At 47.8% G+C, this 50,849-nt stretch overlaps 1 protein-coding gene across 2 annotated transcripts; it reads right to left on the bottom strand.

Annotated features, from left to right (window-relative positions):
• Window positions 1-7,286: 7,286 nt before the first annotated feature.
• RFC5 (replication factor C subunit 5) lies at window positions 7,287-48,936 on the bottom strand. 2 transcript variants are annotated; one of them, XM_038762859.1, is made up of 11 exons: window positions 48,853-48,936; window positions 46,339-46,403; window positions 42,109-42,245; window positions 36,493-36,572; window positions 34,673-34,746; window positions 30,843-31,002; window positions 25,929-26,010; window positions 22,465-22,594; window positions 16,299-16,376; window positions 10,576-10,630; window positions 7,287-7,977 (listed from the first exon to the last, which is right to left on the bottom strand). In XM_038762859.1, the coding sequence occupies exons 1-11, from the start codon at window positions 48,900-48,902 to the stop codon at window positions 7,881-7,883; spliced, it is 1,008 nt and encodes a 335-aa protein (XP_038618787.1). In that variant the 5' UTR covers window positions 48,903-48,936; the 3' UTR covers window positions 7,287-7,880. The 2 variants fall into 2 exon arrangements, with proteins under 2 accessions (XP_038618787.1, XP_038618788.1); XM_038762860.1 differs by lacking the exons at window positions 46,339-46,403; window positions 48,853-48,936 and adding an exon at window positions 45,867-45,885.
• Between the last annotated feature and the right edge of the window lie 1,913 nt (window positions 48,937-50,849).

Genomic DNA, 50,849 nt, shown 5'->3' on the forward strand with positions numbered 1-50,849 from the left:
TTGGAGGTGATGGGAGGACATCCAAGGACAGATGTCTTCAGGGAAGGAGGAGATACGAGATCGGAGAGGAGACGGAGATTTGGGAATCATCCGCCTTGGGATGATAGTTGAAGCCAGAGATAGGGGAGGAGATGGAGATTTGGGAATCATCCACATTGGGATAATAGTTGAAGTCGTGGGAGCAGATATCCAGCGCTTAGAACGGTGCTTGGCACATAGTAAGTGCTTAATAAGTGCCATCATTATAATAATAATGTTGGTATTTAAGCGCTTACTATGTGCCAAGCACTGTTCTCAGCGCTGGGATATATTCAAGGGAATGAGGTTGCCCCACGGGGGGCTCACAGTCTTCATCCCCGTTTTCCAGATGAGGGAACTGAGGCTCAGAGAGTTAATTAATGGGTGGTATTTGTTAAGCGCTGAGGTGGGGGGAGCTACAAGGTGATCAGGTTGTCCCACGTGGGGATTTACAGTCTTCATCCCCGTTTTCCAGATGAGGAAACTGAGGCTCAGAGAGTTAAATAATGGTGGTATTTGTTAAGCGCTTACTATGTGGAAAGCACTGTTCTAAGCGCTGGGGTATATTCAGGGTAATCAGGTTGTACCATGTGCGGCTCACAGTCTTCATCCCCGTTTTCCAGATGAGAGAACTGAGGCACAGAGAATTAAATAATGGTGGTATTTGTTAAGCGCTTACTATGTGCAAAGCAGTGTTCTAAGCGCTGGGGTATATTCAAGGTAATCAGGTTGTACCATGTGGGGCTCACAGTCTTCATCCCCGTTTTCCGGATGAGGGAACTGAGGCACAGAGAATTAATTAATTAATGGTGGTATTTGTTAAGCGCTGGGGGTGGGGGGGTACAAGGTGATCAGGTTGTCCCACGGCGGGCTCACAGTCTTCATCCCCATTTTCCAGATGAGGGAACTGAGGCACAGAGAATTAAATAATGGTGGTATTTGTTAAGCGCTTACTATGTGCAAAGCAGTGTTCTAAGCGCTGGGGTATATTCAAGGTAATCAGGTTGTACCATGTGCGGCTCACAGTCTTCATCCCCGTTTTCCGGATGAGAGAACTGAGGCTCAGAGAATTAAATAATGGTGGTATTTGTTAAGTGCTTACTATGTGCCAAGCACTGTTCTAAGCGCTGGGGGAGATTCAAGGTAATCAGGTTGTCCCATGTGCAGCTCACAGTCTTCATCCCCATTTTCCAGATGAGGGAACTGAGGCACAGAGAATTAATTAATGGTGGTATTTGTTAAGTGCTTACTCTGTGCAAAGCACCGTTCTAAGCGCTGGGGAGGTTACAAGGTGATCAGGTTGTCCCATGGGGGGCTCACAGTCTTCATCCCCATTTTACAGATGGGGGAACTGAGGTGCAGAGAATTAATTAATGATGGTATTTGTTCATCATCAATTGTATTTATTGAGCGCTTACTGTGTGCAGAGCACTGTACTAAGCGCTTGGGAAGTACAAGTTGGCAACATCTAGAGACGGTCCCTACCCAACAGTGGGCTCACAGTCTAAGTGCTTACTATGTGCAAAGCACTGTTCATTCATTCAGTCGTATTTATTGAGCGCTTACTGTGTGCAGAGCACTGTACTAAGCGCTTGGGAAGCACAAGTTGGCAACATATAAGCGCTGAGGTGGGGGGGTCTACAAGGTGATCAGGTTGTCCCACTTGGGGCTCCCAGTCTTTTTTTTTCTGACGACTTGACACCCGTCCACATGTTTTGTTTTGTCTTCCATCTCCCCCTTCTAGACGGTGAGCCCGTTGTTGGGTGGGGACCGTCTCTATAGGTTGCCGACTTGGACTTCCCAAGCGCTTAGTCCAGTGCTCTGCACACTGTAAGCGCTCAATAAATACGATTGAATGAATGACTGTCCATCTGCTGCTGCTGGTATTTGTTAAGCGCTTACTGAGCGCAGAGAAGCAGCGTGGCTCAGTGGAAAGAGCCTGGGCTTTGGAGTTAGAGGTCATGGGCTCATTCATTCATTCATTCACTCATTCATTCATTTTCTGGGCCTCAGTTTCCTCATCTGTCAAATGGGGATGAAGACGGTGAGCCCCCCCGTGGGCCAACCTGATCACCTTGGAACCTCCCCAGCGCTTCGAACAGTGCTTGGCACAGAGTAAGAGCATTACAAATACCATCATTAGTATTATTCATCCCCATTTTCCAGATGAGGGAACTGAGGCCCAGAGAAGTGAAGTGGCTTGCCCAAAGTCACCCAGCTGACGAGTGGCGGAGCCAGGATTAGAACCCACGACCTCCGACTCGATGATTACCTTGGAACCTCCCCAGCGCTTCGAACAGTGCTTGGCACAGAGTAAGCGCATTACAAATACCATTATTAGTATTATTCATCCCCATTTTCCAGATGAGGGAACTGAGGCCCAGAGAAGTGAAGTGGCTTGCCCAAAGTCACCCAGCTGACGAGTGGCGGAGCCGGGATTAGAACCCACAACCTCCGACTCGATGATTACCTTGGAACCTCCCCAGCGCTTCGAACAGTGCTTGGCACAGAGTAAGCGCATTACAAATACCATTATTAGTATTATTCATCCCCATTTTCCAGATGAGGGAACTAAGGCCCAGAGAAGTGAAGTGGCTTGCCCAAAGTCACCCAGCTGACAAGTGGCGGAGCCAGGATTAGAACCCACAGCCTCCGACTCGATGATTACCTTGGAACCTCCCCAGCGCTTCAAACAGTGCTTGGCACAGAGTAAGCGCATTACAAATACCATTATTACTGTTATTCATCCCCATTTTCCAGATGAGGGAACTGAGGCCCAGAGAAGTGAAGCGGCTTGCCCAAAGTCACCCAGCTGACGAGTGGCGGAGCCGGGATTAGAACCCACGACCTCCGACTCCCAAGCCCGGGCTCTTTCCACTGAGCCCCGCTGCTTCTCAGACGAGTTCTCTGAGGGAGTGAGTGGAGATGGAGAACTGAACCTGTGAGCCCGCTGTCGGGTAGGGACCATCTCTATATATGTTGCCGACTTGGACTTCCCAAGCGCTTAGTACAGTGCTCTGCACACAGTAAGCACTCAATAAATACGACTGAATGAATGAATGAATTTATTTTATTTTGTTAGTATGTTTGGTTTTGTTCTCCGTCTCCCCTGTTTAGACTGAGCCCACAGTTGGGTAGGGACTGTCTCTAGATGTTGCCAATTTGTACTTCCCAAGCGCTTAGTCCAGTGCTCTGCACACAGTAAGCGCTCAATAAATACGATTGATTGATTGATTGAACCTGGAGGGAACCCCACAGTGAGGGGGGCTTGTACATATTTACTATTGTATTTATTTTATTAATACGTTTTGTTTTGTCGTCTGTCTCCCCCTTCTAGACTGTGAGCCCGCTGTTGGGTAGGGACCGTCTCTAGATGTTGCCAACTTGGACTTCCCAAGCGTTTAGTACAGTGCTCTGCACACAGTAAGCGCTCAAAAACGATTGAATGAATGTTTACTATTTTATTTATTTTGCTAATGTTTTGTTGTCTGTCCCCCTGCTTCTAAACTGTGAGCCCGCTGTTGGGTAGGGACCGTCTCTAGATGTTGCCCACTTGTGCTTCCCAAGCGCTTAGTACAGTGCTGGGCACACAGTAAGCACTCAATAAATATGATTGAATGAATGTTTACTATTCTATTTATTTTATTTTGTTAATATTTTCTGTTTTGTCATCTGTCTCCCCATTCTAGACTGTGAGCCCACTGTTGGGTAGGGACCGTCTCTAGATGTTGCCAACTTGGACTTCCCAAGTGCTTAATACAGTGCTCAATAAATACATTTGAATGAATGAACAAATGCCATCATTATTATTCAGTCATATTTACTGAGCGCTTACTGTGAAGAGCACTGTACTAAGCGCTTAATCAGGTTGGACACAGTCCGTGTCCCACACGGGGCTCACACTCTTAATCCCCATTTCACAGATGAGGGAACTGAGGCCCCCATTCATTCATTCATCTTCTAGACTGTGAGCCCGCTGTTGGGTAGGGACCGTCTCTATCTGTTGCCAACTTGGACTTCCCAAGCGCTTAGTACAGTGCTCTGCACACAGTAAGCGCTCAATAAATACGACTGAATGAATTTATTGAGTGCTTACTGTGTGCAGAGCACTGTATGAAGCAGAAGAGAAGCAGCGTGGCTCAGTGGAAAGAGCCCGGCCTTTGGAGTCAGGGGTCATGGGTTCAAATCCTGGCTCTGCCAACTGTCAGCTGTGGGACTTTGGACAAGTCACTTCACTTCTCTGGGCCTCAGTTATCTCATCTGGAAAATGGGGATGAAGACTGGGAGCCCCACATGGGACAAGCTGATGACCTTATATCTACCCCAGCGCTTAGAACGGTGCTGGGCACATAGTAAGTGCTTAATAAATACCAACATTATTATTATGAACACTGGAATCAGTACTACTGATCCTTCGATGGTATTTTCTGACCACACTCAATCAGTCAATCGTATTTATTGAGCGCTTACTGTGTGCAGAGCACTGTACTAAGCGCTTGGGAAGTCCAAGTTGGCAACATACAGAGAGGGTGCCTACCCAACAGCGGGCTCACAGTCTAGAAGAGTGGGTAGGGTATGTGTCTTCTTTACTGTTGCATTGTGCTCTCCCAAACGCTTAGTACAGTGCTCTGCGTGCGGTAAGCACTCAATAAATACGCCCGAACGAATGAATACGGGCCTACCCAATCAATCTGTGGTATTTAATAATAATGATGGTTTTTGTTAAGCGCTTACTAGGTGCCAAGCACTGTTCTAAGCGCTGGGGGGGATACAGGGTCATCAGGTTGTCCCACGGGGGGCTCACAGTTGTGGGACTTTGGGCAACTCACCTAACTTCTCTGTGCCTCAGTTCCCTCATCTGTAAAATGGGGATTAAGACTGTGAGCCCCATTTGGGACAACCTTGTATCTCCCCCAGCGCTTAGAACAGTGCTTGGCACATAGTAAGCGCTTAACAAATCCCATCATCATTATTATTATTAATCCCCATTTTACACGAGGTAACTGAGGCCCGGAGTAGTGAAGTGACTTGCCCAAAATCACACAGCTGATAACCGGCGGAGCTGGGATTATTCATTCATTCAATCGTATTTATTGAGCGCTTCCCGTGTGCAGAGCACTGTACTAAGCGCTTGGGAAGTCCAAGTTGGCAACGTATGGAGACGGTCCCTACCCAACAGCGGGCTCACAGTCTAAAAGGGGGAGACGGAGAACAAAACCAAACATATTAACAAAATAAAATAGAATAAATATGTACAAGTAAAATAGAGTAATAAATATGTACAAACATATTCATTCATATCGTATTTATTGAGCGCTTACTGTGTGCAGAGCACTGGACTAAGCGCTTGGGAAGTCCAAGTTGGCAACATATAGAGATGTTCCCTACCCAACAGCGGGCTCACAGTCTAGAAGGGGGAGACAGACAACAAAACAAGACATATTAATAAAATAAAATAAGAACACATGACCTCTGACTCCCAAGCCCGGGCTCTTTCCACTGAGCCACGCTGTATTTATTGAGCGCTTAAAGTGCAGAGCACTGTGCTTGGCACATATTAAGTGCTTAACAAATACCAAAATTATTATTATTATTATTAAATTATTATTACTAAGTGCTTGGGAGGGTACAGTATAACAGCTGGTAGACATGTTACCTGCCCCCAAAACTCACCTGGGGTCCTTTGAAGGTTGTGGTCCTTTCCTTCTTTCCCCTTCCTTTAACTTTGGGAAAAGAAACACCCCAAGTTATTTAAAAGAGGATCAGTTTATCCTCCCTTTTCCTAGGTCAGAGATTACACGTTACCTGCCCCCAAGACTCACCTGGGGTCCTTTGAAGGTTGTGATTTTTCCTTTAGCTTTGGGAAAAGAAACACCCCAAGTTTTTTAAAGAGGATCAGTTTATCCCTCCCTTTTCCTATGTCAGAGATTACACGTTACCTACCCACAAGACTCAGCTGGGGTCCTTTGAAGGTTGTGGTCCCTTCCCTCTTTCCCCTTCCTTTAGCTTTCAACCAGGAAAAGAAACACCCCAAGTTTTTAAAAGAGGATCAGTTTATCCTCCCTTTTCCTAGGTCAGCGATTACATGTTACCTCCTCCCAAGACTCACCTGGGGTCCTTTGAAGGTTGTGATTTTTCCTTTAGCTTTGGGAAAAGAAACACCCCAAGTTTTTTAAAGAGGATCAGTTTATCCTCCCTTTTCCTAGGTCAGAGATTACACGTTACCTGCCCCCAAGACTCACCTGGGGTCTTTTGAAGGTTGTGGTCCCTTCCCTCTTTCCCTTTCCTTTATCTTTGGGAAAAGAAACACCCCAAGTTTTTAAAAGAGGATCAGTTTATCCTCCCTTTTGCTTGGTCACAGATTACATGCTACCTGCCCACGAGACTCACCTGGGGTCCTTTGAAGGTTGTGGTCCCTTCCCTCTTTCCCCTTCCTTTAGCTTTGGGAAAAGAAACACCCCAAGTTTTTAAAAGAGGATCAGTTTATCCTCCCTTTTCCTAAGTCAGAGATTACATGTTACCTGCCCACAGGACTCACCTGGGGTCTTTTGAAGGTTGTGGCCCCTTCCCTCTTTCCCCTTCCTTTAGCTTTGGGCAAAGAAACACCCCAAGTTTTTAAAAGAGGATCAGTTTATCCTCCCTTTTCCTAGGTCAGAGATTACACATTACCTGCCCACGAGACTCACCTGGGGTCCTTTGAAGGTTGTGGTCCCTTCCCTCTTTCCCCTTCCTTTAGATTTGGGAAAAGAAACACCCCAAGTTTTTAGAAGAGGATCAGTTTAACCTCCCTTTTCGTAGGTCAAAAATTACACATTACTTGCCCCCAAGACTCAGCTGGGGTCCTTTGAAGGTTGTGGTCCCTTCCCTCTTTCCCCTTCCTTTAGCTTTGGGTAAAGAAACACCCCAAGTTTTTAAAAGAGGATCAGTTTATCCTCCCTTTTGCTTGGTCAGAGATTACATGCTACCTGCCCCCAAGACTCACCTGGGGTCCTTTGAAGGTTGTGGTCCGTTCCCTCTTTCCCCTTCCTTTAGCTTTGGGAAGAGAAACACCCCAAGTTTTTAAAAGAGGATCAGTTTATCCTCCCTTTTCCTAGGTCAGAGATTACACGTTACCTGCCCCCAAGACTCACCTGGGGTCCTTTGAAGGTTGTGGTCCCTTCCCTCTTTCCCCTTCCTTTAGCTTTGGGAAGAGAAACACCCCAAGTTTTCAAAAGAGGATCAGTTTATCCTCCCTTTTCCTAGGTCAGAGATTAAACGAATGAGCCGGCTTGCGGAAGTGTTAAGGTTTATTTTCTCATCACGCCTTTTCCCAGGTCAAGAAAGGGCCCGGAGCGCGTGAACGTGGGGACTGCCCGTTGGGAGCGGACGTCCCGCTCCGGGGAAATGAGCTTCGGAGCTCCTTGGAGGCGGGCGGGGCGGTTCCAAACACTCCAGCGCGTTTAGAGGCCAAAAAAGCATTTTTCCGGATCCGAAGCAACAACCTGACCCACCTCCCATCCAGCTCTTGGGGTAGGGGCAGCGCCTGCGGGGTCCTAACAGCAGTGGCATTTTTTAAGCACTTAATATGTGCCAAACACCTTGCGAGCTACAACATAGAGCCCTGCGAGGAGCTCACAGACGGAGACAAGAGGGAGGTGGTGAAACTGAGGCAAAGAGGCGTTAAGTCACTTGTTCGAAGTCACCCGATTGTCTTGTATGTGCCCCTGGGCTTAGTACAGCGGCTTGTAGTAAGTGTTTAATCAATACCACAGCTATTATTGTTATTATATACACAGTTATTATATTGCTCTGGGGTCGCGCTGAGGCTCTGGCCTCTCGGAGCCGGAGAGGACGGGGGGGTCAGCGAGGCTGTCCGGGCGGGACTAGGCCTCTGCCACGATCAGGTCCCGCGTGACCTGGAAAGCGGCAATGAGGGAGCTCAGCTGAATCTTCTCATTTGTGCCCACGGCAAGTCGGTGCCTAAGACAAACCCAAAAATCAATCAATCAATCGTATTTACTGAGCGCTTACTGTGTGCAGAGCACTGGACTAAGTGCTTGGGAAGTCCAAGTTGGCAACATCTAGAGACGGTCCCTACCCAACAGCGGGCTCAGTCTAAAAGGGGGAGACAGAGAACAAAACCAAACATACTAACAAAATAAAATAAACAGAATAGTACAGTGCTCTGCACACAGGAAGCGCTCAATAAATACAATTGATGATGATGAATACAAGTAAAATAAATAGAGTAATAAATCTGTACAAACATATATACATATATACAGGTGCTGTGGGGAAGGGAAGGAGGTAAGATGGGGGGATGGAGACGGGTGGGGGGGGGGAAAGAATTAGGGGGCTCAGTCTGGGAAGGCCTCCTGGAGGAAGTGAGCTCTCAGTAGGGCCCTGAAGGGAGGAATCAATCAATCAATTAATCGTATTTATTGAGCGCTTACTGTGTTCAGAGCACTGAACTAAGCGCTTGGGAAGTCCAAGTTGGCAACATATAGAGATGGTCCCTACCCAACCGTGGGCTCACAGTTTAAAAGGGGGAGACAGAACAAAACCAAACATACTAACAAAATAAAATAAACAGAATAGATATGTACAAGTAAAATAAATAGAGTAATAAATCTGTACAAACATATATACATATATACAGGTGCTGTGGGGAAGGGAAGGAAGTAAGGCGGGGGGGATGGAGAGGGGGACGAGGGGGAGAGGAAGGAAGGGGCTCAGTCTGGGAAGGCCTCCTGGAGGAGGTGAGCTCTCAGTAGGGCCTTGAAGGGAGGAATCAATCAATCAATCTTATTTATTGAGCGCCTACTGTGTGCAGAGCACTGTACTAAGCACTTGGGAAGTACAAGTGGGCAACATATAGAGACAGTCCCTACCCAACAGTGGGCTCACAGTCTAAAAGGGGGAGACAGAGAACAAAACCAAACATACTAATAAAATAAATAGAATAGATATGTACAAGTAAAATAGAGTAATAAATATGTACAAACATATATCCATATATACAGGTGCTGTGAGGAAGGGAAGGAGGTAAGATGGGGGGATGGAGAGGGGGACGAGGGGGAGAGGAAGGAAGGGGCTGAGTGTGGGAAGGCCTCCTGGAGGAGGTGAGCTCTCAGTAGGGCCTTGAAGGGAGGAAGAGAGATGGCTTGGCGCAGGTTGATTGGTAGCCACTGGAGATTTCTGAGGAGGGGAGTAACATGCCCAGAGCATTTCTGGACAAAGACAATCCAGGCAGCAGCATGAAGGATGGATTGAAGTGGGGAGAGACACGAGGATGGGAGATCAGAGAGTTAAGGCCGAGTCTGTCTTCACTTTGCTGTTCCCAGTGGGAACGCTTAAGAGCCCGGGCTCGGGAGGCCGAGGTCATGGGTTCTAATCCCGGCTCCGCCACCGATTTTCATTCAGTCGTGTTTGTTGAGCGCTTACTGGGTGCAGAGCACTGCACTAAGCACTTCTGTGGGCCTCAGTTCCTTCGTCTGTCAAAGGGGGGACGAAGACTATGAGCCCCACGGGGGGCAACCTGATCATCTTGTATCTCCCCCAGCGCTCAGAACGCTGCTTATAGATGAGGTCGCTGAGGCAAAGAAGTTAAGAGACTTAGCCAAAGTCCCCCAGCTGATAAGTGGCGGCCTTCCCAAGCTGAGCCCTCTCCTTCCCTTCCCCACAGCTCTTGTATATATGTTTTTACGCATTTATTACTCTATTTAACTTGTCCATATTCTATTTATTTTATTTTGTTAATATGTTCGGTTTTGTTCTCTGTCTCCCCCTTCTAGACTGTGAGCCCACTGTTGGGTAGGGACCGTCTCTACATGTTGCCAACTTCCCAAGTGCTTAGTACAGTGCTCTTCACACAGTAAGCGCTCAATAAATACGATTGATTGATTGATTGTCAGCGGCGCTTGGTACGGTGCCCGGCGCCTGACGAATACCATTATTGTTATTTCCCCCTGACAGCAGAATGCCATTTTCTGGCTCTTTAAATTGATCGCTTACCGTAGCGTCACACCCAAGCTGCCACGGGGAACAAAACCAAGTGAGCCACGGGCGGAGAATAATAATAATAATAATAACAACAATAATAATAATAATGGCATTTGTTAAGCGCTTACTATGTGCAAAGCACTGTTCTAAGCGCTGGGGGAGATACAAGGCGATGAGGTTGTCCTACACAGGGCTCACAGTTTTAACCCCCATTTTACAGATGAGGGAACTGAGGCTCAGAGAAGTGACTTCATCATCATCAATCGTATTTATTGAGCGCTTACTATGTGCAGAGCACTGTACTAAGCACTTGGGAAGTACAAATTGGCAACATATAGAGACAGTCCCTACCCAACAGTGGGCTCACAGTCTAAAAGGCTTGCCCCAGGTCACACAGCAGACGTGTGGCGGAGCCGGGACTCGAACCCACGACCTCCGACTCCAAAGCCCGGGCTCTTTCCACTGAGCCACGCTGCTTCCGGCAAGGGATCGAGAGGGCGTCTGGTTTGGAAAAGGGAGCCGGGACGGGAGGGAAGACCGAGGCGGGGGGCCAATCTGGGAATTGTGCGTACTTACTCGATGTCTGCCATTTTGATCAACAGGTGGATCCTGACTGAAGGTGGAAAATCAACTGGGGAGAGAAAAGGCGGAGTAGGTGGTGGGTGGGTTTGCTAAATTCCCATCCCCTCTATTTTCTTTTTAACACGGGCAAAAGCCCCACAGGCTGCTATCTTAAATTAATAACAATAATAATGGCATTTATTAAGCGCTTACTATGTGCAAAGCACTGTTCTAAGCGCTCAAACAGGTAAGGCTTTCCAAGTTGGCCTTGCTTAGGACGGCGACGCTCCGCTCCGGAGGCCCAACTTCGGCATGTCCAGGCTCGAGCCGTCATTAGGAAATGAAAGATGAGTGGGGCTTTCTTCATTCACTCACTCAATCGTATTTATTGAGCGCTTACTGTGTGCAGAGCACTGGACTAAGCGCTTGGGAAGTCCAAGTCGGCAACATATAGACGGTCCCTATCCAACAACGGGCTCACGGTCTAGAAGGGGGAGACCGACGACAAAACAAAACATGTGGACGGGTGTCAAGTCGTCAGAATCAATCAATCGTATTTATTGAGCGCTTACTGTGTGCAGAGCACTGGACTAAGCGCTTGGGAAGTCCAAGTTGGCAACATCTAGAGATGGTCCCTACCCAACAGTGGGCTCAGAGTCTACAAGACTGTCAGAACAAATAGAATTGAGGCTAGATAATAATAATAATAATGATGGCCTTTATTAAGCACTTACTATGTGCAAAGCACTGTTCTAAGCGCTGGGGAGTTTACAAGGTGACCAGGTTGTCCCACGGGGGGCTCACAGTCTTAATCCCCATTTTCCAGATGAGGGAACTGAAGCACAGAGAAGTGAAGTGACTTGCCCAAAGTCACCCAGCTGACAAGTGGCGGAGCCGGGATTTGAACCCACGGCCTCTGACTCCAAAGCCCGGGCTTTTTCCACTGAGCCACGCTGCTTCCCCATCATTAACAAAATAAATAGACCTGTACCTGTATATATGTTTTTATGTATTTATTACTCTATTTATTTTACTTGTACATATTCTATTTATTTTATTTTGTTAATACGTTTTGTTTTGTTGTCCGTCTCCCCCTTCTAGACTGTGAGCCCGCTGTTGGGTGGGGACCGTCTCTAGATGTTGCCCACTTGGACTTCCCAAGCGCTCAGTCCAGTGCTCTGCACACAGTAAGCGCTCAATAAATACGATTGAATGAAATGGAATAGTAAATGTGTCCAAGTAAAATAAATAGAGTGATAAATCTGTCCAAACATCTATACAGGGGCTGTGGGGAGGGGAAGGAGGTAGGGCAGGGGGGATGGGGAGCGGGAGAGGAAAAAGGGGGCTCAGTCTGGGAAGGCCTCCTGGAGGAGGTGAGCTCTCAGTAGGCCCTATAATATTTTGTGGCTTTTGTGGAAAATTTAGCACTCAGTATTATTATTATTATTATTGATGGCATTTATTAAGTGCTTACTATGTGCAAAGCGCTGGGGAAGTTACAAGGTGATCAGGTTGTCCCACGGGGGGGCTCACAGTAGCAGTGCCTGGCTCATCAATCAATCAATCAATCGTATTTATTGAGCGCTTACTGTGTGCAGAGCACTGTACTAAGCAAGGAATACCATTACAAAAAACAAACAAAATCCCAAAAAACTCGAGGCCCAGAGGGGTGAAGCTGGGATGAGAAGCCGGGTCTCCTGGCTCTTTTCTTTAATAATAATAATGTTGGCATTTGTTAAGCGCTTACTATGTGCAAAGCACTGTTCTAAGCGCTTGGGGGGGGTACAAAGTGATCAGGTTGCCCCACGTGGGGCTCCCAGTCTTCATCCCCATTTTACAGATGAGGGAACTGAGGCTCAGAGAAGTGAAGTGACTTGCCCAAGGTCACACAGCAGACATGTGGCGGAGCCGGGATTCGAACCCATGACCTCTGACTCTAAAGCCCCGGCTTTTTCCACTGAGCCACGCTGCTTCTCTTAAAAATGATAATGGCATTTGTTAAACACATATTATGCGTCAAGCCCCACGTGGGACAGGGACTGTGTCCAACCCGATTGGCCTGTCTTCACCCCAGCGCTTAGTACAGTCCCTGCCACATAGTAAGTCCTAACAGAGAAGCAGCGTGGCTCAGTGGAAAGAGCCCGGGCTTTGGAGTCAGAGGTCGTGGGTTCGAATCCCAGCTCCGCCACATGTCCGCTGTGTGACCTTGGGCAAGTCACTCCACTTCTCTGGGCCTCAGCGACCTCATCTGTAAAATGGGGATGATGACTGGGAGCCCCCCGTGGGACAACCTGATCACCCTGTAACCTCCCCAGCGCTTAGAACAGTGCTTTGCCCATGGGAAGCGCTTAATAAATGCCATCATTATTATTATTATTATTATTATTCACCTATAGGTCTGCGGAAGTCCGCCGACCCTGGAGGATTCTTAAAATACTCAAATCCACTTCATTATGAAAGGAAGATAAGAGAAAAATTTTCATTGGAGAATACTGTTTTCTAGAGGCAATGACAAAAAATGATAATGGTATTTAAGCGTCTACTATGTGTCTAGCACCTAATTAAGGACGGCGTTAATATAAGATCACCGGGTCGGGTATAGACCAAAGGGGAAGGAGAGCCAGTATTTCACCCCCCATTGCACAGATAAGGAAACTGAGGCCCAGAGCAGTTGCACCACTGGCAAAGTCACACAGCGGGCAAGTGGCAGAACCTGGCAGATAAGGCCTCGGGACTTTACTTTGGATTTTCCCCTTGAAAGACTAATCAATCAGTGGCATTTATTGAGTGCTTACTGTGTGCAGAGCACTGTTCATCATCATCATCATCATCAATCGTATTTATTGAGCGCTTACTGTGTGCAGAGCACTGTACTAAGCGCTTGGGAAGTCCAAGTCGGTAACATCTAGAGACAGTCCCTACCCAACAGCGGGCTCACAGTCTAAAAGGGGGAGACAGAGAACAAAACCAAACATACTAACAAAATAAAATAAATAGAATAGCTATGTACAAGTAAAATAAATAAATAGAGTAATAAATCTGTACAAACATATATCCATATATCCAGGTGCTGTGGGGAAGGGAAGGAGGTAAGATGGGGGGCTGGAGAGGGGAACGAGGGGGAGAGGAAGGAAGGGGCTCAGTCTGTTCTAAGCGCTCGGGAGAGTTCAATACATTCCCAGCCCACGGCAAGCTTAATAACCTTCCCAGGTCTTAATTTCCAGCCAGGGAAGCAAATGGGGCCAACTAACTCCTCCTGCAGAAATAATAATAATAATGATGGCATTTATTAAGCGCCTACTATGTGCAAAGCACTGTTCTAAGCGCTGCGGAGGTTACCAGGAGATCAGGTTGTTCCACGGGGGGCTCCCAGTCTTCATCCCCATTTTATAGATGAGGTCACCGAGGCCCAGAGAAGTGAAGTGACTTGCCCAAAGTCACCCAGCTGACAATTGGCTGACAATTTCCCCCTCGTCCCCCTCTCCATCCCCCCCATCTTACCTCCTTCCCTTCCCCACAGCACCTGTATATATGTATATATGGTTGTACATATTACTCTATTTATTTATTTTATCTGTACATATCTATTCTATTTATTTTATTTTGTTAGTATGTTTGGTTTTGTTCTCTGTCTCCCCCTTTTAGACTGTGAGCCCACTGTTGGGTAGGGACTGTCTCTATATGTTGCCAATTTGTACTTCCCAAGCGCTTAGTACAGTGCTCTGCACATAGCAAGCGCTCAATAAATACGATTGATGATGATGATAATTGGCTGGGCTGGGATTCGAACCCATGACCCCTGACTCCCAGCCTGGGCTCTCTCCCCCTGGGAGGTTGGAGAGTTAAGTGGGGCAGTTAATGATGATGGTATTCATTAAGCGCTTACTATGTGCAGCGTCGCTCAGTGGAAAGAGCCCGGGCTTTGGAGTCAGTGGTCATGGGTTCGAATCCCAACTCTGCCACATCTGCTGTGTGACCTTGGGTAAGTCACTTAATTTCTCTGAGCCTCAGTGACCTCATCTGTAAAATGGGGATGAAGACTGTGAGCCCCCCGTGGGACAACCTGATCACCTTGTAACCTCCCCAGCGCTTAGAACAGTGCTTTGCACACAGTAAGCGCTTAATAAATGCCATCATTATTATTTTGTGCAAAGCACTGTTCTAAGCGCTGGTTGTGGCTCAGTGGAAAGAGCCCGGGCTGTGGAGTCAGAGGTCATGGGTTCAAATCCCAGCTCGGCCAACTGTCAGCTGTGTGACCTTGGGCAAGTCACTTCACTTCTCTGGGCCTCAGTTCCCTCATCTGGAAAATGGGGATGAAGACTGGGAGCCCCCCGGGGAACAACCTGATCTCCTTGTAACCTCCCTAGCGCTTAGAACGGTGCTTTGCACATAGTAAGCGCTTAACAAATACCATCATTATTATTATTAGTGTTATTATTACAAGGTCATCAGGTTGTCCCACGTGGGGCTCACAGTCTTAATCCCCATTTGACAGATGAAGTGACTGAGGCACAGAGAATCAAACAATCAACGATATTTACTGAGCGCAGACAGAGCCCTAGGGAGACTGTGAGCCCCTTTCATTTTTTCTAATGGCATTTATTAATAATAATAATGATGGCATTTATTAAGCGCTTACTATGTGCAAAGCGCTGTTCTAAGCGCTGGGGAGGTTACAAGGTGATCAGGTTGTCCCATGGGGGCGCTCACAGTCTTCATCCCCATTTTACAGAGGAGGGAACTGAGGCCCAGGGAAGTGAAGTCTTCTAGACTGTGATGCCGCTGTAGGGATCATAGTAGGCGCTTAATAAATGCCATCATTATTATTATTGGGTAGGGACCGCCTCTATCGTTGCCAACTTGTACTTCCCAAGCGCTTAGTCCAGTGCTCTGCACACAGTAGGCGCTCAATACGACTGAATGAATGAAGTACTTGCCCGAAGTCACACAGAGCCCTAGTGAGACTGTGAGCCCTTAGTCCAGTGCTCTACACACAGTAAGCGCTCAATAAGCAGAGCAGCGCTTAGGACAGTGCTTTGCACATAGTAAGCGCTTAACAAATGCCATTATTAATAACTACGATTGAATAAATGAGCCCGTTGTTGGGTAGGGACCGTCCCTATATGTTGCCAACTTGTCCTTCCCAAGCGCTCAGTCCAGTGCTCTGCCCACAGTAAGCGCTCAATAAATAGGACTGAGTGAATGAATGAGAGCGTCCACTACAACGGAGCCCGTTTCCCGCCCACGAGGAGCTTCCCAAGGTCAACAGGGTTGAGGCGGAGATGGGTGCAGGATGCCTGCCGGCCCCTCCTCGGCGACTTTTAGACTGTGAGCCCACTGTTGGGTAGGGACCGTCTCTACATGTTGCCAACTTGGACTTCCCAAGCGCTTAGTACAGTGCTCTGCACACAGTAAGCGCTCAATAAATATGATTGATTGATTGATTGACTCAGTGGCCCCCAATCGCCTTGGACCGGCTTGGCTGGAAAACGTCCCGACCGCGGGAAGGGCTCAGGAGTTAGAACAGTGTTTTGCACGTAGTAAGCGCTTAACAAATACCATTATTATTATTATTATTCATTCATTCATATTTCATTAATTCACATTATTATTAATATTGTTATTATTATTATCATTATTATTACCTCTGTGGACGAACTCGTGGATATTCATTCATTCATATTTCATTAATTCACATTATTATTATTATTATTGTTTATTATTATTATTATTATTACCTCGGTGGACGAACTCGTGGATCTCCGTCAGGATGTCGTGCAGGGCCAGCCCTTTGAGCGTTTTCAGCTCCATGATGTCTGCGGACAGACAGGAAGTTAAGGCGAAAAGAGCGGCGTGGACGCCAACCCACGCTGGACGTTCCCGAGGAGCGGCGTGGCTCGGTGGAAAGAGCCCGGGCTTTGGAGTCAGAGGTCGTGGGTTCGAATCCCTGCTCCGCCGCTTGTCAGCTGGGTGACTTTGGGCCAGTCACTTCACTTCTCTGGGAGCCCCCCGTGGGACAACCTGATCACCCTGTAACCTCCCCAGTGCTGAGAACAGTGCTTTGCACATAGTAAGCGCTTAACAAATACCATTATTATTATTCTTCTCTGGGCCTCAGTGACCTCATCCAGAAAATGGGGACCGTGAGCCCCCCGTGGGACAACCTGATCACCCTGTAACCTCCCCAGTGCTTAGAACAGTGCTTGGCACGTAGTAAGCACTTAATAAAGGCCGTCATTATTATTAAGACTGTGAGCCCCCTGTGGGACAACCTGATCACCTTGTAACCTCCCCAGTGCTTAGAACAGTGCTTTGCATATAGTAAGTGCTTAATGAATGCCATTATTATTATTATTGTTATTCTCTGGGCCTCAGTGACCTCATCCAGGAAATGGGGACTGTGAGCCCCCCGTGGGACAACCTGATCACCCTGTCACCTCCCCAGTGCTCAGAACAGTGCTTTGGACATAGTAAGCGCTTAATAAATACCATTATTATTATTCTCTGGGCCTCAGTGACCTCATCCGGAAAATGGGAACCGTGAGCCCCCCGTGGGACAACCTGATCACCTTGTAACCTCCCGAGCGCTTAGAACAGTGCTTTGCACATAGTAAGCGCTTAAGAAATACCAACAACCTGATCACCTTGTAATCTCCCCAGCGCTTAGAATGGTGCTTTGCACACAGTAAGCGCTTACTATGTGCAAAGCACCGTTCTAAGCACTGGGGAGTTTACAAGGGGATCAGGCTGTCCCACGGGGGGCTCACAGTCTTAATCCCCATTAGACAGATGAGGGAACTGAGGCCCAGAGAAGTGAAGTGACTTGCCCAAAGTCACCCAGCTGACAGACAGCGGAGCTGGGATTTGAACCCATGACCTCTGACTCCAAAGCCCGGGCTCTTTCCACTGAGCCACACTAATGCCACCGTTATTTGCTTTGCACACAGTAAGCGCTTAACAAATGTCATTATCATCATTATTATTATTATTTTAGCTATTCCTCCCCCCTCACTTTGAGTCCTGGCCCAGCTGGAAACCCCGCCCCTTTTCTGCTGGGTGACCTTGGGCAAGTCACATCCCTTCTCTGGGCCTCAGTTTCCTCATCAGGAAAATGGGGACGAAGACCGTGAGCCCCATGTGGGACACAGACTGTGGCCAACCCGAAGAGCTTGCATCTACCCCAGCGCTTAGTACAGTGCCCGGCCCATAGTAAGTTAGACAAGCAGTGTGGCTCAGTGGAAAGAGCCCGGGCTTTGGAGTCAGAGGTCAGGGTTCAAACACTGGCTCCGCCAATTGTCAGCTGTGTGACTTTGGGCAGGTCACTTCACTTCTCTGGGCCTCAGTTCCCTCATCTGGAAAACGGGGATTAAGACTTTGAGCCCCCCATAGGACAACCTGATCACCTTGTAACCTCCCCAGCGCTTAGAACAGTGCTTTGCACATAGTAAGCGCTTAATAAAAACCATCATTAAGTGCTTCTCAAATACCAGAAAAAAAATAGAAAGACAGTGGGGGCAAGTCCCACTAGTAGCTCTAGGGAATGATAATAATGCTGGCATTTGTTAAGCGCTTACTATGTGCAAAGCACTGTTCTAAGCGCTGGGGAGGATACAAGCAGTGAGGCTCAGTGGAAAGAGCATGGGTTTGGAGTCGGAGGTCATGGGTTCAAATCCCGGCTCCGCCAACTGTCAGCTGGGTGACTTTGGGCAAGTCACTTCGCTTCTCTGGGCCTCGGTTCCCTCATCTGGAAAATGGGGATGAAGACTGGGAGCCCCCCCCGTGGGACAACCTGATCACCTTGTATTCATTCAATCGTATTTACTGAGCGCTTACTGTGTGCAGAGCACTGTACTAAGCGCTTGGGAAGGCCAAGTTGGCAACATCTAGAGACGGTCCCTACCCGACAGCGGGCTCACAGTCTAGAAGGGGGAGACAGAGAACAAAACCAAACATACTAACAAAATAAAATCAGTAGAATAAATATGTACAAATAAATTAGAGTAATAAATCCGTCCAAACATATATACATATATACAGGTGCTGTGGGGAGGGGAAGGAGGTAAGGCAGGGGGGATTAATAAAGATTAATAATGATGGCATTTGTTAATAATAATAATGATTTTACTTGTACCTATCTATTCTATTTATTTTATTTTGTTAGTATGTTTGGTTTTGTTCTCTGTCTCCCCCTTTTAGACTGTGAGCCCACTGGTGGGTAGGGACTGTCTCTAGATGTTGCCAATTTGTACTTCCCAGGCGCTTAGTCCAGTGCTCTGCACATAGTAAGCGCTCAATAAATACAATTGATGATGATGATGATGATGATAATGATGGAATTTGTTAAGCACGTACTATGTGCAGAGCACTGTTCTGTGCAGAGCACAGTTGGCGGAGGCGGGATTTGAACCCATGACCTCCGACTCCAAACCCGTGCTGTTTCCACTGAGCCACGCTGCTTCTCTAAGCTTCGCTGCTTGTATCCTCCCCAGCGCTTAGAACAGTGCTTTGCACATAGTAAGCGCTTAACAAATGCCAGCATTATTATCATTCCCTAGAGCTACTGATGGGACTTGCCCCCCGCCCCGCTGTCTTTCCATTTTTTTTCTGGTATTGGAGAAGCACTTGATGATGGTTTTTATTAAGCGCTTACTATGTGCAAAGCACTGTTCTAAGCGCTGTTCATCATTATTTTACAGGGTAATCAGGTTGTCCCACGTGGGGCTCACGGTCTTAGACTGTTGGGTAGGGACCGTCTCTATACGTGCCAATTTGTACTTCCCAAGCGCTCAGTACCAGTGCTCTGCACACAGTTAGCGCTCAATAAATACGATTGACTGATTGATTGATATTGATTAATCCCCATTTTACCGATGAGGGAACGACAATGTCTGCAATCCAGCTGGGCTCCCTAAATTTCCTCAGCTTCCTCCCTGCATTGTCCTTCCGACCCGAAGAGCTTGTTAATCGACCCCAGCGTTTAGTACAGCGCCTGGCCCATAGGAAGAGCTTACCAAATACCAGAAAAAAGAGAAGGAAACCCTATTGCCGAACTGTACTTTCCATGCGCTTAGTCCAGTGCTCTGCACGCCGTGAGCGCTCAATAAATATGATTGAACGAATTAATCTGAAACTTTCCTAGCCAGCGAGCCCCCGTACCTGCTCCAAATAAAATCCCGTGCCCACCAGAGCCTGAAGAAATCTTTCCTTAAGCCCGCTGTGGGGTAGGGACCATCTCTTTCTGTTGCCGACTCATACTTCCCAAGCGCTTAGTCCAGTTCTCTGCATGCAGTGAGAGCTCAATAAATACGACTGAACGAATTAATCTGAAACTTTCCTAGCCAGCGAGCCCCCGTCCCTGCTCCAAATAAAATCCCGTTCCCACCAGAGCCTCGAGAGATTTTTCCGGGAGCCCGCTGTGGGATAGGGACTGTCTCTGTTACTGACTCGTACTTCCCAGGCGCTTAGTCCAGTTCTCTGCACGCAGTGAGCGCTCAATAAATACAATTGAACGAATTAATCTGAAACTTTCCTGGCCAGCGAGCCCCCATCCCTGCTCCAAATAAAATCCCATTCCCACCAGAGCCTCAAGAGATCTTTCTGTAAACCCGCTGTGGGGTAGGGACCGTCTCTTTCTGTTGCCGACTCATACTTCCCAAGCACTTAGTCCAGTGCTCTGCACGCAGTAAGTGCTCAATAAATACGATTGAACGAATTAATCTGGAACTTCCCTGGCCAGCGAGCCCCCGTCCCTGCTCCAAATAAAATCCCGTGCCCACCAGAGCCCGAAGAGAGCTTTCCTTAAGCCTGCTGTGGGGTAGGGACCGTCTCTTTCTGTTGCCGACTCATACTTCCCAAGCGCTTAGTCCAGTTCTCTGCACGCAGTGAGCGCTCAATAAATACGACTGAACGAATTAATCTGAAACTTTCCTAGCCAGCGAGCCCCCGTCCCCGCTCCAAATAAAATCCCGTGCCCACCAGAGCCTCGAGAGATTTTTCCGGGAGCCCGCTGTGGGGTAGGGACCGTCTCTTTCTGTTGCCGACTCATACTTCCCAAGCGCCTAGTCCAGTGCTCTGCACGCAGTAAGCGCTCAATAAATACGATTGAACGAATTAATCTGAAACATTCCTAGCCAGCGAGCCCCCGTCCCCGCCCCAAATAAAATCCCGTGCCCACCAGAGCCTCAAGAGATTTTTCCATGAGCACCTCTGTGGGGTAGGGACTGTCTCTGTTGCCGACTCGTACTTCCCAAGCGCTTAGTCCAGTGCTCTGCACGCCGTGAGTGCTCAATAAATACAATTGAACGAATTAATCTGAAACTTTCCTAGCCAGCGAGCCTCCGTCCCTGCTCCAAATAAAATCCCGTGCCCACCAGAGCCGAGAGATATCTTTCCGGGAGCCCGCTGTGGGGTAGGGACTGTCTCTGTTGCCGACTCGTACTTCCCAAGCGCTTAGTCCAGTGCTCTGCACGCCGTGAGTGCTCAATAAATACAATTGAACAAATTAATCTGAAACTTCCATAGCCAGCGAGCCTCCGTCCCTGCTCCAAATAAAATCCCGTGCCCACCAGAGCCGAGAGAGATCTTTCCGGGAGCCCGCTGTGGGGTAGGGACTGTCTCTGTTGCCGACTCGTACTTCCCAAGCGCTTAGTCCAGTGCTCTGCACGCAGTAAGCGCTCAATAAATACGATTGAACGAATTAATCTGAAACTTTCCTAGCCAGCGAGCCCCCGTCCCTGCTCCAAATAAAATCCCGTGCCCACCAGAGCCTCGAGAGATTTTTCCGTAAACCCGCTGTTTGGTAGGGACCGTCTCTTTCTGTTGCTGACTCATACTTCCCAGGCGCTTAGCCCAGTGCTCTGCACGCAGTGAGCGCTCAATAAATACGATTGGACGAATGAATCTGAAACTTTCCTAGCCAGCGAGCCCCTGTCCCCGCCCCCAAAAAATTCCCGTTCCCACCAGAGCCTCAAGAGACTTTTCCGGGAGTCCGCTGTGGGGTAGGGACTGTCTCTGTGACTGACTCATACTTCCCAAGCGCTTAGTCCAGTGCTCTGCACGCCGTGAGCGCTCAATAAATACGACTGAACGAATTAATCTGAAACTTCCCTAGCCAGCGAGCCTCCGTCCCCGCTCCAAATAAAATCCCGTTCCCACCAGAGCCTGAAGAGAGCTTTCCTTAAGCCTGCTGTGGGGTAGGGACCGTCTCTTTCTGTTGCCGACTCATACTTCCCAAGCGCCTAGTCCAGTGCTCTGCACGCAGTGAGCGCTCAATAAATACAACTGAACGAATTAATCTGAAACTTTCCTAGCCAGCGAGCCCCCGTCCCCGCTCCAAATAAAATCCCATTCCCACCAGAGCCTCAAGAGATTTTTCCGGGAGCCCGCTGTGGGGTAGGGACCGTCTCTCTCTGTTGCCGACTCGTACTTCCCAAGCGCTTAGTCCAGTGCTCTGCACGCAGTGAGCGCTCAATAAATACGACTGAATGAACGAATGAATGGATTGTGGGGCGGAAGGAAGACCCTGCTGAGAGCTCACCTCCTCCAGGAGGCCTTCCCAGACTGAGCCCCTTCCTTCCTCTCCCCCTCGTCTCCCTCTCCATCCCCCCCATCTTACCTCCTTCCCTTCCCCACAGCACCTGGATATATGGATATATATTTGTACATATTTATTACTCTATTTATTTTACTTGTACATGTCTATTCTATTTATTTTATTTTGTTAGTATGTTTGATTTTGTTCTCTGTCTCCCCTTTTAGACTGTGAGCCCACTGTTGGGTAGGGACTGTCTCTAGATGTTGCCAATTTGTACTTCCCAAGCGCTTAGTACAGTGCTCTGCACATAGTAAGCGCTCAATGAATACGATTGATTGATTGATTGATTGATTGATTGAAGACAAGGATACTCCTGTAGGCCGTGGTGAAGTCCCGGTTGAGCATCCAGTCGAGGATGTTGGCGATGTCGGTCTTGAGCGGGTGTCCAGTACAGGTGTAAACGGTGTCCTCCGTCACCTTGCCGAAGGCCATGGTGGTGCTCTGCTTGGACGGGCCGGAGGGACGACACCAAACGCGGCCCGGGGCGCGTTTAGGCCAGAGCACCTTGTATCCCCCCACCCCAGCGCTTAGAACAGTGCTCGGCACATAGTAAGCGCCACCGCTATTATCATCATTCAGTCGTATTTATTGAGCGCTTACTGTGTGCAGAGCACGGCACTAATCACATATTCATATATTCATCACGTATTCATTCATTCATTCGATCGCATTTATGAATGAGAAGCCGCGTGGCTCAGCAGAAAGAGCCCGGGCTTTGGAGTCCGAGGTCGTGGGTTCAAATCCCGGCTCCGCCCGCTGTCAGCTGGGGGACTTTGGGCGAGTCACTTCACTTCTCTGGGCCTCAGTGCCCTCATCTGGAAAATGGGGATGGAGACTGCGAGCCCCCCGTGGGGCAACCTGATCCCTTGTACCCCCCGGCCAGTGCTTAGAATAGTGCCCTGCACATAGTAAGCGCTTAACAAATACCATTATTATTATTATTAGAGCACTGGCGTGGGAGTCAGATGGTCATGGGTTCTAATCCCAGCTCCACCACTTATCTGCTGTGTGACCTTGGACCAGTCACTTCACTTCTCTGGGCCTCAGTTCCCTCATCTGGAAAATGGGGATGCAGGCTGTGAGCCCCCCGTGGGACAACCTGATCACCTTCTATCCCCCCCAGCACTTAGAATGGTGCTTTGCACATAGTAAGCGCTTAGCAAATACCATCATTATTATTATTTTTTATTGAGCGCTTACTGTGTGCAGAGCACTGTACTAAGCGCTTGGGAAGTCCAAGTTGGCAACATATAGAGACAGTCCCTACTCAACAGCGGGCTCACAGGCTATAAACTGAGCCCCCTTTTTCCTCTCCTCCTCCCCACCCACCCCGGCCCTACCCACTTCCCCTCCTCACAGCACTTGTATTCATTCATTCATTAAATCAATCGTATTTATTGAGCGCTTACTGTGTGCAGAGCACTGTACTAAGTGCTTGGGAAGTCCAAGTTGGCAACATCTAGAAACGGTCCCTACCCAACAGTGGGCTCACAGTCTAGAAGATTGAAGAATAATAATAATAATGATAATGATGATGGCATTTGTTAAGCGCTTACTATGTGCAAAGCACTGTTCTAAGCGCTGAGGGGGATACAAGGTGATCAGGTTGTCCCACGGGGCACTCACAGTCTTCATCCCCATTTTATGGACAATAATAATAATAATAATAATAATGGCATTTCTTAAGCACTTACTATGTGCAAAGCACTGCCCTAAGCGCTGAGGAGGTTACAAGGTGATCAGGTTGTCCCAAAGGGGGGCTCGCAGTCTTAATCCCCATTTTACAGATAATAATAATAATGACGGCATTTATTAAGCACTTACTATGTGCAAAGCACTGTTCTAAGCACTGGGGAGGTTACAAGGTGATCAGGTTGTCCCACGAGGGGCTCACAGTCTTCACCCCCATTTTCCAGATGAGGGAACTGAGGCCCAGAGAAGCAAAGTGACTTGCCCCAAGTCACCCAGCTGACAAGTGTACTTCCCAAGCGCTTAGTCCAGTGCTCTGCACACAGTAAGCGCTCAATAAATACGATTGAATGAATGAATGAATGAAAGTGGCGGAGCCGGGATTTGAACCCATGACCTCTGACTCCAAAGCCCAGGCTCTTTCCACTGAGCCAGGCTGCACGCTGAATGACACCCGGTCTCCCTCCTGCTCAGCAGCTGCGCCTGACCTTGGATCTGCCCCAAGCGCTTAGTACAGTGCTTGGCACCCAGGGAGCACTAAACAAATAATAATGATGGTATGTGTTAAGCGCTTACTAATAATAATACTTATAATAATAATAATAATGAGGATATTTGTGAAGCGCTATGTGCCATGCACTGTTCTAAGCACTGCTCTGCACACAGTAAGCACTCAATAAATACGACTGAATAACAATAATAATAGCATTTATAAAGCACTTACTACGTGCAAAGCACGGTTCTAAGCTGTCAGCTGTGTGACTTTGGGCAAGTCACTTCACTTCTCTGGGCCTCAGTTCCCTCATCTGGAAAATGGGGATGAAGACTGGGAGCCCCCCGAGGGACAACCTGATCACCTTGTAACCTCCCCAGTGCTTAGAACAGTGCTTTGCACATAGTAAGCGCTTAATAAATGCCATCATTATTATTATTATTGTATCTCCCCCAGTGCTTAGAACAGTGCTTTGCACACAGTAAGCACTTAATAAATGCCATTATTATTATTAGTATTATTGTATCTCCCCCAGCGCTTAGAACACAGCTTGGCACATAGTAAGCGCTTAATAAATATCATTATTATTATTATTGTATCTTCCCCAGCGCTTAGAACAGTGCTTTGCACATAGTAAGCGCTTAATAAATGCCATCATCATTATTATTCTATCTCCCCCAGCGCTTTAGAACAGTGTTTTGCACATAGTAAGAGCTTAATAAATGCCATCATTATTATTATTATTGTATCTCCCCCAGCGCTTGGAGCACAGCTTGGCACATAGTAAGCACTTAATAAATGCCATTATTATTATTATTATTATTATTATTATTGTAGCTCCTCCAGCACTTAGAACACAGCTTGGCACATAGTAAGCGCTTAATAAATGCCATCATTATTATTATTATTTATTATTGTGTCTCCCCCAGCGCTTAGAACACAGCTTGGCACACAGTAAGCACTTAATAAATGCCATCATTATTATCATTATTTATTATTGTGTCTGCCCCAGCGCTTAGAACACAGCTTGGCACATAGTAAGTGCTTAATAAATGCCATCATTATTATTATTATTTATTACTGTGTCTACCCCAGCGCTTAGAACACAGCTTGGCACATATTAAGCACTTAATAAATGCCATCATTATTATTATTATTGTGTCTCCCCCAGCACTTAGAACACAGCTTGGCACATAGTAAGCGCTTAATAAATGCCATCATATTATTATTATCATACCTCCCCGAGCGCTTAGAACACAGCTTGGCAAATAGTAAGTGCTTAATAAATGCCATCATTATTATTATTATAATTAATTATTGTGTCTCCCCCGGCACTTAGAACACAGCTTGGCACATAGTAAGCGCTTAATAAATGCCATCATCATCATTATTATTATTGTATCTCCCCCAGTGCTTAGAACACAGCTTGGCACATAGTAAGTGCTTAATACATGCCACCATCATCATTATTATTGTATCTCCCCCAGCGCTTAGAACACAGCTTGGCACATAGTAAGCGCTTAATAAATACCATTATTACTATTATTATTATTATTATTATTATTATTATTACAAATACGACTGAATGAGTACCTGCAGAATGTTCAGGGCTCGGCGCATGTCCCCGCTGGACAGGGTCACGAGCGCTTTCATGCCGTCTTCGCTGACGTCAACCCTGGGCGACCGAGGAGAGAGACGAGTGTTAATTAATTAATTCATTCAGTCGTATTTATTGAGCGCTCACTGTGTGCAGAGCACTGGACTGAGCGCTTGGGAAGTCCAAGTTGGCAACATCTAGAGCCGGTCCCTACCCAACAGTGGGCTCACAGTCCAGAAGTGCTTAATAATAATAATAATAATGACGGCATTTATTAAGCGCTTACTAAGGGCAAAGCACTGTTCTAAGCGCTGGGGAGGTTCCAAGGTGATCAGGTTGTCCCACGGGGGGCTCACAGTCTTCATCCCCATTTAACAGATGAGGTCACTGAGGCCCAGAGAAGTGAAGCGACTTAATAATAATAACGATGGTATTTGTTAAGCGCTTACTATGTACAAAGCACTGTTCTAAGCGCTGGGGGGGGATACAAGGTGATCAGGTTGTCCCACAGGGGGGCTCAGAGTCTTCATCCCCATTTTCCAGATGAGGGAACTGAGGCCCAGAGAAGTGAAGCGACTTGCCCAAAGTCACCCAGCTGACAAGTGGCGGAGTCAGGATTCAAACCCATGACCTCTGACTCCAAAGCCCGGGCTCTTTCCACTGAGCCACGCCGCTTCTCTAAATGCCATCGTTATTATTATTATTATATTATACTTTCCCAAAAGCTCAGTACAGAGCTCTGCACACAGTAAGCACTCGCTCAGTGGAAAGAGCCCGGGCTTGGGAGTCTGAGGTCATGGGTTCAAATTCCGTCTCTGTCACCTATCAGCTGGGTGACTTTGGGCAAGTCACTTCATTCATTCATTCAATCGTATTTATTGAGCGCTTCCTGTGTGCAGAGCACTGGACTAAGTGCTTGGGAAGTACAGATATCCACCCCAGCGCTTTGTACAGTGCCTGGCATGTAGTAAGTGCTTCACAAATACCATTATTATTATTATTATTATTATTATTAGAACCCAGATCCTCTGAGTCCCAGGCCCAGGCTCTTTCCACTAGTCCATGCCGCTTCAATTCATTCAATCATTCACTCATTCAATCGTATTTATTGAGCGCTTCCTGTGTGCAGAGCACTGGACTAAGCACTCAGCGCTTAGAACAGTGCTTTGCACATAGTAAGCGCTTAATAAATGCCATTATTATTATTATTATTATTATTGGGAAGTACAGATATCCACCCCAGCACTCAGTACAGTGCCTGGCATGTAGTAAGTGCTTCACAAATACCATTGTTATTATTATTTTATTATTATTATTACTATTATCAGAACCCAGATCCTCTGAGTCCTAGGCCCAGGCTCTTTCCACTAGTCCATGCCGCTTCAATTCATTCATCCAATCGTATTTATTGAGCGCTTCCTGTGTGCAAAGCACTGGACTAAGCGATTGGGAAGTACTGTTGGGTAGGGACCGTCTCTCTATGTTGCCAACTTGTACTTCCCAAGCGCTTAGTTCAGTGCTCTGCACACAGGAAGCGCTCAATAAATACAATTGATTGATTGCTATCCACCCCAGCGATTAGCACAGTGCCTGGCATGTAGTAAGTGCTTCACAAATACCATTATTATCATTATCATTATCAGAATCCAGGTCCTCTTGAGTCCCAGACCCAGGCTCTTTCCACTAGTCCCTGCCGCTTCAATTCATTCATTCATTCATTCATATTTATTGAGCGCTTCCTGTGTGCAGAGCACTGGGCTAAGCGCTTGGGAAGTACAGATACCCACCCCCAGCGCTTTGTACAGTGCCTGGCATGTAGTAAGTGCTTCACAAATACCATTATTATTATTATCAGAACCCAGGTCCTCTGAGTCCCAGGCCCAGGCTCTTTCCAACTAGTCCCTGCCGCTTCAATTCAGTCATTCATTCAATCGTATTTATTGAGCGCTTCCTGTGTGCAGAGCACTGGACTAAGCGCTTGGGAAGTCCAAGTTGGCAACATATAGAGAAGCAGCGTGGCTCAGTGGAAAGAGCCCGGGCTTTGGAGTTGGAAGTCATGGGTTCGAATCCCGGCTTCCCCCACATGCCTGCTGTGTGACCTTGGGCAAGTCGCTTCAATCAATCAATCAATCGTATTTATTGAGCGCTTACTGTATGCAGAGCACAGTACTAAGCGCTTGGGAAGTCCAAGTTGAACTTCACTTCTTGGAGCCTCAGTTCCCTCATCTGGAAAATGGGGATGAAGACTGGGAGCCCCCCGGGGGGCAAACTGATCAGCTTGTATCAATCAGTCAATCGTATTTACTGAGCGCTTACTGTGTGCAGAGCACTGTACTAAGAGCTTGGGAAGTACAAGTTGAACTTCACTTCTCGGAGCCTCAGTTCCCTCATCTGGAAAATGGGGATGAAGACTGGGAGCCCCCCGGGAGGCGAACTGATCAGCTTGTATCAATCAATCAATCGTATTTACTGAGCGCTTACCGTGTGCAGAGCACTGGACTAAGCGCTTGGGAAGTCCAAGTTGAACTTCACTTCTCGGACCCTCAGTTCCCTCATCTGGAAAATGGGGATGAAGACTGGGAGCCCCCCGGGGGGCCAACTGATCACCTTGTATCCCCTCCCCCAGCGCTTAGAACAGTGCTTGGCACATAGTAAGCGCTTAATAAACACCGTAAAAATGAATAAATAATAATAAAAAAATTAGAGAGACGGTCCCTACGCAACAGTGGGCTCACAGCGGCTGGCCCTAATCCCGCATAATAATAATAATGGCATTTATTAAGCGCTTACTATGTGCAAAGCACTGTTCTAAGTGCTGAAGCACTGTTCTAAGCGCTGAAGCGCATCTCTCCGCCCCAATCAATCAATCGTATTTATTGAGCGCTTACCATGTGCAGAGCACTGGACTAAGCGCTTGGGAAGTCCAAGTTGAACTTCACTTCTCAGAGCCTCAGTTCCCTCATCTGGAAAATGGGGATGAAGACTGGGAGCCCCTCGGGGGGCAAACTGATCACCTTATATCCCCCCCCACCCCCCAGCACTCAGAACAGTGCTTGGCACGTAGTAAATGCTTAACAAATACCGTAAAAATGAATAAATAATAATAAAAAAAATTAGAGAGACGGTCCCTACCCAACAGTGGGTAGGGCAAACTGATCACCTTATATCCCCCCCCCACCCCCCAGCACTCAGAACAGTGCTTGGCACGTAGTAAATGCTTAACAAATACCGTAAAAATGAATAAATAATAATAAAAAAAATTAGAGAGACGGTCCCTACCCAACAGTGGGCTCACAGCGGTCGGCCCTAATCCCGCATAATAATAATAATGGCATTTATTAAGCGCTTACTATGTGCAAAGCACTGTTCTAAGCGCTGAAGCGCATCTCTCCGCCCCAATCAATCGTATTTATTGAGCGCTTACCGTGTGCAGAGCACTGGACTAAGCGCTTGGGAAGTCCAAGTTGGCAACATCTAGAGACGGTCCGGCTCACAGTCTCAATCCCCATTTTACAGCACCTGTATATATGTTTGTACATATTTATTACTCTATTTATTTTACTGGTCCATATTTATTTTATTTGGTTTATATGTTTGGTTTTGTCGTCTGTCTCCCCCTTCTAGACTGTGAGCCCGCTGTCGGGTAGGGACCGTCTCTAGATGTTGCCGACTTGGGCTTCCCAAGCGCTTAGTCCAGTGCTCTGCACACAGGAAGCGCTCAATAAATACGACAATGAATGAATGAACTTGTCCTTCCCAAGCGCTTAGTCAGTGCTCAGTTGCCAACTTGTACTTCCCAAGCGCTTAGTCCAGTGCTCTGCACACAGGAAGCGCTCAGTAAATACGACTGAATGAATGAATGAATGAACTTGTACTTCCCAAGCGCTTAGTCCAGTGCTCTGCACACAGTAAGTGCTCAGTAAATACGATTGAATGAAGGAATGAATGAATGAACTTGTACTTCCCAAGCGCTTAGTCAGTGCTCAGTTGCCAACTTGTACTTCCCAAGCGCTTAGTCCAGTGCTCTGCACACAGTAAGTGCTCAGTAAATACGACTGAATGAAGGAATGAATGAATGAACTTGTACTTCCCAAGCGCTTAAGTCAGTGCTCAGTTGCCAACTTGTACTTCCCAAGCGCTCAGTCCAGGGCTCTGCACACAGGAAGCGCTCAATAAATACGATTGAATGAATGAATGAATGAACTTATACTTCCCAAGCGCTTAAGTCAGTGCTCAGTTGCCAACTTGTACTTCCCAAGCGCTTAGTCCAGTGCTCTGCACACAGTAAGTGCTCAATAAATACGATTGAATGAATGAATGAATGAACTTGTACTTCCCAAGCGCTTAAGTCAGTGCTCAGTTGCCAACTTGTACTTCCCAAGCGCTTAGTCCAGTGCTCTGCACACAGTAAGTGCTCAATAAATACGATCGAATGAATGAATGAATGAACTTGTACTTCCCAAGCGCTTAGTCCAGTGCTCTGCACACAGGAAGCGCTCAGTAAATACGATTGAATGAAGGAATGAATGAACTTGTACTTCCCAAGCGCTTAGTCAGTGCTCAGTTGCCAACTTGTACTTCCCAAGAGCTTAGTCCAGTGCTCTGCACACAGTAAGTGCTCAATAAATACGATTGAATGAATGAATGAACTTGTACTTCCCAAGCGCTTAGTCAGTGCTCGGCTGCCAACTTGTACTTCCCAAGCGCTCAGTCCAGTGCTCTGCACACAGGAAGTGCTCAATAAATACGACTGAATGAATGAATGAATGAACTTGTACTTCCCAAGCGCTTAGTCCGGCGCTCAGTAAATACGATTGATTGATTGATTGATGGAAGGGGGAGGCAGAGAAGCAAAGCAACCATATTAGCAAAGTCCCCGGGGCCGGTGGAGTCCTCCCCATCCCACTCACGTCTCCTCCGCCACGACGTGCCGCAGGCGGGGGACCATGAGGTCCGGGCTCAGGGGGCCGAAGCGGAACCTCGTGCAGCGCGACTGCAAGGCCGGGATGATCTTCGACAGGTAGTTGCAGATCAGGCAAAACCGCGTGTTCTCCGTGAACTTCTCGATCACTGCCAAGAGGAGGGATCCCAAGAATAATAATAATAATAATAATAATAATAATAATAATAATAATGTTGGTATTTGTTAAGCGCTTACTATGTGGCAAGCACTGTTCTAATCGCTGGGGGAGATACAAGGTCATCAGGGCGTCCCGCGAGGGGCTCAGTTATAATATTATTATGAAGTGACATGACCCGGCCGTGGTCACAGGGCAGACAAGCGGCAGTAAGTGCTTAACAAATATTATTATTATTATATCATTATGAAGTGACGCGACCCGGCCGAGGTCACAGGGCAGACAAGCGGCAGTAAGTGCTTAACAAATATTATTATTATAATGAAGTGACATGACCGGGCCGAGGTCACACGGCAGACAAGCGGCAGTAAGTGCTCAACAAATATTATTATTATTATATTATTATGAAGTGACATGACCCGTCCGAGGTCATAGGACACACAAGCGGCAGTAAGTGCTCAACAAATATTATTATTATTATAATGAAGTGACATGACCGGGCCGAGGTCACACGGCAGACAAGCGGCAGTAAGTGCTTAACAAATATTATTATTATTATATTATTATGAAGTGACATGACCTGGCTGAGGTCACAGGGCAGACAAGCGGCAGTAAGTGCTTAACAAATATTATTATTATTATTCTAATGAAGTGACATGACCCGGCCGGGGTCACACGGCGGACAAGCGGCAGTAAGTGCTCAACAAATATTATTATTGTCATATTATTATGAAGTGACATGACCCGGCCGTGGTCACAGGGCAGACAAGTGGCAATAAGTGCTTAACAAATATTATTATTATTATAGCATTATGAAGTGACATGACCCGGCCAAGGTCACAGGGCAGACAAGCGTCAGTAAGTGCTTAACATACATTATTATTATTATTATATTATTATTAAAATATTATTATTATTATAATGAAGTGACATGACCCAGCCGGGGTCACACGGCGGACAAGCGGCAGTAAGTGCTCAACAAATATTATTATTATTATATTATTACGAAGTGACATGACCCGGCCGAGGTCACACAGCAGACAAGCGGCAGTAAGTGCTTAACAAATATTATTATTATTATATTATTATGAAGTGACATGACCCGGCCGAGGTCACAGGGCAGACAAGCGTCAGTAAGTGCTTAACAAATATTATTATTATTATAATGAAGTAACATGACCCAGCCGCGGTCAAACAGCAGACAAGCGTCAGTAAGTGCTTAACATATTATTATTATATTATTATTAAATGACATGACCTGGGCAAGGTCACAGGGCAGACAAGTGGCAGTAGGTGCTCAACAAATATTATTATTATTATATTATTACGAAGTGACATGACCCGGCCGAGGTCACACGGCAGACGAGCGGCAGTAAGTGCTTAACAAATATTATTATTATTATTATATTATTATGAAGTGACATGACCCGTCCGAGGTCACGGGACACACAAGCGGCAGTAAGTGCTCAACAAATATTATTATTATTATATTATTATGAAGCGACCTGACCCGGCCGTGGTCACACGGCAGACAAGCGGCAGTAATAAGTGCTTAATAAATATTATTATTATTATGATGAAGTGACATGACCCCGCCGAGGTCACATGGCAGACAAGATGGACGACAAAGCAAAGCATGGAGACGGGTGTCAAAACAGTCAGAACAAATAGGATTAAAGCTAGATGCACATCATTAACAAAATAAACAGCAAATATGGACAAGTCGAATAGAGTAATAAATCTACAAATCTATGTCCAGGTGCTGTGGGGAGGGGAAGGAGATAGGGCGGGGAGGATGGGGAGGAGGAGAGGAAAAAGGGGGCTCAGTGGGGGAAGGCCTCCTGGAGGAGGTGAGCTCTCAGGAGGGATTTGAGGGGAGGAAGAGAGCGAGCTTGGCAGATGGGTGGAGGGAAGGAATTCCAGGCCATGGGAAGGACGTGGGCCGGGGGTCGACGGCGGGACAGGCGAGAAGGAGGCACGGTGAGGAGGTGAGTGGCGGCAGAGGGGCGGAGGGGGTGGGATGGGCTGGAGAAGGACGGAAGGGATGGGAGGGATGAGGGAGCGACGGGATGGACAGCCTGGAAGCTGAAAGTGACGAGTTTTTCCTGATCTGCAGGTTGCCGGGCAGCCACTGGAGATTTTTGAGGAGGGGAGTGACATGCCCAGAGCGTTTCCGCATAAAGATGATCCGGGAAGCAGAGTGAAGTAGAGACTGAAGTGGGGAGAGACAGGATGGGAGATCGGAGAGGAGGCCGATGCAGTAATCCAGTCGGGATAGGATGAGAGATCGAACCGGCAGGGGAGCGGTTGGGATGGAGAGCAAAGGGCGGATCGGGGCCATGTCGCGGAGGTGACCGGCAGGTTTTGGTGACGGATCAGAGGTGAGGGGTGAACGACAGGGTGGAGTCGAGGATGACGAAGAGGTTGCAGGCTTGCGAGAGGGGAAGGATGGTAGTGCCGTCTGCAGTGACGGGAATCAATCAATCAATCGTATTTATTGAGCACTTACTAAGTGCAGGGCACTGTACTAAGCGCTTGGGAAGTCCAAGTTGGCAACGTCTAGAGACGGTCCCTACCCAACAGTGGGCTCACAGTCTAAAATCTCTCATCCTATCCTGTCTGGACTACTGCATCAGCCTTCTCTCTGATCTCCCATCCTCGTGTCTCTCCCCACTTCAATCCATACTTCATGTTGCTGCCCGGATTATCTTTGTCCAGAAACGCTGTGGGCATGTTACTCCCCTCCTCAAAAATCTCCAGTGGCTACCGATCAATCTGCGCATCAGGCAGAAACTCCTCAGCCTGGGCTTCCAGGCTGTCCATCCATCCCCTGGCCCCCTCCTACCTCACCTCCCTTCTCTCCTTGTCCATCCCAGCCCGCACCCTCCGCTCCTCTGCTGCTAATCTCCTCACCGTACCTCGTTCTCGCCTGTCCCGCCATCGACCCCCGGCCCACGTCCTCCCCCGGGCCTGGAATGCCCCCAATCCCTCCGCACATCCGCCAAACTCACTCTCTTCCTCCCTTCAAGGCCCTACTGAGAGCTCACCTCCTCCAGGAGGCCTTCCCAGACTGAGCCCCATCCTTCCTCTCCCCCTTGCCCCCCTCTCCATCCCCCCATCTTACCTCCTCCCCTTCCCCCCAGCACCTGTATATATGTATATATGTTTGTACATATTTATCACTCCATTTATTTACTTATTTTACTTGTCCATATCTATTCTATTTATTTTATTTTGTCAGTATGTTTGGTTTTGTTCTCCGTCTCCCCCTTTTAGACCGTGAGCCCACTGTTGGGTAGGGACTGTCTCTCGATGTTGCCAACTTGGACTTCCCAAGTACAGTGCTCTGCACACAGTAAGCGCTCAATAAATACGATTGACGATAAATACGACTGATGATAAAAGGGGGAAGGTCACGGAGAGACTACTGTACATTTTACAGACGGTTTGTCGGGTGATCGTTTCCCCGAGCCTCGCTACGGTTTGCAGCCGCAAACCAACAGAAGAACACGGGGTGGGGGAGAGAGAGTTTGCCAAGTCGGGAAAACACAGGTAATGGTTGATTGTGCCTGGCATCGCCCTGGGCGAGGGTTTGGGGGGTAGAAAGCCTCGGTCAGACACATCTTTCATCCCCATCTGCGGCCCCGCCGCCGTTCTCTCACCTCGCCGTAGGGCATTCTGGGCGTCCTGGGTCATTGCGTCGGCCTCATCCAAGATCACGAGCTTAAAACCTTTCCTATAAAAAGGAAAATGATTTTTAAAAAGCACCTTGGAAGCATTTCTGGGCTTCCCCCGAGCCCCTCGGTCATCATCATCATCATCAATCATCCCTTTTAGACTGTGAGCCCACTGTTGGGTAGGGACTGTCTCTATATGTTGCCAATCTGTACTTCCCAAGCGCTTAGTCCAGTGCTCTATACATAGTAAGCGCTCAATAAATACGATTGATGATGATGATGAGGAAAAAGGGGGGTTATTATATTATTAAAAGGGGGGAAGTACAATTGTTGCCAATTTGTACTTCCCAAGCGCTTAGTACAGTGCTCTGCACATAGTAAGCGCTCAATAAATATGATTGATGATGATGATGATGATGATAAGTGCTTACTACATGCCAGGCACTCTACTGAACGCCGGAGTAGATACAATCTAGCCAGGTGGGCCACGGTCTGTGCCCCATGTGGGGCTCACGGTCTTGCCCCCCATTTTCCCGATGAGGGCACCGAGGCACGGGGAAGTGAAGTGACTTCCCCAAGGTCACGCAGCAGACACGTGGTGGAGCCGGGATTAGAACCCAGGTCCTCTGAGTCCCAGGCTCTGTGCGCCGGGCATCCCTTTCCACCTTTCTATCCCCGGTCCTATCCACCCGGGCGTCTTCCAAGGTTAAAATTGGCGGTTAATTTTCCGTCCCTACGGCCCCATCCGACACATGAAAAGGGGGCCGAGACAGTGAGCCCTCCAAGGGACAACCTGATCCCCTTGTAGCCTCCCCAGCGCTTAGAACAGCGCTTTGCACATAGTAAGCGCTTAATAAATGCCATCATTATTATTATTACTAGAGAATAATTACTATTATTACTAGAGAAGCAGCGTGGCTCAGTGGAAAGAGCCCAGGCTTTGGAGTCAGAGGTCATGGGTTCTAACCCCGGCTCCGCCAATTGTCAGCTGTGTGACTTTGGGCAAGTCACTTCACTTCTCTGGGCCTCAGTTCCCCCGTCTGTAAAATGGGGGTTAAGATTGTGAGCCCCCCGAGGGACAGCCTGATCACCTTGTAACCTCCCCAGCGATTAGAACAGTGCTTTGCACATAGTAAGCGCTTAATAAATGCCATTATTATTATTAAGAGCTCGGGCTCTGGAGTCAGAGGTCATGGGTTCAAATGCCGGCTCCGCCAATTGTCAGCTGGGTGACTTTGGGCAACTCACTTCACTTCTGTGCCTCAGTTCCCTCATCTGTAAAATGGGGGTTAAGACTGTGAGCCCCCCCGAGGGACAGCCTGATCACCTTGTAACCTCCCCAGCAATTAGAACAGTGCTTTGCACATAGTAAGCGCTTAATAAACGCCATTATTATTATTATTATTAAGAGCTCGGGCTTTGAAGTCAGAGGTCATGGGTTCAAATCCCGGCTCCGCTGCTCGTCAGCTGTGTGACTCTGGGCAAGTCACTTCACTTCTCTGGGCCTCAGTGACCTCATCTGGAAAATGGGGATTAAGATTGTGAGCCCCACTGGGGGCAACCTGATCACCTTATATCCTCCCTGGCGCTTAGAACAGTGCTTTGCACACAGTAAGCGCTTAACAAATACCAAAATTATTCCAGCGCTTAGAACAGTGCTTTGAACATAGTAAGCGCTTAATAAATGCTATTATTATTATTATTATTATCGGGCTGTTCCTCGTCGCCCCTCAAGATATTATTATTATTATCGGGCCCCTCAAGAGTCCCAGGGGGGCGAGATGCGTCCGACGCATAGCTCTTACTTAAATATCGTCCTGGTGCTGGCAAAACTCAGGATGGGTCCCCGGACGATATCTATTCCTCGGTCATCGGAAGCATTCAGCTAAAGGGAGGAGAAGAGATGGGAATCAAGGACGGGGTTGATTCATTCACTCAATCGTATTTACTGAGCGCTTACTGCGGACTGAGCGCTTGGATCAGTTGCCCGGCTCCCGCCCCGATGTGACGGAGTGAGCGAAACGCTCTTAGATCCCTCCTCGCGAACCCAGAATAAAAGCCACCTCTGAGTTCAAACTGGAAAAACTGGAAATAATGATAACAGTGGCGTTTGTTAAGCGCCTAATATTCGTTCATTCAGTCATATTTATTGAGCGCTTACTGTGTGCGCGCTATGAGGCTACAGATGAGCAGGAAGAGGGGGTCAGGAGTGCCGGGCCCAAAAGGTCTGGATTAAAAGTTATAGTAATAATAATGATGTCATCTGTTCATTCATTCGCTCATTCAATCGTATTTACTGAGCGCCTACTGTGTGCAGAGCACTGGACTAAGCGCTTGGGAAGTCCAAGTTGGCAACATTTAGAGACGGTCCCTACCCAACAGTGGGCTCACAGTCTAGGAGGGGGAGACAGACAAAAAACCAAAACATATTAACAAAGTAAAATAAATAGAATAGATATGTATAAGTAAAATAAATAATATTTAGATCACTCCTTAGATCTAGATCTCCTAGATCTTAGATGATGATGGCATTTGTTAAGCGCTTACTATGTGCAAAGCACTGTTCTAAGCGCTGGATCACTCTCTTCGATCCCTCCTCGCGAACCCAGAATAAAAGCCACCTCTGCAGGGGCACGCGTTCAAACTCGAAAAACCGGGAATAATAACAATAACAGTGGCAATTGTTAAGCGCCTACTATTCGTTCATTCAGATGTATTTATTGAGCGCTTACTGTGTGAGCGCTACGAGGCTACAGATGAGCAGGGAGAGGGGGTCACGAGTGCTGAGCCCAAAAGGTCTGGATTACAAGTTATAATAACAATAATGATGGCATCTGTTCATTCATTCGTTCATTCAATCGTATTTACTGAGCGCCTACTGTGTGCAGAGTACTGGACTAAGCGCTTGGGAAGTCCAAGTTGGCAACATTTAGAGACGGTCCCTACCCAACAGCGGGCTCACGGTCTCGAAGGGGGAGACAGACAACAAAACACATTAACAAAGTAAAATAAATAGAATAGATATCATCATCAATCGTATTTATTGAGCGCTTACTGTGTGCAGAGCACTGTACTAAGCGCTTGGGAAGTACAAATTGGCAACATATAGAGACAGTCCCTACCCAACAGTGGGCTCACAGTCTAATAGATATGTACAAGTAAAATAAATAATCTTATTTAGATCACTCCTTAGATCTAGATCTCCTAGATCTTAGATCCCTCCTCGCGAACCCAGAATAAAAGCCACCTCTGCAGGGGCACGCGTTCGAACTCGAAAAACTGGGAATAATAATGATAACAGTGGCGTTTGTTAAGCGCCTACTATTCGTTCATTCAGTCGTATTTATTGAGCGCTTACTGTGTGCGCGCTACGAGGCTACAGATGAGCAGGGAGTGGGGGTCAGGAGTGCTGAGCCCAAAAGGTCTGGATTAAAAGTTATAGTAATAATAATGATGTCACCTGTTCATTCATTCGCTCATTCAATCGTATTTACTGAGCGCCTACTGTGTGCAGAGCACTGGACTAAGCGCTTGGGAAGTCCAAGTTGGCAACATTTAGAGACGGTCCCTACCCAACAGTGGGCTCACAGTCTAGGAGGGGGAGACAGACAAAAAACCAAAACATATTAACAAAGTAAAATAAATAGAATAGATATGTATAAGTAAAATAAATAATATTTAGATCACTCCTTAGATCTAGATCTCCTAGATCTTAGATGATGATGGCATTTGTTAAGTGCTTACTATGTGCAAAGCACTGTTCTAAGCGCTGGATCACTCTCTTCGATCACTCCTCGCGAACCCAGAATAAAAGCCACCTCTGCAGGGGCACGCGTTCAAACTCGAAAAACTGGGAATAATAACAATAACAGTGGCAATTGTTAAGCACCTACTATTCGTTCATTCAGATGTATTTATTGAGCGCTTACTGTGTGAGCGCTACGAGGCTACAGACGAGCAGGGAGAGGGGGTCACGAGTGCTGAGCCCAAAAGGTCTGGATTACAAGTTATAATAACAATAATGATGGCATCTGTTCATTCATTCGTTCATTCAATCGTATTTACTGAGCGCCTACTGTGTGCAGAGCACTGTACTAAGCGCTTGGGAAGTACAAGTCGGCAACATAGAGAGACGGTCCCGACCCAACAACAGGCTTGCAGTCTAGAAGGGGGAGACGGACGACAAAACAAAACATGGAGACAGGTGTCAGAGTCATCAGAACAAATAGAGTTATAGCTGAAAGCACATCATTAACAAAATAAATAGTAAATATGTACAAGTAAAATAAATAGAGTAATAAATTTGTACAAATATATATACAGGTGCTGTGGGGAGGGGAAGGAGGTAGGGCGGGGGGATGGGGAGGAGGAGAGGAAAAAGGGGGCTCAGTCTTAAGTGCTTAAGCAGTGAGCCCACTGTTGGGTAGGGACCGTCTCTATATGTTGCCAACTTGTACTTCCCAAGCGCTTAGTACAGTGCTCTGCACACAGTAAGCGCTCAATAAATACGACAATGAACGAACGAATGGTAAGCGCTTACTATGTGCCAACAACTGGGGTAGATACAAGGTAATCAGGTTGTCCCACGTGGGGCTCACAGTCTTCACCCCCCTTTTACAGATGAGGAAACTGAGGCGCGGACGAGTTAAGGGACTTCCCAAAGTCACACAACTCACTAGTGGCGGAGTCGGCATTCGAACCCGTGACCTCTGACTCCCAAGCCCGGGCTCTTTCCACTGAGCCACGCTGCTTCTCATAAGGCCGGGGGATGTTTGGTAACAGAAAGGGGAGCCCACAGTAGCCCATGGAAAAGCCCCCCTCCGGCCCCAAAACACCCCCAAATAACGCCAACACAAACCGCAAACAGGACTCTATTTTACTTGTCCATATTTACTATTCTATTTATTTTATTTTGTTAATATGTGTTGTTTTGTTGTCTGTCTCCCCCTGCTAGACTGTGAGCCCGCTGTTGGGGAGGGACCGTCTCTAGATGTTGCCAACTTAGACTTCCCAAGCGCTTAGTACAGTGCCCTGCATTCATTCATTCTATCATATTTATTGAGCGCTTACTGTGTGCAGAGGACTGGACTAAGCGCTTGGGAAGTCCAAGTCGGCAACATCTAGAGACGGTCCCTACCCAACAGTGGGCTCGCGGTCTAGGAGGGGGAGACGGACGACAAAAGAAAACATATTAACAAAATAAAATAAGCAGAATAGTAAATAGAGGCTGTAATTCCGCCTCCGCCGCTTGTCAGCTGTGTGACAGCCCAACAGCGGGCTCATGGTCTGGACACAGTAAGCGCTCAATAAATACGACTGAATGAATGAATGAATCCTGACTCCGGCGCTTCATTCATTCATTCATTCAATCGCATTTATTGAGGGCTTACTGTGTGCAGACCACTGTACTAAGCGCTTGGGAAGTAGGGAAGCAGCGTGGCTCAGCGGAAAGAGCCCGGGCTTTGAAGTCAGAGGTCATGGGTTCAAATCCCGGCTCTGCCACTTGTCAGCTGTGTGACTTTGGGCAAGTCCCTTCACTTCTCTGGGCCTCAGTTACCTCCTCTGTAAAATGGGGATGAAGACTGTGAGCCCCCCCGTGGGACAATCTGATCACCTTGTAAATTCCCCAGCGCTTAGAACCGTGCTTTGCACATAGTAAGCACTTAATAAATGCCATTATTATTATTATGATTATATTATTACAAGTTAGCAACATATAGAGACTGTCCCTACCCAACAGCGGGCTCACAGTCTAGGTGACTTTGGGTGAGTCACTTCACTTCTCCGGGCCTCAGTGACCTCATCGGGAAAACAGGGATTCATTCAATCGTATTTATTGAGCGCTTACTGTGTGCAGAGCACTGTACTAAGCACTTGGGAAGTACAAGTTGGCAACATACAGAGACGGTCCCTACCCAACAGTGGGCTCACAGTCTAGAAGGGGGAGACAGAACAAAACAAAGCATATTAACAAAATAAAATCAATAGAATAAACATGTACAAATAAAATAAATAAATGAATAGAGTAATAAATCAATCAATCGTATTTATTGAGCGCTTACTGTGTGCAGAGCACTGTACTAAGCGCTTGGGAAGTCCAAGTTGGCAACATCTAGAGACGGTCCCTACCCAACAGTGGGCTCACAGTCTAGAAGGGGGAGACAGACAACAAAACAAAACATAATAACAAAATAAAATCAATAGAATAAACATGTACAAATAAAATAGAGTAATAAATCAATCAATCGTATTTATTGAGCGCTTACTGTGTGCAAAGCACTGTACTAAGCGCTTGGGAAGCACAAGCTGGCAACATCTAGAGATGGTCCCTACCCAACAGTAGGTTCACAGTCTAGCAGGGAGAGACAGAGAACAAAACAAAGCATATTAACAAAATAAAATCAATAGAATAAACATGCACAAATTAGAGTAATAAATCAATCAATCGTATTTATTGAGCGCTTACTGTGTGCAGAGCACTGCACTAAGCGCTTGGGAAGTACAAGTTGGAAACATCTAGAGACGGTCCCTACCCAACAGCGGGCTCACAGTCTAGAAGGGGGAGACAGAGAACAAAACAAAACATATTAACAAAATAAAAGAATTAGAATAAACATGTACAAATAAAACAGAGTAATAGATCAATCAATTGTATTTATTGAGCGCTTACTGTGTGCAGAGCACTGGACTAAGCGCTTGGGAAGTCCAAGTTGGCAACATCTAGAGACGGTCCCTACCCAACAGTGGGCTCACAGTCTAGAAGGGGGAGACAGACAACAAAACAAAGCATATTACTGAAATAAAATCAATAGAATAAACATGTACAAATAAAATAGAGTAATAAATCAATCAATCGTATTTGAGCGCTTACTGTGTGCAGAGCACCGGACTAAGCGCTTGGGAAGTCCAAGTTGGCAACATCTAGAGACGATCCCTACCCAACAGCGGGCTCACAGGCTAGAAGGGGGAGACAGAGAACGAAACGAAACATATTAACAAAATAAAATCAACAGAATAAACATGTACAAATAAAACAGAGTAATAAATCAATCAATCGTATTTATTGAGCGTTGGCAACACATAGAGACGGTCCCTACCCAACAGCAGGCTCACAGTCTCGAAGGGGGAGACAGAGAACGAAACCAAACATACTAACAAAATAAAATGAATGGAATAGATATGTACAAGTAAAATAAATGAATAAAAGAAGACGGGGAGACCCCGTGGGACAACCTGATCACCTTGTAACCTCCCCGGCGTTTAGAACGGTGCTTGGCACGTAGTAAGCGCTTAATAAATGTCATCCTTATTATTATTATTATTATTATTGTTATTATGATTCCAGCTCTGGAGGCCAGGGAAGCGGCCGGTAGCCAAATTCCGCGGCGGTCCGGCCCGCTGACCGCCGCCTCCCGGCTTACCTCGAGGACCATGGAGTTGAATTCCCTCTGGTTGTAGAGCTGCTTGGCACAGGCCAGGATGGTGGACGTCTTTCCCGTGCCCGGGGGGCCGTAGAGGAGCAAGTGGGGCAGGCGGTCTTCGCTGATAAACTTCTGAACTGGGCAACGGGGAGACGAAAGGCAACCATAACATCGATCCGCTTCACCCGGGAACCACTAGTCTCATCCCCTAGCGTCATCCCCGGGGCCCGGAATGCCCCCAATCCCTCTGCCCATCCGCCAAGCTCGCTCTTTTCCTCCCTTCAAGGCCCTGCTGAGAGCTCACCTCCTCCAGGAGGCCTTCCCACATTGAGCCCCTTCCTTCCTCTCCCCCTCGTCCCCCTCCACCCCCACATCTTACCTCCTTCCCTTCCCCACAGCACCTGTATATATGTACGTACATCTCTATTTATTTATTTATTTTACTTGTACATATCTATTCTACTTATTTTATTTTGTTAGTATGTCTGGTTTTGTTCTCCGTCTCCCCCTTCTAGACGGTGAGCCCGCTGTTGGGTAGGGACCGTCTCTATATGTTGCCAGCCTGTACTTCCCAAGCGCTTAGTACAGTGCTCTGCACACAGTAAGCGCTCAATAAATACAATTGATTGATTGATTGATTGACTAGACTAGACCCCCTTCTAGACCGTGAGCCCGCTGTTGGGTAGGGACCGTCTCTATATGTTGCCAACTTGGACTCCCCAAGCGCTTAGCCCAGTGCTCTGCACACGGTAAGCGCTCAATAAATACGACTGATTGATTGACTATGGGACGGCCCGACTCCTCGGGAAATCCCGGGAAAGGCTACGGGATGAAATGGAGGAGCGGCGTCTCCTGGGGGCTACAGCCCGGGCCTGGGAGTCGGGAGGACCCGGGTACCAAAGCAGCATGGCTCGGTGGAAAGAGCCCGGGCTTTGGAGTCAGGGGTGGTGGGTTCGAATCCCGGCTCCGCCACTTGTCAGCTGGGTGACTTTGGGCAAGTCACTTCACTTCTCTGGGCCTCAGTTCCCTCATCAGGAAAATGGGGATGAAGACTGGGAGCCCCCCATGGGACAACCTGATCACCTTGTAACCTCCCCAGCGCTTAGAACAGTGCTTGGCACATAGTAAGCGCTTAACAAATGCCATCATTATTTTTATTATTATTACTCTAATCCCAGCGCCGCCACTTATCAGCTGTGTGACTTTGGGCAAGTCACTTCACTTCTCTGGGCCTCAGTTCCCTCATCAGGAAAATGGGGATGAAGACTGGGAGCCCCCGTGGGATAATCTGATCTCCTTGTAACCTCCCCAGTGCTTAGAACAGTGCTTGGCACATAGTAAGCGCTTAACAAATGCCAGTAAGCCGAGAGGCGGTCAGTGGGCCGGACGGCCGCGGACTTTGGCTACCGTCCGCTTCCCTGGCCTCCAGAGCTGGAATAATAATAACAATAATAATAATAATAATAATAAGGTTGACATTTATTAAGCGCTTACTACGTGCCAAGCACCGTTCTAAGCACCAGGGAGGTTACAAGGTGATCAGGTTGTCCCACAGGGGCTCCCCGTCTTCATTTATTCATTTATTTCACCTGTACATATCTATTCCATTTATTTTATTAATATGTTTTGCTTTGTTGTCTGTCTCCCCCTTTTAGACTGTGAGCCCGCTGTTGGGTAGGGACCGTCTCTAGATGTTGCCAACTTGGACTTCCCAAGCGCTTAGTCCAGTGCTCTGCACATAGTAAGCGCTCAATAAATACGATTGATTGATTTATTACTCTATTTTATTGGTACATGTTTATTCTATTGATTTTATTTTGTTAATATGCTTTGTTTTGTTCTCTGTCTCCCCCTTCTAGACTGTGAGCCCACTGTTGGGTGGGGACCGTCTCTAGATGTTGCCAACTTGGACTTCCCAAGCGCTTAGTACAGTGCTCTGCACACAGTAAGCACTCAATAAATACGATTGATTGATTTATTACTCTATTTTATTTGTACACGCTTATTCTATTGATTTTATTTTGTTAATATGCTTTGTTTTGTTCTCTGTCTCCCCGTTCTAGACTGTGAGCCCGTCGTTGGGTAGGGACCGTCTCTATATGTTGCCAACTTGGACTTCCCAAGCGCTTAGTACAGTGCTCTGCACACAGTAAGCGCTCAATAAATACGATTGATTGATTTATTACTCTTTATTTTATTTGTACATGTTTATTCTATTGATTTTATTTTGTTAATGTGCTTTTTTTTGTTGTCTGTCACCCCCTTCTAGACTGTGAGCCCACTGTTGGGTAGGGACCATCTCTAGATGTTGCCAACTTGGACTTCCCAAGCACTTAGTACAGTGCTCTGCACACATTAAGCGCTCAATAAATATGACTGATTGATTGATTGATCATTATTATTATTCTAATCCCAGCTCTGCCACTTGTCAGCTGTGTGACTTTGGGTAAGTCACTTCACTTCTCTGTTCCTCTGTTACCTCATCTGTAAAATGGGGATGAAGACTGTGAGCCCCCCGTGGGACAACCTGATCTTCTTGTAACCTCCCCAGCGCTTAGAACAGTGCTTGGCACATAGTAAGAGCTTAACAAATGCCATTATCATTATTATTATTCTTATCCCAGCGCCACCGCTCATCGGCTGCGGGGCCCTGGGTAAGTCACTTCGCTTCTCTGGGGCTTGGAGACCTCCTCCTCCGGACTGCGTCCCACTCGATGAGCTTGTATAATAATAATGATAATGATGGCATTTATTAAGCGCTTACTATATGCAAAGCACTGTTCTAAGTGCTGGGGAGGTTACATGATGATCAGGTTATCCCTCAGGGGGCTCCCAGTCTTCATCCCCCGGGCCTGGAATGCCCCCAATCCCTCTGCCCCTCCGCCAAGCTCGCTCTCTTCCTCCCTTCAAGGCCCTGCTGAGAGCTCACCTCCTCCAGGAGGCCTTCCCACACTGAGCCCCTTCCTTCCTCTCCCCCTCGTCCCCCTCTCCATCCCCCCATCTTACCTCCTTCCCTTCCCCACAGCACCTGTATATATGGATATATGTTTGTACATATTTTTTGACTCTATTTATTTGTTTATTTATTTAATTTATTTGTACATATCTATTCTATTTATTTTATTTTGTTAGTATGTTTGGTCTCTGTCTCCCCCTTTTAGACTGTGAGCCCACTGTTGGGTAGGGACTGTCTCTATATGTTGCCAATTTGTACTTCCCAAGCGCTTAGTACAGTGCTCTGCACATAGTAAGCGCTCAATAAATACGATTGATGATGATGATGATGATGATCCCCATTTTACAGATGAGGGAACTGAGGCCCAGAGAATCAATCAATCAATCAATTGTATTTATTGAGCGCTTACTGTGTGCAGAGCACTGTACTAAGCGCTTGGGAAGTCCAAGTTGGCAACATCTAGAGACGGTCCCTACCCAACAGCGGGCTCACGGTCTAGAAGGGGGAGACAGAGAACAAAACCAAACATATTAACAAAATGAAATAAATAGAATAGAGTAATAAATATGTACAAACATATATACAGGTGCTGTGGGGAAGGGACCCCATTCATTCAATCGTATTTATTGAGCGCTTACTGTGTGCAGAGCACTGGACTAAGCGCTTGGGAAGTCCAAATTGGCAACATCTAGAGACGGGCCCTACCCAACAGTGGGCTCACAGTCTAGAAGGGGAAGACGGACGACAAAACAAAACATATGTGCACAGAGCATTCATTCAACCGTATTTATTGGGCGCTTACTGTGTGCAGAGCACTGTACTGAGCGCTTGGGAAGTCCAAGTTGGCAACGTCTAGAGACGGTCCCTACCCAGCAGCGGGCTCATGGTCTAGAAGGGGGAGACAGACAACAAAACAAAACATATTAACAAAATAAAATAAATCGAATAAATATGTACATATAAAATAGAGTAATAAATACGTACAAACATATATACAGGTGCTGTGGGGAGGGGAAGGAGGTTCTGCGGGGGGGGGGTTTATTCATTCAATCGTATTTATTGAGCGCTTACTGTGTGCAGAGCACTGTACTAAGCGCTTGAGAAGTACAAGTTGGCTGGGCCCGTACGGAAGGCCACCGGTCATCAGTTCCTCGTGGGCAGCAATGGGGTCTACCATCGCTCTCATAATCTACTTTCCCAAGCGCTTAGCACAGTGCTGTGCACCCGGTGGGCGCTCAAAACATACCACGCGGTGATTTCGAAACGGCACTTACTAGTACTCAGGATGTCCTGGTGGGAAATGAGGTCGTCCAACTTCTGAGGCCGGTATTTCTCCACCCTGAAAAATGTTTTAATAATAATAATGGCATTTATTAAGTGCTTACTATGTGCAAAGCACTGCTCTAAGCGCTGGGGAGGTCATAAGGTAATCAGGTTGTCCCTCATGGGGCTCACAGTCTTCATCCCCATTTTCCAGATGAGGAAACTGAGGCCCAGAGAAGTGAATTGACAGTGACATTTTTTTTGATGATAATTATTAAGCGCTTACTATGTGCAAAGCACTGTTCTAAGCGCTGGGGAGGTTACAAGGTGACCAGTTTGTCCCACGGGGGGCTCCCAGTCTTCATCCCCATTTTACAGATGAGGGAACTGAGGCCCAGAGAAGTGAGGTGACTTTCTTTTTTTTGATGACATTTACTAAGCGCTTACTATGTGCCAAGCACTGTTCTAAGCGCTGGGGAGGTTACAAGGTGATCAGGTTGACCCTCGTGGGGCTCACAGTCTTCATCCCCATTTTACAGATGAGGGAACTGAGGCACAAAGAAGTGAAGTGACTTTTTTTATGACATTTATTAAACGCTTACTATGTGCCAAGCACTGTTCTAAGCGCTGGGGAGGCTACAAGGTCTTCATCCCCATTTTACAGATGAGGGAACTGAGCTTCAGAGAATAACAACAATACAATGGCATTTTATTAAGCGCTTACTATGTGCCAAGCACTGTTCTAAGCGCTGGGGAGGTCACAAGGTAATCAGGTTGTCCCTCGTGGGGCTCACAGTCTTCATCCCCATTTGACAGATGAGGGAACTGAGGCCCAGAGAAGTGACATATTTTTTGATGATACTTATTAAGCGCTTACTATGTGCAAAGCACTGTTCTAAGCGCTGGGAGGTTACAAAGTGATCAGGTTGTCCCTTGTGGGGCTCCCAGTCTTCATCCCCATTTTCCAGATGAGGCAACTGAGGCCCAGAGAACTGAAGTGACATTTTTTTTGATACTTATTAAGCGCTTACTATGTGCCAAGCACTGTTCTAAGCGCTGGGGAGGTTGCAAGGTGATGAGGTTGTCCCACGGAGGGCTCCCAGTCTTCATCCCCATTTTCCAGATGAGGGAACTGAGGCCCAGAGAAGTGAAGTGACATATTTTTTGATGATACTTATTAAGCGCTTACTATGTGCAAAGCACTGTTCTAAGCGCTGGGGAGGTTACAAAGTGATCAGGTTGTCCCTTGTGGGGCTCCCAGTCTTCATCCCCATTTTCCAGATGAGGGAACTGAGGCCCAGAGAACTGAAGTGACCTTTTTTTGATACTTATTTAGCGCTTACTATGTGCCAAGCACTGTTCTAAGCGCTGGGGAGGTTTTAAGGTGATGAGGTTGTCCCACGGGGGGCTCCCAGTCTTCATCCCCATTTTCCAGATGAGGGAACTGAGGCCCAGAAAACTGAAGTGACATTTTTTTTGATACTTATTAAGCGCTTACTATGTGCCAAGCACTGTTCTAAGCGCTGGGGAGGTTACAAGGTGATGAGGTTGTCCCTCCTGGGGCTCGCAGTCTTCATCCCCATTTGACAGATGAGGGAACTGAGGCCCAGAGAACTGAAGTGACATTTTTTTTGATACTTATTAAGCGCTTACTATGTGCCAAGCACTGTTCTAAGCGCTGGGGAGGTTACAAGGTGATGAGGTTGTCCCTTGTGGGGCTCGCAGTCTTCATCCCCATTTGACAGATGAGGGAACTGAGGCCCAGAGAACTGAAGTGACATTTTTTTTTGATACTTATTAGGCGCTTACTATGTGCCAAGCACTGTTCTAAGCGCTGGGGAGGTTGCAAGGTGATGAGGTTGTCCCACGGGGGGCTCCCAGTCTTCATCCCCATTTTCCAGATGAGGGAACTGAGGCCCAGAGAAGTGACATATTTTTTGATGATACTTATTAAGCGCTTACTATGTGCAAAGCACTGTTCTAAGCGCTGGGGAGGTTACAAAGTGATCAGGTTGTCCCACGGGGGGCTCCCAGTCTTCATCCCCATTTTCCAGATGAGGGAACTGAGGCCCAGAGAACTGAAGTGACCTTTTTTTTTGATACTTATTTAGCGCTTACTATGTGCCAAGCACTGTTCTAAGCGCTGGGGAGGTCACAAGGTGATGAGGTTGTCCCTCGTGGGACTCCCAGTCTTCATCCCCATTTTCCAGATGAGGGAACTGAGGCCCAGAAAACTGAAGTGACATTTTTTTTGATACTTATTAAGCGCTTACTATGTGCCAAGCACTGTTCTAAGCGCTGGGGAGGCTACAAGGTGATGAGGTGTTCCATGGGGGGCTCACAATCTTCATCCCCATTTTCCAGATGAGGGAACTGAGGCCCAGAGAAGGGAAGTGGCTTGCCCAAGGTCACCCAGCTGGCAAGGGGTGGAGGCGGGATTGGAACCCATGACCTCAGTGTTGAGTAGCAGTTAGTACGCTCCGAGCCCCCCCTTCCCTCTTCCCCCCGGCCTCGGGGGCTCCTACCAGGGCAGGTTCCTGGGCTTGGAGGGCGGCGTGGAGGCGGCGGCGTCCATGGCGGCGCTCCCGCCGCCTCAGCGCGGGCCTCTCGTCGAAGCGCGCGCACGCGCGAGCCTTCCACCTCCCCCTCCCCGGCGCCAGCCAATGGGCGCCAGCCTGGGCCCGCGGAAGGCGCGAAACACGTGCGCATGCGTACAAACAAAGTCCTCGGCTCGCACGCATGCGCAAAAGCAAGGCGTCCCCACCCCTTCCAGTCGCGCGCATGCGCACAAGCAAAGTACCGCCACGCGCACGCATGCGCAGAACCAGACGTCCCCACCCGCTCCACTCGCGCGCATGCGTACAAAGTTTTCGCCATTGGTCTCGCTCGCGCGCATGCGTGCAAACAAAGCTCCCCCGCCCCCCCCCCGCTCGTTTCACTCGCGCGCATGCGCACAGGCAAAGTCCCGCCACGCGCACGCATGCGCAGAACCAGACGTCCCCACCCGCTCCACTCGCGCGCATGCGTACAAAGTTTTCGCCATTGGTCTCGCTCGCGCGCATGCGTGCAAACAAAGCTCCCCCGCCCCCCCCCCCGCTCGTTTCACTCGCGCGCATGCGCACAGGCAAAGTCCCGCCACGCGCACGCATGCGCAGAAACAAGACGTCCCCACCCGCTCCACTCGCGCGCATGCGTACAAAGCTTTCCCCGTGGGTGTCACTCGCGCGCATGCGTACAAACGAGGCTTTCCCCACCCCCTCCACTCGCGCGCAGGCGTAGAAAGCTTGCCCCGCTGGTTTCACTCGCGCGCATGCGTACACGCAAAGTCCCACCACGCGCACGCATGCGCAGAAACAAGGCTTCCCCACCCCCTCCACTCGCGCTCAGGCGTAGAAAGCTTCCCCCGCGGGGTTCACTCGCGCGCATGCGTACAAGCATAGTCCCGCTGCGCGCACGCATGCGCAGAAACAAGACGTCCCCACCCTCTCCACTCGCGCGCATGCGTGCAAAGCTTTCCCCATTTGTTTCACTCGCGCGCATGCGTGCAAACAAGGCTTCCCCACCCGCTCCACTCGCGCGCAACTGTACAAAGCTTTCCCCGCTGGTTTCACTCGCGCGTATGCGTACAAGCAAAGTCCCGCCACGCGCACGCATGCGCAGAACCAGACGTCCCCACCCGCTCCACTCGCGCGCATGCGTACAAAGCTTTCTCCGTTTCACTCGCGCGCATGCGTACAAACGAACCCCTCCGCTCGCACGCATGCGCAAATGCAAGGCTTCCCCCATCACTTCCACCCGCGCGCATGCGTATAAAGCCTTCCCGACGGCTTTCACTCGCGCGCATGCGCACAAAGTCCCTCCACTCGCGCGCATGCGCGCAAAATCCCTCCACTCGCGCGCATGCGCGCAAAATCCCTCCACTCGTGCGCATGTGTACAAAGCTTCACACCTCCTCCACTATCACGCAATGCTTTTAGACTGTAAGCCCACTGCTGGGTAGGGACTGTCTCTATATGTTGCCAACTTGTACTTCCCAAGCGCCTAGTACAGTGCTCTGCACACAATAATTGCTCAATAAATACGATTGATGATGATGATGATGATAGTGCTATGATATGTAATTTAATATGATGATGATGGCATTTATTAAGCACTTGCTATGTGCAAAGCACTGTTCTAAGCGCTGGGGAGGTTACAATAATAATAATGATGACATTAAGCGCTTACTATGTGCAAAGCACTGTTCCAAATGCTGGGGAGGTTACAAGGTGATCAGGTTGGCCCACCGGGGGCTCACAGTCTCAATCCCCATTTTCCAGATGAGGGAACTGAGGCCCAGAGAAGTGAAGTGACCTGCCCGAAGTCACACAGCCGACAGAGCTGGGATTTGAACCCATGACCTCTGACTCCAAACCCCGGGCTCTTTCCGTTGAGCCACTCAATAATGGCATTTGTTAAGCGCTTAGTGTGTGTTCTAAGGGCTGGCGTAGAAACAAGTTCATCAGATGGGTCACAACCTCCT

Source organism: Tachyglossus aculeatus, chromosome 21, assembly GCF_015852505.1.
Source record: "Tachyglossus aculeatus isolate mTacAcu1 chromosome 21, mTacAcu1.pri, whole genome shotgun sequence".
Taxonomy (NCBI): Eukaryota; Metazoa; Chordata; class Mammalia; order Monotremata; family Tachyglossidae; genus Tachyglossus; species Tachyglossus aculeatus.

Excerpts from the sequence above, each read along its gene's own strand:
- RFC5 (XM_038762859.1), bottom strand. The coding sequence starts at position 48,902 with ATGGACGCCGCCGCCTCCACGCCGCCCTCCAAGCCCAGGAACCTGCCC. Across the intron at positions 22,595-25,928 it reads GAGCCCTGAACATTCTGCAG|AGCACCACCATGGCCTTCGG; the intron begins GTACTCATTCAG and ends CCGTCCAAGCAG. Across the intron at positions 7,978-10,575 it reads ATCAAAATGGCAGACATCGA|GCACCGACTTGCCGTGGGCA; the intron begins GTAAGTACGCAC and ends GGTTTGTCTTAG.